Genomic DNA, 60,730 nt, shown 5'->3' on the forward strand with positions numbered 1-60,730 from the left:
TCAACACTTCTTTGATTTTGTCAACCGTGCTAAGAGAAAGAAGAAGTTGGAGTGAGTTGTCTATCTCTTTTATTTTATTTATTTATTTTTTTTCACTTCATTTATTTCTTATAGGATATTGTTCTTTTTGTCTTTTCAGCTACGATGAATTGGTGAAAAAAGTGGTGGGTCATCCGTTTTTGTTAAAAGCTGATGAAAGGATGCGTCTCTTTGATCATTATGAAACTATGAAGAGTGGTCGAACTGGTAACAAAGTCAAATTCGCATTGGCAAGATCCGCTTTTGACAATTTCAAATCCTGGAACTCTACTTCAACCGTTAATAGCATGGATACATTTATGTTGGGTGTTTATAACCATAGAAACTCCTCGGCATCAAGAAAACAAAAGAAATACATCCGCATCAAAAATATAAAACCCCGTGTAAATTACACTGGGGATGTGGAGGATCTTCTTAGGTACCTTAGGAATCTGAATCATCATTATCATGAACATGGTTTGGCTGCTGGTTCTATGGAGGATGTGGATCATGGTGTTACAACACATTTTCGTGGGTTTTTGGAGCTGCTTTACAGGCATTTAGAACTATAGTGGGAGCGGTGTGTGGTTCATTTCATGGAGTTATTTTATTTTGTATATCAAAGATTTCATGGCAACAGTAGATTAAAGATTTGAATATTAAAACAAGTACATGCGCTACATTTTTCTTTCCTGCAATTACAAAGTTTACTACCTTATTTATTGCTGAAACAAAACAATGAATCAATAATTTATTAACGCAAAAAAAAACCTCACCAGCTGTGTGTGTATATATATATATATGTTGTTTTTTTGTAAGTTAAACAACAGCAAAATGAAAAATTCACGCTAAAATTTTATGAATCAATTTTATACAACCAATATACCTTTCGAAAAATCACATTCAGTGCAAGCCCATATATAAAAAAGTGAAATAAAACATAGGAACTACATTTTGAAAAAGAAAAGGAATTTCCACTCAATGGCTTTGGCAATGGTTATCAGTTCAAACAGCGTAATCAGAGCAAATTAAATCCAATAAGTAAGCCATTGGTGATCCTCAGCAGGAGGAGACTGTGTCAGCAGAATTATCCTCCTCTCTGATCTCATTCTTCTCATGCATGGGTCATCTGTTCAATTTTCAAACAGTTTGCATGAAAATATGATTCATTAAAAAGATGCACTATTAAATCAATGCACAAGAAAGATGTGTTCCAAATAACATTAACATCTGTATAGCTTTTCAATTCCTCTTCATGCCAAGAAAGATGTGTTCCAAATAACAAGCTACAATGTTTTGCTTAATCTGATGTTCACACAGGAGAGACGTGTGCTCACAAGGAAGCATTATCTTTAAGTAAAAAAAACCACTAGTGTGTTTTCACAGCATAAAAAAATAACTGAACAAAAATGCCATTGTAAAGAAAAAAGCTCTCTATTTTGATAATCTCATGTGCAAAAAGTTCTTTATCTTTAAGTTTCAGACACGCAGTTTTTTCAAGTTCATGATTTTTATATTAAATATGAATCTCTCCTGTAAACAATATTGTCGGGTGTAATTGATCAATACTCGTTAAGTCTTCTAGAAAGTCTCTCACACTTAATCTTGGGTGGGCGCAGTCCAACTTTGATTGAATTAAAATCACGGGTTAAATCAAACTAAACTAAACCAGACCACTATTGAGTGGTTTGGTTTAGGTGGTTTGGCTATTTAGATTTGAGACAAATACTTTTTATAGTTTTGTTCTCTTAGTGATTTAGCCATACAACCGTACAAAGTGAGAAAATTTCAGTTTAGGGTGGGTGAAGTGAGACTGAGCATCAATTTCAAGGGGTGAAACAGATAATAAGCCATAATAAAAAGGGGACATTAGCAATGAGTGATGATTTTCCCACCTCCCTTTCGTCCACTTACACTTCCTTTTGTTTTTTAGTACTATAACAAAAGATGGTGAAAGTGGACAAAAAAAGAGAGTGGGAATATACAATTCCAACAAAGGAAGTGTAAGTAAACAAAAGAGAAGTGGGAAAATAAGTTCGCTCAATGATACCTAAAAAGTTCTAAGTTTTATTTAGAAAGTTGGACAGATATTCTATTCTTTAGGCTCCACTTTGGGGTTTAAGAATAAAACGTATTTTCCTAAAAACAGTTCCTTAAAAATAGCTACAAGTAAAGAGTTTATAGCTCAAATTGTCATAATTACTTTTGTACTCGAGGTCATGTGTTCGAATCACCTCTTTGCAAACATCGCTTGTATAAATTGTTTTAAAGAAAAAAAGCTACAAATATTACTAGATAATAGGGATGTGCATCATTTTCAATCCAGCATATTTTGAAGAATTTGCATCCAATTCAATTACCAATTGGGTTCATTATATTATAATTCAATCCAATTAAGTATCCAAATCCAACCCAATTCAATTAAGTATCCAAATTCAACCTAATCCAATTAGGATTAATAACACAATTCAATCCTGGATAGTGCAGTGCATAATATAGAAAATAAATAATGTCGGCATGATTGATATGGTGAATCAATCCTAATATGTGTAGTACGTAAAATTATATGGACACACATAAATTTATTTAACGTAGTAAAATTCCAACTTTAGGGAAATTCATGAGACTTTTAGTCCAAAATAAATCCACTATAGAACAATAATTACAAGAAGTACTCACACACTTATCTTAGACACATTTTAGATAATATTTACTGACTCCTTTGTAACTCAACTTCTCACGGGATGATCTTCCAAACACTCCTTATGTTAAACGCAATATTGGTCATGATTGATTCAAGCTCATCGGAGGAAAACTGAGTTCTTCCAACTCTCCTTATGTTGAACCAAATACTGGTCACAATTGGTTCAAGCTCACCGAAGAAACCGCCACCACAGGATTGATGCCCTCAACCGTGTGAGTCACGGAATTATGCAAATGATTGCAATATGATTGAGAAATCAGTTGATAAATCACCAAGTAAACATGGAACACTTGATGATTTATCCATAATAAAAACACAAATTTCTTCGACGTTTAAGCACACAAAAACTGATGTTGAAAAGCTGTAAAAAAAGAAGAGGCACAAGGCTCTCCTTTATAGACCTTTAACACAAAATTAGCACCTTTGAAAACTGGACAGAAAATTAAAAAGATATGTTACCTATTCTGTGTAAAAAGGAACTAGACATTTAATATAAAGGGAAACCAAAACAAGGAGGTGCTTGCCTGGGTTAATGCTTTGGAGGTGGGCGAGGGGGAAATCGGGTGGTGACTATGCCTTTTGTTGGAGAACCAAAATGAAACTCATGCATAAGTTAGGGACCATTTCAGTCAGTTTTTATTTTTATTTTGTCAAAAATCTTATTTACCCCTAGTATGTGTCATCCACGTGATTCAAACTATCAAAAAAAATGTCATGGTGGGATCAGTTTGCTCCCAAAATAGAAAGTTGGAGTACTATTTAATCGAATAATTAAGTTAGAGTACCAAAATGTATCTCGGGGACAAATTCAAGGACTATTTTGGTATTTACCCAAAAAAGTCCAAGCATTTATTTTGTCAAAGGAGACAAAATAGTGATCATGTGACTTGCGCATGACCTTTTTTTTCTAAAAAAAAATTTAACGGTCTTCACCTTAGAGCATCCGCAATGGGTTTCCTAAACCACCTTAAACAAATTTTAGAGAGAAATTGGAAAAATACAACTCCAACCATGCTCCCTATCCACCTCCTAAAATAGAGAGACCTCTATGAGCTCCTAAATTTTATGAGAGAGAAAGCACTCCTAATGGCTCCCTATAATTTAATACTGCTTTTTCTTGAGGAGTATTTTAAACCTTTAATTAATACTAACTATTTTTTATATTATTTTTAAATAGAGATGGACCAATTAAAAAAGAGTTATAACATTTATGACTCCCTGAACTAGAAAGCATGATTGTAGTTAAAATTTTATAAGAGCATCCGCAATGATGCTCTCTATTTCTTAGCTAAAATTTAGCTAAAAATATAAGAAAGCTATTTTAGGAGCTCTCTAAAAAATTTCAACTCCAACCATACTCTCTAATTTGGAGAGTCATAAATGCTATAACTCTTTTTTGATTGGTCCATCTCTATTAAAAAATAAAATAAAAAATAGTTAGCATTAAATAAAGGTGTGAAATACTTATTAAATAAGGCAACATTAAATTATAGGGAGCCATTAGGAGTACTTTCTCTCTCCTCAGATTTAGGAGCTCCTAGATGACTCCCTATTTTAGGAGGTGGATATGGAGCATGGTTGGAGCTGCATTTTTACAATTCCTCCCTAAAATTTGTCTAAGAAGGTGGTTTAGGGAGCCCATTGCGGATGCTCTAAAGAGCTCATAAAATAGCTTTTATATGTTTTTAGCTAAATTTAAACTAAAAAATAGAGAGGATGATTGCAAATGCTTTTATGTGGTATTTTTCTATTGACACAATAAAATAGTGCAGGGAAAAAAAAAAAAGTTGGTGGTAAAATTCGACATAGAGTAAAGTATTGAGGTAAATTTTAGGCGGTATTACTAAAAGTTCCCCAAATTAAGTTAGGAGAAATGAGACAGAAAAAAGCCCGAAACTAGAAGATCTTTCATCATCTCTGTGAGAGAGAGTCATCGGAAGTGGAAGGCATAGCTGGTAAAATAGCAGCAGATGGCAACCACAGCATGTTTCGTCATCGTCAGCAGAAACGACATCCCTATTTACGAAGCTGAAGTCGGATCCGCTGCCAAAGTAAGTATCGTTCCTTTTCCTTCTCCTTTTCCTTTGTAATTTCTAATTTCAATTGCATTTTTCTGATTTCCATATTCATCTGCAATGCCCATTTTTGGTTACTTGTGTGTTTAGAGACTCAAAGATTCAGACTTGTAACATTCAAATGCTTTTCCATTAGTGTAATTTTTATGCCAAAATGCATCCATTTGCAATTAATTAAAATGGGTTTCTTCATTTCTTGGCAATCTCTGCATCTGCAATGCTTTGTTCAATTTCTGTTATGGGGTTTGTTAATAACTTTTAAATTCATCAAAATATATAATTTATATGGCTAAATACTTATGTCTTAATAATGGGTTGACACTTGACAGAGAGAAGATGCTGCTCAGCTGCATCAGTTCATATTACATGCTGCTCTGGATATTGTTCAGGACCTTGCCTGGACTACTAGTGCCATGTGAGTCACTTGTTCTCTGTGCCCTCTGTGCTTTTCTTCCACCTTTAACTTGTTTACACCTATTATTCATCTTTATAACATTCTTGGTGTAGGTACTTGAAAGCAATAGACCGCTTTAATGATCTGGTGGTTTCCGTCTATGTCACCGCTGGTCATATCCTTCATATTTTGAAATCAAATATTTGTCACCTTCACCTATTTTAGAATTCTATAGTTTCTGATGATTTGTTATTTGTTGCATTGGTAAATTCTTGGTTCCCGTTGTTTGCATTGTGTAAATGTTTTAAATAGTACTATTAAAGAACTGCATATATTCAGAATTTACGATCAATCCTGCATACAACTCTTTTCGGTTTTCAGAACAAGAAAGTATGTTCAACCGATAACAGTGATACAACCTCAGCAGATGGCATAGCAATGATGTCAAATGTATATTCTTATGTCGTCTTCAATTTCCCCAATTCATTACTGTTGTCACTGTTGTGGATTTTTTTTCCAACTTCACTGAAGGATGAGTGAAAAGTTTTTAAATTTTGTTCCTATGCTGTACCGTGTTAGTGTACAACTTTCAGTTTGATGCTTTCCTTGACTAGACATACATACACGACTTATGCTACTTCATGACTCCCGTAATGATGATGGTATCAAGAGCTTCTTCCAAGAGGTTCATGAGCTCTATATCAAGGTAAGTCACTACTTACCATCCGCCCCTTATTTAAGTTTCTTTTTTCACTTTCGTACTATGTTCCTTATGCATGTTTTTTGGGGATTGTCCTTATGAAACTCCTGGTGAGGAAGATTCTCCTGTAGTATCTTGGGTGAATGCTCTTACAAGTTTGAACAAGTAGAAACCCACTGGCAATGACATTGAACATAGGATATGCAAAAAAACATTATGTGCATTCTTCACTTCCCCTGAACCCACGTCAATGTATGTCAACAGGCATGTGGTACACATCCCTTTGTTCGTAATAGGTAGGTAGCAACTGCTTAATTGGACACTAGGCAGTGTTTTGTTGGAAATAATTTCCTTTTCTTCCACTCCCTTTCCCATTTTGGATTCTCAAGAACTTGGGAAAAAATTTCAGTGGTGGTTACTAGGCAGATTGACCATAGTGGTTCAAGTAAGGGTGGTGTGTAGCAGTGGTTTTGCCGATGGCTGTGGTAGTTTTTGGTGGCTAGAAATAGCATTGATCGTGGTAATTTGGCGGGGGTTTCTCGCAGCAAGCTTTCTGCATGTTTTGATGGTTGTGATAGAGGCACGATGGGAATGCCCACCATAAGAGCCCATTTTTAAATTTAAATTCTCTTCGGTTTGATGTTAGTTTCATACACTTGTTATTACGGGTAAATAGATGTCTTATTTCGATTTCAAAAGTCTGCACATTTTCCAAGTTATATCATTCTTTCTATGCTATTTCTAATATGTTTCTAAAACGTTTTCATTTTCTTGGAGTTAAATCTTTTGCAGAGCTTGTATCAAGTCCATATATGTTAACAAAGTTTGAAGCTCTGGATTCTAGATTAGGACTTAGGAAATACTTTTTCTTGATAATATACACACTTGTGGTGTTAATCTTTTGACAGGCATGCATGTGAATTTTCCCTATTTCCTCTCAAACAGTCTTTGCTAAACCCCTCACATTGTTTTCATGTCTAATATAACCAGCACAATCTTTTGTTCTATATTTTGATATGAATTAGGAAAGATTTCTGTCAGAGTATCTAGTATCCTTTCTTCAAGCCTAAGAGCCGTCTAGCACAAATTTTTTCTTTTCAACTAATTTTTCTTTTCAATGCTGTCAACCAGACTTGATGGGGAAACCCCTCATATCATTTTCCATTTCAAAGCTGAAGTTTGCCTAAACACACTGTTAATTCTTTCATTACACAGTTTCCATTTCACACTGTTAATTCTTTTATTGCATAATATCTGTTTCAAACTCTCCTGTACCTTCCAGTCGTATAATGAAGGATAACTCTTGCCTTTTAGTTTAGTGTAGCTAATTCGAAATGAATTATTCCTTATTCTTTCCTTAACAAGAACTTTAAGTGTCATGCTTCCATCCTCTATACCTCCTTATGTTGTTCAGACTTAGAAGTACTGTTGTGGGGGATTCTGATATCTTTTAGCGTGTTGGTTTTTTTTTTTGTGCTAGTTAATGTACTCTGAACTCTCTCCAGTCACAAAAGAAAGAATAGGTTAATATCAAAGCCAAGTTGAACTTATCTCTGCCTAGCTCTTCTTCCATTTTCTCTAGTTTTGTCATGCGTTATTTCAGATTACGACCTGCAAACTAAAAGTGCGACAAGAAAAAAGAGTTGATTATAGTGATTGACATTTTTTTTTGGGGTCAAGTTATAGTGATTGACTCAAAAAGCCTAAATTTTATAACTGAACAAGGATTCTGTTACACAAAGACATCGGTTATTCACTCATATGGTGTGTTTTTGAATATGCAGACTCTTCTTAATCCCCTCTACCTGCCTGGTTCCCGAATCACTTCATCGCATTTTGATACCAAAGTTCGTGCCCTTGCACGAAAATATCTGTAGGGGCCATGCATCCTGTGGGAAGACAAGCCCCTGACTTTTTCAGGATGAGGTGCAAGCTTCCACAAATATGGTATTTGAAGCCTTTTCTTTTTCTTTTTCTGTTTCATGATTTTAGTTCAAGACTGTTACTTGTAAAATAACAATGTTTAGTAAAGAATTTAGCCCGCCATATTTAGGGTATGTTTATTATTAGAAAATTTCTGTATTGCATTTATCGCTTCGCTAACAGTTGTACTGCTATTATCTTATTTACAGATTGACAATTTTTTTGAGGGTCATACCACCTGTATGTAGACTCAGTAATATTGTTGCGTTTTCCCCCTTTTTTGAGGGAGTAACAGATAAACAAATTTGAAAAATGAAAAAGAAAACTCTGGAAATATATAAATAAATAAAATTTGAAGTGCCAAACAACAGACCATAAATAAATAATATCTTTTTTTTTTTTTTTATTGTTTATCAATTCAGAACATGGATCCTAACATTTAACATGATGATCAGGACCGCATTGTCCATCTAACAATGGCCTAAACATTTTCATAAAAAATGTCCAATCTTAAAATTACTTATAAGAAGTGGGTTACTGGTTCAATGTTGTAATTCTCATCCAATATCCATCATTCTTCTCTCCTCACCTAATAGCTCTGCAAACAGTTCTCTTTTTATACCTTTGTTCATTACACCCATTCTCAACATCTTTAGCACCAACACAAAGAAAAAGGTGGTTTTTCAGAAAGGGGAAAAAACCTGAAAATGGATTTGATTGGTCAAAAACTGATGTGTGTACTCATGAAAGTTATTGCTTGGAGAGAAAAGATGAAAATGGGAGAAAGTTTAAGTATTTTTCTTGTGAAATTTAAAAAGTTCAATAGTTGTGGTGAAGAGTAAAACTATTCTACCATGGGGAATTTGTTGAAGTAACAAGACTAAGAACAAGTGAAAGCGGAAAAATAAGGAACCGTCAGGTGAGAGCATAAAAACTTATGGTGCAATAGTTTAGCTGCAACACAAGCAACGTCCAAAGAAACTATGGAAGAGTGTAATGCACGGAAGTCCATATGTTCTCTTGTGACGACTGCAGTAATGAGGATGTTTATAACCGAACAACGATAGAGCATCGTTACATTACATGAGATGTATCTTTAAAACCGAAGATGCTTATAAGCTTTGTCGATGGCCAAATCATGATTACATTACATAAGTGATTAAAAAGGTCATGAACCATAAGCTACAAAAGGATATATTTATAAAATTCAAAATTCAAAATTCAAAATCAAAATCTCCAGATATCCAAGAAAAGCCTCTTTCCAGTTTAGTGGGTGGACGAACTAGTGTTTGCTCTTCATCCCTATCAAGTCAACCTGCAATACAAGATATGAGATGGCAATACATAATATATTACCAAGAAAATAGTACAAACAAGAACAATACATACCTTTTTTCGGTCAGTTTTCCTTTTCTTTGGAGCAGGCTGTTCAATACTACCAACCTGCCATGTACCAAAATCATGAACAATTGTAACAGCTAAATCAACCACAAAGAAATATTAAGTATAATCGGTGCAATACCAAATCAGAAAAAAGATTAAGAACAAGGAATAGCTTCTTACAGTAATTATAAAAAAAATGTAAAAATTAACTAACTTGTTATGTTATGAATCTAGTGGATCGTACAACTGTTACACCAAAATATTTAAAAAGTTACAACAGTAAATGAGGACCGGATTCTTACAATTTCTGGGCATTCATAATCAATACCAGCAGCCTCAATTCTCTTTTGACGCTTCAGATCTCTCTTTAAAATCTTCTCCACCAACTTCTTGTGCTCTTCCAATGTCCTCTCCTGAAAAAACATCACCCAACGAGGACAGAGTTAAAGAAGTCCTTACAGACTTGTCTGGTAATGTCAAATGAGAAAACTTGATAGAGGTTGCTTTTTAATATCTGCATTGAATACCTTGTCATGCCTCTTCCGCTCAATTTGAACCCAGTTCAAGGGTTTGACTCGGTAGTTGAAACCTTTCCATCTATATAAAATAAACAAGACACAAATAGTGAGCAACTTATAGCAACAACAATGATTTACAAGGGCAACAATGATTTTGAAAAAAGAATAATATTCAAACCCTTAAACCGCAGCAGCTAATAATGCAATAATGCAAACAATGACTATCAGTTATAAGTCGTTAAGAAACATTCCAGCAGCATGGGTACATACATCCGATGCTGCTTGTGAAAATAGATGACTCAATTGACAACAGAAGACAACGGACGACCAAGACTATATGTGGAATGATTGCCACCCAGAACTGGGTCCCATTCCCAAATCACATGGATGTACTAAGTTATATGACAATTTTTTTTAAAGAAGCAGTAAACAGCTTAGCCACCTTAAATACATATATGGATTACCAAAAATAAATACCTTTTGATGCCATACAAACTCCGACATCATAATAAATAATAATAATTAATTGCTTACAATTTTGGGTGAACCTGCTGTGGAGCAATAAGATGGACTTGCAAAAGGTGTTCGAACAACAAATAATTATGCATAGTTTCAGCTACAACTTTTGCCACCTGCAAACAAGGAATGCAAAGTTAGAACCCAACCAAAAAAAAAAACAAAAAGGAACTTTGTAAAGAAGAACAGGCTTTTAGATGCCAAAATTTAATGAATTGAATACAACCCCAGGGTCCTCAAACTCGATGAAGCCAAAGTGCTTTGATTTTCCTGTCTATTAAGATGAAAGATAAAAAAGTCAAAATTTGTCAGAAAAATATAAATTTATTAAACTTCAATATTACCTACTAAATATAAAAGAAAAATCCTTAGTCGGAAAATGTTCAAAATTCTGGGAGGAAAAAAGGTGTGCTAGAATTAAGATCCGGGGCAATAGACATTCAGGTAATTTTCAGTTACAAGGAATTAACTAAAGACATTTCAATAGGGAACTTGAGAAATGGGCTATCTCCTTAAGAATCAACTTCCTTTTCCCCTGATTATTTGTCAGCCAATCTCCCTAAAATCAAACTCAAAATTGCCACAATGGGACCAACTGTGACCTCACTAGAGTCTCAACTGGCCTCCTAATTAGCATTCTCACTCTACCATTCCAATTTAAATTACTCATTACTCATGTAAAAACCCTCTAACTGAGTAATGGCTTATCAAACAATTGGAAATTTCACTAAGACTACAATTTTACTTGTTAGTAGTAGCTTTCTAGTCAGATATGGCAGGTGGAGTACCAGTCAAATTTCTGAAGGCAGACTATAAATCCTAGTTAAACCTTTAAAAAAAACTTCAGATAAGCAAATACGACACAATTGCTATCACAAAGTAAAAGTTATGTCATCATGCAAAACATAGATGAAGCTATGGTCCAGAAGCCTGACCTTTTTGTTGCGTGCAATTCTCAGTTTCTTAATCACACCAAATTGCCCAAAAAATCCTGCAAAAAAAGAAGCTAATTAGCAGGAACACAAATAAAAATGTAGTAACAACTTTCACCAAAACGTATACAGCATTCTTCATTTCAAATCAATCGCACCTTCCATTTCCTTCTCATAGAAACCGTGAGGTATCCGACCAATGTATAAAACCTTGGCGACATCCTCCTTGGGCTTTTCTTCGGGGAGCTTACGCGCAGGGCCGCCTTCCAATGGCTTTCCTCATAAAACAACCAAAGCCATAAATAACAAACCCAAAAAAAAATATTTAACAAAGAAACACTTGTATATAAAAAATGCGTATAGTTTGTAATTAAGCATTACCAAGAAATCAGCAGCAGTAGCAGCAGCTTCTTTATTGTGAGTAGATACTGATAATTGGGCAGAAGCTTTGCTCAGCTGCTTCTTCATTGCCTTTTTCGCCTTTGCCCCCATCTCGCTGCAACTACAATGATCTTTCAAAGAGAGAGCGAGAGAGAGAAAAAAAAAAATTAAATTAAAATTAAAAAGAAAAGTCTCGAACTTTCTATGAACAACGAAAGCGGTCGACGTAGCAAAACAAAGAGGAGCTCTTGGATGCGAGAAAAGTAGGGAGTTTACCTGGAGAAAATAGAGTTGAGCTTATTAGGGTTTTTCTGCGCAAAGAGGAAGGCTGAGAGTGGAGGATGAGAGGCGGGTTTTAGGTTAAGGTTTTTCAGACTAGTTAGTTCAGATGACTTGGGCTTGGGCTTGGGCTTGGGCTTGGGCTCGAGCTCGAGCTGCAGCTGGAAAAATCACACCGACTTTTTAGGAGGGTAGTTCCATTTGCGAGGAGGCTAGCCATTACCGAGTCACATTTACATATATATATATCGCGGCTATACGATTTTAAAAACCGAGTATAGCCGCGCGGCTGTAATATTTATTTTTTTTTTTAATAAAGAGAACCGCCTAGCGCCTAGGCGCCACGTGTCAAACAAAATATAGCCGCACGGTCATACTGTATCTTTTAAAAAATAAGGAAAAAACCGAGTGTAGCCGAGCGGCTATACTATAATTTGTATTCAAAAAATAAATTTCTCCTACCGTCAAACCATGTTACTTCCTCAGTTGGATAGTTTATCATCAAAGCTTATCACATTCAGTCAAGAAGGAAATTACAAAGATGAATGTGGGTCAAATAGCATATCTCTAACATCAAAACCCATGTACCAAATTTTTTTTTGAACACAAGTCTCTTGGGGAGCAATTAGTCAACAAATTTTGAACAAAAAAGATTACAATAGATAAATGGTTCCCACGATCACAAGTGTAGTTTCAGGACAGAGATGAAGTTTGCCGACCGATTCATTATCACTTTTTTATTTTTTGAAGTTGACGACGGAGAGATGAAGAAAACAGGATGACTTGGTAGTTTCAGGACATACTATTTTTTTCTGGTGATGCCATCTTGGATATGGTTTACAACGCAAATAAGCAGACAATTAACATTATACTTAAAGTAGTTTTCTCAGGGATGAGACAAATGCTAACTTTATTAGAACAATGATGTTACTCATGAGGCCAAAAAAAAAGGGCAAGGTATAGACGTTTCTCTCATAATGCCCTCATGTCACAAATAGTACAAATTTTCTTTTAGTTTAACCTCTTGTCACAAATTGTTTCTGAGGAAGAGGAAGGGCTCTCCAACCAATATCACGGCGGTAGAACCCACCTGGCCAATTAATTTCTTCTACGCCTTGATATGCCCGATCGCATGCCTCTTTGAGGTCTCTTCCCTTGGCAGTCACTCCAAGAACACGGCCCCCAGCAGCAATGAAGTTGCCATCTGGATCCAGGGCAGTTCCTGCATGAAATACCTTAACAGATGGAGCAACATTTTCTGCTTCATCAAGGTTTCGAATTACACTTCCCTTCTCATATGGCCCTGGGTACCCCTTACTTGCCATTACCACCACCATGGCTGACCCGGCCGACCAGTTCAACGACACCTCACTTAGCTGTCCTCTACAAGCTGCAAGTAGAACTTGTGCCAGATCAGATTCCAGACGAACCATCAAAACCTGTTTATCATAAAAGGCAAACAAGCACCCGAAATCCATGTTAACGGGTTACTCACTACTAATCTAAAACAAAACAATCTGATGAGACGCAAGACAACTAGATTGTTATGCCTGAGTACCATAAAAGATGCTAACCTACCTTTAAGCACAATATTTAGATATGACACGCAACCCACCACTCAACAACCTATCAAAGTAATGGCCACACTAGCAATTTGGAATATCGATATGAGCACATGCAGAATTTATGCTACGTATGAGATTAAGGGTGCAAAGAAATCCATTAAATCATATGCTCATAAGCCACATCACATCAATCTTGCCCAGTAGCACTAGGATAACTTCAGAAAGAGACAAAAATAGACATTGGCCAAAAAAGCAATGGAGAAAGACAAAGAAAACCAGAACACTGAAAATGTAAACAAACAGGGTGAGCAAATAAATAAAACAAAATCCATCAAAACCTCAAATACTACATCCAAACGACAACGGCCTTTCACAATCTTACTTTCCTCTATCTCCCTAAACTTAGTTAAGTTAGTTCCAACTTCTACCTGCATATGCATAATACATACTACAACTCTCACACTAACCTAATATGTACAATCAGATCCATTTAAATTTCATTACTTCATCAAACAGAAACGCACTTTTAATTCTTGAACCTAAATTGTTGCCTGCAAAATGAGCAAAAAGTTCTGGATAAAGGCTTCACGAGTGGTAAAAATCTTGAGGTAAATTAAACAAAAATTGTATGAGATTTCAAGTAAAAACTGATCATTGGTATTTAAATTAGCAAATGAATCAAATATTTACATATCTACTAGGGGTCTGTATACTGACCTGACACTCTGGATCACCAAAGCGCACATTGTACTCAATTAGCTTAGGTAAGCCAGACTTCTTCTCTATCATGAGTCCAGCATATAAAACCCCAACAAACTTGCAGCCCTCTGCTGACATTCCTTTCACAGTGGGGTAAATGATGGATTTCATCACTATATCTTGAAGTTCTTTAGTTAGGATAGGGGCTGGTGAGTATGCACCCATTCCACCAGTATTGGGCCCTGTATCGCCATCCCCAACACGTTTATGGTCCTGAGCAGATTCCAGGGGTATGGCATTCTCTCCATCCACCAGAGCAAAGAAAGATGCTTCTTCTCCTTCCAGATATTCCTCAACAATGACACGACAACCTGCAGAACCAAAAGAACCTTTTACAAGCATTGAATCAACTGCTTCAAAAGCCTCGTCCAAAGTCATAGCAACAATAACTCCTTTTCCAGCAGCCAATCCATCTGCTTTAACAACAATAGGGACCCCTTGCTTTTGTATATATTGTTTCGCAGCAGATGGGTCTGTAAATGTTTGATACTGTATCAATTAATCAATGCATTAGTAACTCTTGTTTGTATGAAAATCGCCACACAAAAACTGAAAAATCAAATTCATTGTAAAATGCTATTCATTTTTCACATTCATTTCTTGTTCTAGTGAACATAAGCAAGCAATATTAAATTTAGCAACACCCTTTTATCTCTCTTAAATAATATCAAACATAATGAACAAACCTCAGCAGTAGGTATTCCATACTTGTCACACAAACTCTTCATAAAGTTCTTGGATCCTTCCAAAGCAGCGGCCTCAGATGAAGGGCCGAAAGCATGGATTCCAGCCTTAAGCAGATCATTTACAAGGCCTGCAACAAGTGGGGCCTCTGGTCCAACAACGACAAGTCCCACAACCCATTTACGGCAGAATGAAATCACAGCCGAGCTATCCGAGATGTCAAGGTCTGAAATACAAGTGGCATCCCCAGAATTGGAAATTCCAGGATTGCCGGGGGCGCAAAAGATGGAATCACAAGAAGGCGATCGTTTCAATGCATAGCAAAGAGCGTGTTCCCTTCCCCCACCACCAACAACCAAAACAACCACCCGCTCTTCTTCTGCAACATCAGTAGGCAAACAAGAAACTAAATTCCATGCAACTATCCAAGCCATTAATTATACAAATCCATACAGAGTTTTCGATACCATTTATACACATAAATAATTATACTTGCATGCATAATACACACATATGGTATTGCCATTTCCACAAAATCAAAAATCAACTAGAAATCTGACAATAAATCAATAACAATAACTAAATAAATAGATAAATAAAACAAAACAAGAACTAGTCTACATACTCAATGAAAGTTGCAATTTTTTTCCAATAAAAAGTTCAATTTCGAAATACATATATGGAAATTAGTTTCTGACAAACAAAATTAAAGAAATAACACTATTAAAAAGAGATAACCAAAGAAAAAGCATGAAAATTGGGAGAAAAATCAAGTGAATTGTCAAAAATTACCAGGAGCAGCAGCAGTACATTGGACGCGAAGGGAAACTGACGGCCGTGATTTGTGGGCATGGCAAGTGAGAAGGGTCGATGATGGGCCGTTGAGATTGCGAGAGCGGATGGGCCCCACAAAGGAGAGGAATGGCTTCGGAGAACGAAGGAAGTGAGTGTTGGTGTTGAGTTTGAGAGAAGCAGCTCCGACGAGGTCCAACGTTGCACAACCCATTTTCTCTCCCCTGTTTTCTTTGTTCCCAAACTGCCCCTCTGGGATTTTAAGGATTAAGCAAGCAAATAGGCGTCTGTCTGTGTAATCCTGCTTGGAAATGGGAAATTTAAAATTGGAATGAAGAAGAAGAGAGCATGGCTTCCGGGTTTTGGGTTTGTTTGTTTATTTTTGTCATTCTGAGGGGCTGAGGGTTTAAGGTGTTTTAAGAGGAAAGGCGCTCTAGATTTAATTAAATAAATAATTGTTTTTAATCAAATAAGACTAAAAACAAAATTAATTAGCCAAGAAAATCGAAATATACTTTCTATACACCCTAGCTTTAATTTTGTACAAAAATGATATGACTGTAGGGAGAATATCAAACACACACGACCTCACCTGCAAAAGCAAATACTCTTAATCACTACCGAAAGCGCTTTTAATGGCATTTGGCAGAAAAGTTTAGAAGTGTTTTTGGGCCATAAAAGCGCTTTCTGGAGAAGCACCTGCTATATGCTTCTTTAAGAAGCACTGCCCAATGCTTTTTCAAGAAGCACTTTGATTTTTTATGAAATTTTCAACAACTTTATAATAAAAACGCTTTTGTTAGAAGCGCTTATGAGCATAAGTGCTTCCTAAAAAGGCAGTCCCAAACGAGCCCTTAAGTTACAAGACTCTGCTTCTATCTTCTTTTTTTTCTTTTTCTTTATATAAGCGATAATAAAAGAGGGAAATGCAAACACAAAATTTCGGATGCACGGATAACTAATGTTAAAACATGCTCTAACTTCTAAATAAGTATAAAAAAAATATTAAAAAAATCCCTTTCTTTCACATAAGCATGTGAAAATCCACCATATATAAGAAAAGAAAGAAAATAATATCAACAAAAAAGGCCCTCTCTCCAAGTCTTGTTGAAGGAGAAATATTTGTATATTTCAGATACACCACGTGGTTGGTGTACCATCAAATACATATAAGATATGTGGAAATATTTTATTTTTATTTCTTATGTATATTTAGGTGCAAAGCCACATACAGGCTTGCAGTGGCTGTGGCCCTAAACTTTATGAAAAAGTCAATAACTCTTAAACACATGCTACTATATCAATTGAAATATAAAGCTATAAAACCTTGAAACTACGATAATGGCCCCCTAAAGACAAGTTACTAGCTCCGCCACTGTATATTGGACAAAATACTAATATATTTTATGCGAATTAGATAATACACCAGCCACGTAGTTTACGCATTTCCATGTCTCTTCTCAAACGTTGTGGGCATGAATGAAGTATATGTTGTGTACGTTGTGGGCATGGCACGTGGTGCACACCATCCTAACTCAGATTTGCGTGCAGAAAATGGGAAAATCAGTTACCTTGTCAAACTGTGGGCTGTTTACCCATTGGTTTTCAATTTGCCATGAAAACAAGCCAAGTTTTTCTTTCTTTTTAGTTTAGAAAGAAAGAAAGAAAGAAAAATTGGGAAACCAATTAGTGACATATTCCTTTTCTTTGTTTGCTTTTCTTTATGCCTTCTCTTTTCACATGTACTATATGCAATTTGCCGACTTCTCCCGTCATATGGCACTACAACCACATGATGAGAAAAATAGACGAAATTGTATATAGTTGGTTGTAAGCAAGAAAAAATCCTACTTTTTCTTTTCCCTATCCTCCATTTGCTCATAATCCAGATAGCCTTTTAACGGAAGCAAGAATAATAATATTTATAAAGTCCTACAAAGCATATATATGTTCCTTTTTGTTTTTTTTTGTTTTTTTTTTATTTTAAAAAAGGGGTTATCTAGGTCAATATATGGCATATATAACCAAAAGGGATTGAACACATGACACATTAACATCAAGCCCATCCCATATACAAAGTAGGCTAGGAAATACAGGATCATTTCTTGTTTTACGGCAGATGCTGTCTCTGACTTAGGCCATGGCCTATTCACTTCCCGGGGAACATGATTTGCCACTAAATTGTTCTTTTCCTTTTTATTTTGATTTATTTGGGCCTGCGTGCCCCGTGGTTTTCACTTGTGATTGTTCTTATTTCTCTGTATTAAAAATAATAATAATAATAAACAGGATCAAATTCCAACAGTCCAAGCAAGCATGTCTTTCTTCATTTTTCATTTTTCATTTTTCGTTTTCATTCTTTGTTCTTGGTCCAATCTAGCAAAAGCGATGTAGATCCAAAGAGAAACTCTGCGCCTTGAGCAATTGGAGTCTACGGTCAAAATCTCCTTATTCTGGTTACATCACAACTTCTTTACCATGGGAAACTTAAAAGCAATCAATGATATTCCAGTACAAACAAACATCTCCAAATTAATTTCCATTTAAACTTTTCCGAAACTACATAGAAATGCCATGGACAAATTCAAATACCACATGTAAATTCCTGTCTTTTGGTTTGAGTAAGCACCGCATCAACGTAATTCAGGAAATGTATGATCCAATTGTTCAAATTGAAAGCACCTGTCTGATACGAAACGTTCAACAAATTACAATGCACAAAAATGTAGCTCAACCAAACACCAAGGAAGAAACACTCTGTACGTATATATATTATCTTAAATTCCTTGCGCTTGGAGTCACAATAAACATACATGTAATTTATATTTGGTCTTCAAATATGCATACAAAACCACCTCTATCCGCATGCAAACTTAAAGCCTCAGATTTCCTACAATGTTTCGGGAACTTTGGCAAAACACTCTTACTACTCACGGTCACAGGACACAAGATGACAAGTAAAAAGCTAGAGAGATTTTACATATGTTGATAGAAGACCATATTGGAGTGAGAAGGCAAGCAGATGCAAGACACATTTTTGCTAGGTGTGCAAAGCCATAAATAAGTTCTGCTTACGGGCATGTTCCGGGATAAGTCGATTGACTATGTCTGGTGTAATTCCTTGAAGCTCTATCAAAGAGAATAGAAAGAAACATAAAAGGGGCATTAGGAACATGGAAAACCAAATATAAATAATTTTAATGGATGCAAAACTGCACGTACAAGGAAAAAGAAGAAAAGACACCCTCTTGGTTTTTGTAATCTGTTTTCAACTACAGTATGTATTGTTTCCTACTTCTCTCAGTCACTTCATTGTCTTTTTTTGTAATAAGAAACATAATTTCATTAAGAAGGGAACAGAACAATTCAAGGGACAAGTTGTCTACTGGTCTAGCTATACTAGCTAAACAACTCAACAAAGATACACGGCACCACACCAACAAAACTAGTAGTGTACGGCAGAATTCCAATCATACAATATATCCTGAAAGGAACCATCCCTAAATTCTGAAGATACCAACAGCCAAAGTGAATCCCAAAAATGAAGCCTATCCCATAGAAGATCCACCTCCACATCCCTTGGCGCCGCACATCCCTTGGTGCCCCCTCCCCCCTCCCTCCAAAAGTTCTATTCCTCTCCACCCACACCACCCAAAAGATTGCCATGACAGCACATCTCCCGAACACCATACAAATTATAAGAGCATAAGAAGTAAAAACCCCTAATTTAGCACAAAGACCACAAACCCTTGATGCCCCTTCAGCGTCTTTATTTTCTTATGATTATTATTTTGTACCTTGTTTTTAACTGTAACACCTCAAACTCAGAACTTCCTCAACAAAGTGGTTTGAGTCGTACTCGGAATGGAAATTAGTTGTTCAATGTATTTTGGCCTTCTCAGTTTTATGAAGAAAAGCATTATAGGCCATAATATTAAGCAGATATGGCAGAGGCATAGAAACATGGAGTTGGACACGGCCAAACCCAAGAGTCCAGACAGGCAACAAGGACTAGAAAATCATAGCTTGCCTCATAGTTTCAGATGGGAACAACATCTATTTGAAGTCCATGTTACTAAGGGCAGCCTAATGTGGCTTAATAACTAATGCCATCTAATTACATACATGCAGCACAAAGTTGTTGAAAAGAAACAAAACCCGTCTTCTAAATTATATCTACATATTTATGAATAGAGACTATTACTTGACGTAGACGTCGTAATCAAGTTAAATAAAATTAGAGAGAGGGACACTAAATGAAAGATCAGAAAAGCACAAGACAGCCATTTCTCGCATAATAATTTTGAATTCACAACTTTTCAAGGCTTATATAATGTCATATCCCAAATAAAGTTTTGTTGATGTAAAGTTCAACAGTGCTATGACACAATCCATCCATTTTTTTCACATTAGATTATAGAACTTGTAATTATCATAATAACCAAGAAGCCACTATCAGCAATCTCCATAGGAAGTGAGAAAATTGAGATGGTATCATATGTTTATTGTAATAGATACTAATCAAACTCACCCTGGGATTTAAAGTTGAATAGAGGAGGGAGAGGGCGACCATTAGGAAGACGAGTATTTGGGTCTCTCAATTCATCAAAGAAAGGATGAATGCAAGCTTCCAACTGCAAAACCAATGGAGAATAGTGATTAGCACTGAAAGATAATATCCACTGAAGGAACAAAAACAAAGTAAGTTAAACTTACAGCAGTGCATCGCAGATTGGGGGAATACTGGAAAAACCTACAAACAAGATCTACTGCTTCTGGGGGCAAGCGTTTTTGGAATACCTATAACATGACAAGAATATCATACTGAATCTCCATTGTAAATGAAACTCTTTTCAGAGCAAATGCTAATTACAAACCAAAATGCACAAAACCACTATTGATGGAAGTCACATATGAACATGGATATAAACATCATATCAATGGGAATGGGCATACTACGTTCTGCATTAGAAAATATAATTTGGGGTGTGAGGGCAGTCAGGCAGTCAACATGCAGGATGAAGCAGTTTTTCATGACTTCATTTAAACAGGGCTTTTTCGAGCTTGAGCCTGCAAATCTTTCATTTACCAATCAGCAAACTTAAGCTAAATCCCTATATGGCAGGTCATTAACATTTTTTCCTGCCCTTCAACACGTGCTTGGAAAACGGTATACCTAAATGAAAAAACTTCTATTTACTTGAGCAATCAGTGAAATCATTTATAAAGCCATTTTCAACTCATAACTAAAGAAAATATTTTCACTTTATCTACCTAGTACAATCTCCTCACAAAACTTGGGAGTGGATTGTTAAAGATACCAACCAAATACCCTACTCACTACCAAAGCATTAATGGAATCATTACTAGTGTTGCCCCATAATGGACTCCTTCTGAATCAGCAACAAGAGGAGCAGACTTCATGCTGTAAGTTTGATAATGATTATGTACACATTTCAGTGTAATTATACAATTAAGGTTTAATAATTTAAATCACAGCTTGATTGGTCAAATGAAATTATAAATGATTGAATCATGTGTGAACTTTTGAACGCCAGAAGCAAACATGAAAGGATAGTGCACGAGTAAGCAAAGACACACCTTATGCCAGGGATGAGGCTTTATCTGTGGGAATTTGAATTCAGTATAGTTTGGATTCATGCACTTTATCTCCTCCCTAGTTGGAGTTCCCAAAACCTGCACAGAGTTTAAGATACACAACGTGTCTATTTAAGAATTCCTTCTTTTCATAATTGTGGAGAGTTGAAGATGTATTAAAGAAAAGATAATATATGGAAAGGATGTATTTTTGTGGGCAATTGCTTCTTAAGGACTAGAACTTATTTTATACTTTTACAACTCTAGAAGATTTATTCCATCCTGTTTGATATTTCTATTCACCACTCAAAAGGAAAAACAGAAAAAGAAAAACGGTGACATTCAAATGAGAAAAGAGTTTACGATAGTTGATGCCGAAAAACCAATCTGTGTCTCAAACACAGTCAACCTAGACAGAGTCCAAGACAACTCATATACTCAACCCTGATGGGTTTAACTCATAGTTTTAATCCAAAACTTTAAATACGCTAAATTAAAAAGAAAATGGAAATCAACATATAAGTACATAGATGACCTCACCTTAATGATCTCAACTAGTTGGTCAACTCCACTTTCGCCAGGAAACAAGGGCTGCAAGAGAAGTTGGCTTGACAATATTAAATACTTTTAAGGAAAAATAAAAAATAAAACAAGTTAGTATTCACATATTTGAGTACCAAACCACCTGCCCAAGAAGTAATTCAGCCATCACACAACCTGTAGACCATATATCAATAGCAGTTGTGTACTCAGTGGCACCAAATATCAATTCTGGAGCACGATAATATCTTGAGCAGATGTAAGAAACATTTGGTTCTCCTTTCACCTGATACAATGGAAACAGGGGACCTTTGTCAATAAATGAAATTAAGAAAGACCCCTTCGTCGGTAAACAGGATGACCTGAAATACTTACTAATACTTTTGCGCTTCCAAAATCACAAAGTTTCAGCTGATGCGTGTGAGGATTCACCTGAATAACAGGTAGCATTAGAGCATGATCAAAAATTCGAATCACAGAATACATCCACACACACACATATACGCATACGAAAATTCTCTAAAGAGGACATCCACATTTATAAAAGTAAAAAAAAAGTGCAGACATCCTTGGAGGGCCACCCTGCAATGTACCGGATCAAGAAATATTGTTGCAAATTAGCCATATGGGAAATTATTTATACATCCAATTGTCAACAGACAAATAGACAATGACAGTATTTCTGATAATAAACATTGAAATGATGATGATAACCAAATGGGAAAACAATTTTCAACTTCACCCAGATGGTTCTTAGAGAGGGACCACTGGCTCCGCTTAGGAACCCAGGGAATTGGTGTGGCAGATAGCATACAGATAAAGTGTTATACAAGAGCACCCAGTTCTTCGAGAAGGAAAAAGAAAATATCTTACAAGTAAGTTCTGAGGCTTAATGTCACGATGGCAGATTCCAATGCAATTATGTATATAAGCAAGAGCCCTGCAGATCTGCACCAAAATAAAGTCGGAAAATAGAAAACAATACTTTAAAAAATATGAGACACTAATAGAAATTCAAATTACGTAGTAGCCATAGCCCCTATGCTCGTTTGTGGAGCAAGATTCATGCAGTAGATTGTGTTAAAATACAATTAAACCAAAGGAGAAAACTAAGAATCAAGACAATTTGATACCTGATAGGTGTAAAGTTTAACATATATTAAGGGCATCCGCTGGTTGATCCTACTATAGTTCCTCGCAATACGGTTAACAGTTTCAGGAACAAATTCAAGTACGAGGTTCAAGTAAACCTCTTCTTTGTCTGTGGTTGAAAAGAAGCAATGCTTTAGGGCCACAATGTTTGGATGATCCAACATTTGCATAATCTGTAACTCCCTATTCTTGTAGCGCTTGTCTTGAAGGACCTTCTTGATAGCAACAATCTCTCCAGTTTCTCTACATTTTGCCTGTGCAAAGAAAGTTTTATCAACACTAATTCATTGGAAAATTAGGTGGCTTTAATTGAGCAAAATATTTATCTACCTGGAAAACAACACCAAAAGAACCAGTTCCAACCACATGTTCTGAAATATAACTCACAGTCTGTCAAAACCAAACAATGAAACAAAATGTAAGTCACCAAAGATATAAGAAATCACCACTTCTGATTTAAAATATTACTAAATTAAATTTGAACGCAAATAGATTTTTATCCAACCTGCCTAGATTGACCACTTCGACCACCAACAGTTGTTCGTATTACATGCCCTGTTTCAGCACCCACGCCATCAATGACATCCGGTTCACTATCCTACAACAGAAGAAATAGTAAGAACTGTCAACTGAGTGTAGCAAAAACACCAAATTATAGTCAAAACCAGTCACATTCAAATAGAGCAGGTGCCTAGTTCATTTTGCTCACCTGTTGCTTGTTAGAAATGTAAAGACCCACCATTTTTCATGTCATAGTTGCAACAATTGACATGTTTCTTAAACAATTTAAAATGCACAAGGCTTACTCTATCCTCATCATGATCCGGCTTGTCTCTCAATCTCATCTCAAGCATCTCCCTCCCGAGCCAGTCAACCGAACTAGACGAACTCTTGAAGCCATTCACCGACCTTGAACTGCCAACTCCACCGTTCCCTAAGCTAGCAGACGCCATAACAATGTCTGATCACTACCGCAGATGCTAGTACTTCTCAACCTTGCAATACTCTCTACTTCTGCGTCCCGTCCCATCCAAGCACCTATCTTTCTATTAAACAACAAGAAGAAAAAGAAAAAGAAAATCAAAACTCTTTAAGGGTCTTTTACAGGTTTGAAAAATTGAAAAAAATAAAAAAACAACTAAGAAATTAAGACGGACTGTTGAACAGAAATGAAAGCCAAAAAAATAAAGAAACTTCAATTTAAAGTTAACTAATTTACTTTCAGATCCACACCAAACTCACTCCAACTTTCTATTTTAACCACAAAATTCGAATGCAAAACACATTAAAATGAACGCTGATCTTTCAAAATCAATCAATCTCCAAAAAAAAAATCACCAGTGAATTCAATACATTAAAAATTCAGAGATTTTGTAAACGGATGGATCGTTTAGAAGACTGACCTGCAAGCGTTTCGGAGAGGCCTCGAAGCAGAGCTCGCGCATTTTAAATTTTGCTCTTCGAATTTTGAGATTGGAGCAGAAAAAATTGCACAAGAAAAAAGGGTTGATCGGAGAGAGTGAACTGTAGTTGATCAGATTATAATTATTAATATTATTAATATTACGGAAAATCAATTAACTTTTTGAGCTTTTTTTTGGTTTTCTTTTTCTCTGAGTTTTGAGCGGTGAGAGAGAGAGAAAGTGGACAGCTTTGGGTTGTTTTCAAAACAAACAAAGAATAATGGAGTTGGGACAAATAAGACGCTGATGATGGTTATACTATACTCTACTCTTTATCTAAAACTAGAGGAGGGGAGGGGAATGTAGATGATTATGCACTTGTTTTTCCTTAACAGTTTTTTGTTTTTTTTTTTTTTTGGGGGTATTACAAATTTAAAAGCTTTTAGAACATTTAATTTTTTGCAAATTCTTTTCTTTTAAAAAAATGAGATAAATTGCATTTATAAGCGAGGTCGTCAACCACAAAGGCCAATATGATTGATACAAAGACATAAGCATAGTAATCACAGGGTTAATCCAAATATGGACGAGTCCATTGATAACATCAAGCACACTAGCTAGGTGTATAAATTCTAGCATAAAAGCCACAAGCTTGAAAAAACCCCGCAAATACCTCAACGCACAAAACTACAACTGTAATTACAACTTTTAAAATCTCACAAGTAAAACTTATAAGTAGAGACTATAAACACGCAACAAACTCAAAAAGAGTTGATTCACTTATAAAACTCAAAAAATTGCACACACACAACAAGAAAATAAAAAGTTGATATGCTAACACATCGTCCCCAAGACTAGGGGTGGGCATTTGAACCGGTGAACCCAGTCGGAAAATAGTTATGTTAAGTTTACTTATTCATTTATATCCAACATTATTAATAAGTCTAATTAATATTCAAATAACATTAGTAACTCCAAGTAATATCTATATATTTTAGCCACTTTTTACAATATTCAAACCATCAGTTCGCTTGATCTAAACCGAGAGTAATAAAATGATGAATATTTCCAAAAGTTAGTGACGAAAGAAATTGAACCCTAGATCTCCACTTTCCATTGCCACCGAAATTTTTCATCTTCTCTTCTTTGTCTCTCTCTCTCTTGATTTCAGACTTAGACATGTACTCCACCTCAAATAATGATGCGTCAAGTGTCCCAAGTCATTCATTGGCTATGATACTAATTGTTCTAAACTTCGCCATCTAAATCCTTCATGGTTGATTAGGCTCATGAACCATCTAAATATGAGGTTTTATCTCAAAAGATACGAGGGCAATTTAGAGAGAGAGAACGCTACCACTTAATATACCCATTTATGCACAATTATTTTTCCGATGTGGAACAGTTGTATTTGATCTACAATTTCCAACATGTACAACACACGACATGTGTGATATTTTGTCATAAAAGACCTTAATGTTATTTATGGTGAAACCACATACTCATGTATTTATTTTGACAAATTTACGATGCAAGATTTTATATCCTTCAAATGTTTCTATAATTAGGGCTCACCAATTTGCCTGCATCTCATCAAAACACTTGTAAATTGTAAGCAACTTGTTTTATTCTTTTGCAGGCAGTGCCACGTCACATCAGCAAGCCTTTAGCAGCTGCCGACCAACGCTAATACGCTATCTTTGTTAACAATGTCTCTATTATCGATATCATTATCATTTCCCTCTCTACAATTATGATAATAGTAACGTTATATTTAATGTAGTCGGATAATAATATCGTACAAATAGTTTTGTGAATACTAGTCTTATCTAAAAGGCTTGCTCATCTCCCCTCCAAAATACTCACGACTTTAAAGTTTCTTAATCAAGTGGTTTTTCTTGTATTATCGGCCATGAGCGGTTTTATTAGCGAATTAATAATTTTATTGAAAGACTCACTAATTAAAATATCTTTAAATTCGACAATAAAACCGCTCATCTCATGTTAGATAAGATAGTGAGAGGCGTATAATATTTTATAAGACTATATATATATAATTTGGTAATAACATGACATGATCCAGCAGCAGCAGCAGGACCACTTCAATATGCTAGCTCTCAATCCAAATGGTCTTGTGGGTCAACATCTTCATCCTGGGGACGACCGGTAACCTTCCATTATGTTGACTTTTTTGTTACTTAATGATCATTCATGTATAAATATCTCTCTGCATGCACATAACATTCCATCTCTATCTTCATCCAAACCACAGTTTTCATTGTAGAATATCAAAATATGTGTATTCAAATGGTTTAAAGAAAAAAAAAAGAAATCAGATGTGCATATAAAATTGCTCAAATTTGACAATATTATAGTAAGGCCAAATGTAGAGACAATCAAGTATTTTGACTTCCTCATTCCTCATCTTGTCATGTTGAAACGAAAAAACAATTATTTATTTATTGGGTTTAAGACCTAAATAACAATTTGTCAACGTGATCTAGCCTACTAGTAAAAAAGGATCTTGAATTGCACATTAGTGGTCTCAAATTCGAACCCTCATGGCACCTTGACTCCCCATTCCTAATCCTAACTTTGGCAACAACAAAAAAAAAAAAAATAATTCAATTAAAGTAATAATGTTGTATGATAGTAGAGTGTTAGTTGAAGCTGCATATGAGTTATATATTGACTAGCATAAATAAATACCAACAATTTAAGACTGAATTGTGGAACAAGTTATGAATACAGGAATTATGCTACGCCACCTATCTAAAAGAAATAATGTGAAATGATTCGTAGAGCCCACATTAAAATAACAATATGTATCAAGAAAAATAAATATTTGTTTACCAAAAAAAATTAAGAAAGAAAAGAAGCAAAATACCTACAGGCAACAGAACTTTACATAACATAAAGGGAACAAAAGAAGTAATGATATTAATTTAAATAAAAGGGAACCACATTTTCTTTCTTTTAATACTCCTTATTTTATGTTTCAATAGTACATACAGAATATTTTATCATCCATTCAGAGAATGTGGCAGTGTATATAATACATTTCTCAGAGGATGAAATAATTAATACGAAAAAAAAAATTGTATAAACAATACAAATCTTAGACTACCATGTATTCAAATTCCAATGGCATCAAGAAGTTCAGAGTGCTGAGACACAGAAACTAGTGAATTGGCTACAATGGCACCACTTGCAGCAACTGCAGGGACTCCAATGCCAGGAAAAGTAGAATCTCCACAACAATAAAGCTGAGGGATGGAAGTAGAATGCCCTGGGAAAGAGTCTTTACCAGCTTGTATTGCTGGTCCGTATGTTCCTCGGTTCCTTCGGAGAAATCTCTGATGTGTCAATGGAGATCCGACTAACTTAACCTCACATTTCTCTCGGCTAAAGCCAGGACCAACTGCGCGCTCCACGGCTCTCCACATAACCTGAATTACAAGTGATGAATCATAAGCAATGGATAAGAAAAATAAAAGAGATCAGAAGTTGTTACAACAGTAACAAATTGAGATAGGACAATGATTTAATGAAGTGTAAGAATGGAACTTAATCAGGTAAGCTTTAAAGGGGCCGGTGGGGAGAAGGTGATATTCAGCCATATGCAAATGTTAGAAAGACTATTTCCTACTGTTGATTTCCAGTTTACATGGAAAGTTTTGCTGAGCTTTGATGGTAAAAACCGACCAATTGTTTTCGTATTATGGCATCATATATTTAACTAATGGGGTTCCATGTTTTGAGGCATTTTTCAAAGTTGAGGAAAACAAACGAACATGACTGTTGCCATCTCTATCTATATCTCTGACGCACACACATATAAACAAAAAAACAGAAAGCTGCCATGTGAGCTCATACGATGCATGCATTTTAACCATGAAAACCTGTCCACACCCAGCAAAGCAGAAGCAGAAGGGAAAAAAAGATACACAATTAAATGGGAAATAAATAAAAAAAAGAATTAGGTGTGAAGTACCACTGGATTTGCTAAAATCCTGCTAAGGATATAAGAAAGTCTACCAGATTTTATTCAAATAACTGGTTTTTGTGTTTTGTTATTTTTCTAATTTAAGAATCTTGATCATGACATAACGTACAGGAGGCTAGGTTCTCACTACTTACATCATTGATGGCCAGTGAGTCAAAATGGCACCAATGTTATTGCTCATCAACTTGAGAGAAAACTAATGCAATTATGAGTCCAATTTCTTGACCACAGAAATGAACGAACCTTTTTTTATTTGTTTTTTGAGAAAGGAGTTTTGGGCAAGGGGGGCTGTTGGAAAGTAATCAATACCCGATTCTACGGGAACTAGAATAGGAAAACCTTCTTTGTAATTATTTGACTTTTCCTAGAATTGCTGTACAATTCTTTTCCTGGTTAGGCTATGTATATTTTCCTAGTTAGGCTTGTATTCTCCCTGTATAAGAACGTTGTACAATCAATAGAATTATTAATTCCGGCACAATATCTTCTATAACAATTTTACATGGTATCAGAGCAGGAAAAACCCTAGCTCTTGTGTTTTTTTTTTCCTTTTGCCGTTCTCTTTTTAAACAAAATTTAGATATTTTTCTTGTTTCGCTACTTCTCCATGGGAGACGACGAGCAGAGCAAGCCTACGAAGAAAGATGGAGGTTCTGGTGCCTCCAAGGATGGTGGTGCAAATGACGCCAGCAATCCTTTTTTTGTTCATCACAGTGACCATCCGGGCATGGTACTTGTTCCCAAACTCCTTAACGGCGATAATTACACAACGTGGTGCCGGTCAATTCGCTTATCCCTTGGCGCAAAAAATAAGCTAGGGTTCGTTGAAGGGACCGTGCAAATACCGTCAGAGAAGAGCAATCCAGATCATTACTCTCGCTGGTTACAGTGTAATGATATGGTGCTCTCATGGATCCTTAATTCCATTGAACCTGAGATCGCCGATAGCGTCATCTACTCGACAACGGCACATGAGATTTGGGAGGACCTGAAGGAGCGATTTTCTCAAAGCAACGCACCGAGGATTTTCCAACTACAACGAGATATTGCTTCTCTCCATCAAGGGCAGATGTCTATCGCTGGCTATTTCACCAAGATGAAAGGGTTGTGGGATGAATTGGCTTCTTACAACGATTCGCCAACATGTTCATGTGGTGCTATGAAGAAGCATCATGAACGAGAGGAACGCAATGCCCTCATGCAATTCCTAATGGGTTTAAATGAATCCTACAGTGCTGTAAGGGGGCAGATTTTACTTATGAATCCTTTGCCAAGCCTTCGTAGAGCATATGCGTTGGTTTCGCAAGAGGAAAAACAGAGAGAATTAGGTTCTGCACGGGTTGTAGCTGAAAGTGCCGCGATGGTGGTGCGATCCAGTCAGCAACAACATCGGGCCAACAATAATCAACGGCCTAATATTGGCCAACAACAGCAGCAGCAGCAATACAGGCCCAATCAGTCGCTACCCAACTCCAGTTTCAGCCAACAACCGTTCCTTTGTTCTCATTGTGGGGATACAAACCATGTTGTTGAAACATGTTGGAAATTGCATGGCTATCCTTCATGGCATAGACTACACAAATCGGGAGGAGGCAATAACAAATCAAAAGATGGTGGGGGCCGCAATAAATCTTCTTCAGCAAACCATGTGGATGCAAATCCTAGTTTTTATGATGTGAAAGCCGTGATGCCCAACCTCACCAATCAACAATATAAGCAAATATGTTCAGTCCTGAAAGAGAAGGAAAGTGATTCACAGCCTGATTCCCAAGCAAATCTTGCCAGTTCAGGTTTGTTTAAAACTTGCTCTACAACACTTGATTGGATTATTGACAGCGGGGCGACAGATCATATCACGTCTTCCCCTCATTTGCTCACAAATGTGAAGCATTCCACCATGCCACCTGTGAAGTTACCAAGCGGAGACCAGGCTCCAATTACTGCTACTGGCACTTTACCAATAAATTCATATTTATTTTTAAAAGATGTGTTGGGGGTTCCCACATTCAAAGTTGACTTGATGTCTGTGAGTAAGATTACAGAGGATTTATCTTGTTCAGTGACTTTCTTTCCACACTGGTGTGTTTTGCAGGATTTGGCTACGAGGAGGACGATTGGTCTGGGTAAGCGACGTGGAGGCTTGTACTATTTAGCAGCGTTAGCTTCTCCAAACTCCTCCCCAAATAAATCTGATCCATCTTGTCATTTGGCTTCAGCTTCCGCAGATTTATGGCATCGCCGTTTGGGTCACCTATCTTTGGCCCGCTTAAATTTTATGTCCAAAACATTGTTAAATTTTCCTTGTTCTTCAAATAATATTTGTGATATTTGTCCCTTGGCCAAACAGACACGACTCCCATTTACTAATAGTTCCATCACCTCCTCACACCCTTTCGCACTCATTCACTGTGATATTTGGGGTCCACATAAAATCGCCTCTTTATCCGGGGCACATTATTTTTTGACTGTGGTGGATGATTTTACAAGGTTTACATGGATTTTTCTCATGCACAATAAAAGTGACACACAAGAGCACCTTCGATCTTTTTTTGCCTATACCCAAACACAGTTCAACACCAAAATCAAACAGATACGTGTGGACAATGGGGGAGAATTTTATTCCCTTCGCAATTTTTTCACAGATCATGGGGTCATTTACCAACGATCTTGCGTTTACACTCCCCAACAAAACGGGGTCGTAGAACGCAAACATCGCCATCTCATTGAAATGGCTCGGGCTTTACTTTTTCAAGCCCACCTTCCTCTTCGATTTTGGGGAGAAGGAGTGCTTACCGCTGCTCATATCATTAACCGAATTCCCACCAAACTATTAGCCCATCAAACTCCTTTTGAAAAATTATATGGGAAACCACCTTCCTATAAACATATGAGAGTCTTTGGGTGTCTTGCTTTTGCCACCAATAATCATCCCACATCCAAATTTGATGCTCGTGCCAAGAAGAGCATTTTTTTAGGGTACCCTAGTGGGCAAAAAGCTTACAAGTTGTATGATCTCACTACTCACAAAATTTTCATCAACAGGGATGTTAACTTTTTTGAGCACAATTTCCCTTTCCACACTCTCAGCCCAACCACACCATCAGTCCAATTGCCTGTCCTACCCACACCACATATAGCAGACCTTGATCCATGTCATCCAACCTTGGGCCCACATGACTTTCCTCCAACCAACCCAACTTTTTCCCCTGAACCCAACCACACACTTTCAAGCCAAGATGATCCTATATCTCCAGCCACGCCTAACCCTCCAGCCAACCATTCTTCTTTTTATCCCATTGACCCACCTATTTCTCCAGCTGACCCCACCACATCATCACCTATTGCACTTACAAACCCAGAACAACCCGCTTCTCTTCCACTTTCTACTCCTCCTCTTTCTACCAATCCACCTGTCAGAGTTTCTCAGCGTTCCAAACAAGCCCCCGTCTGGCAAAAAGATTATGTTCTTAATCACGTACTAGTGCCCAGACCTGCATCATCGTCTTCCTCGCTGCCGATCCAGCCCAAAGGTACTCGTTATCCTCTCTGTAATTTTCTCTCATATCATCGTTACTCACCTTCACATCTCTCTTTTATTGCAAATGTCAGTAGTAGTGTGGAACCTTCTTGCTTTACAGAGGCTGCTGCAGATCCCAATTGGCAACAAGCTATGCGCTCTGAACTTGAGGCCTTAACATCGAACAACACATGGACGCTCACTACTTTGCCCCCCCGACAAACACCCCATTGGTTGTCGATGGGTTTACAAAATCAAGCACCGTTCTGACGGTTCCATCGAACGCTATAAGGCTCGCCTCGTTGCCAAAGGATATACTCAAACTGAGGGGATTGATTATCATGATACTTTCTCCCCCACGGCCAAGATGATTACTGTACGTTGTTTGCTTGCTATCGCCGCTGCTCAAAATTGGTCCCTTAGCCAATTAGATGTTAACAATGCTTTTCTGCATGGGGATCTCCATGAAGAAATTTACATGTCACCTCCTCCCGGTCTCCGGCGACAGGGGGAGAATCTTGTGTGTCGCCTCAATAAATCACTCTATGGGCTCAAGCAGGCATCTAGGCAATGGTTTGCCAAATTCACTGAAGCTGTTCTGGCTGCTGGGTTTATCCAATCCAAGGCAGATTATTCTCTTTTTACATGCAAGAAAGGTACATCGTTTACAGCCTTGTTGATTTATGTTGATGACATACTAATAACTGGGAATGATCAAAAGGCAATCTCATCTCTTAAGCAATTTCTACAGTCACGGTTCAAAATAAAGGACCTTGGAGATCTCAAGTATTTTTTAGGGATTGAAGTTTCCCGTTCAAAACAGGGCATATGTATTTCACAAAGAAAATACACCCTTGACATACTCAAAGACAGTGGCATTTTGGGAGCAAAACCGGTAGCCTTTCCCATGGAACAAGGCACCAAACTTTCTGATGCAGGTGATTTACTCAAAGATCCATCTCAATTTAGAAGATTGGTAGGGCGCCTAATATATCTCACCATCACACGCCCTGACATCACATATGCAGTACATGTGCTTAGTCGATTTATGCATGCACCCCGAATGCCGCATATGGAAGCAGCTCTCAGAATACTGAAGTATCTTAAAAATGCACCAGGGCAAGGTCTATTATTTTCAGCTGGAAATAACTTGAAGCTACGTGCTTATTGTGATTCTGATTGGGCGGGGTGTCCTATGACGAGGAGATCCACGACTGGGTATTGCGTATTTCTTGGGAATTCATTAATTTCTTGGAGGACTAAGAGACAAAAAACTGTCTCATTATCTTCTGCAGAGGCAGAATATCGAGCTATGACAGGAGCATGTTGCGAGCTCACTTGGCTACGAAGCTTGTTAAGTGACCTACATCTTCCACATCCAGAAGCCTCAATTCTCCATTGTGACAACAAAGCTGCACTACATATTGCTGCTAATCCAGTCTTTCATGATAGAACTCGTCATATAGAGATGGACTGTCACTTCATCAGAGACAAGATACAAGATGGCACAGTCTCTACCAAGTTCATACCTTCTTCACATCAACTAGCAGACATGTTCACCAAACCCTTGGGAAAAGATCCCTTCTTATCCATGCTAGGCAAGTTGGGAGTTCTTGATATTCACTCTCCAACTTGAGGGGGAGTGTTGGAAAGTAATCAATACCCGATTCTACGGGAACTAGAATAGGAAAACCTTCTTTGTAATTATTTGACTTTTCCTAGAATTGCTGTACAATTCTTTTCCTGGTTAGGCTATGTATATTTTCCTAGTTAGGCTTGTATTCTCCCTGTATAAGAACGTTGTACAATCAATAGAATTATTAATTCCGGCACAATATCTTCTATAACAATTTTACAGGGGCCGGGGTGGAGATTATCGCGAAGAATTCAAACCAACAACAGAAAAATGACAAACTCGGAGAAAACAAAGCAAGAGCAACACAGACCGAAAATATACATCAGGAACTGATAACTCCTCCCTCAAGAACCTTCCAGAACTCCCATGAAATTATTCCTATTTCAGAAAAATATGTTATATTGCTAGATAAAGTTACGAGTCTCAGCTGATTAACAGGTTTTTAAAACAGCAGGTTAAAATCTTTCCACTTGCTCAAGTTTCTAGTTAATAAACTGAAAACTTGATCTTAGAGAAACATGAAATGTTGCTCATGCTAAGTTTCACTAGTCTTAGCTGATCAACATCTGAGAAACCACAAAGGAAAATAGAATTTGATTTATCAATTGTACACTATCAACATATTGTGCGAGAAGTTGGTGTATATTATATGTCGGTTAGGTCTCTGTAATTGTACTAGGGGTTATATTTGGCTTTTCTTTTTGTAAGGCTGCACTATATATATGGTCTTCTTTGAATTCAATTAATAAGAGTGGCCGTAAGTTTGCAATTGGATTCTACATGATTGGCTCACACTACATGACTAAATCAACTAAGCCAAAATAATGTGGCTAACTTTTACTAAATTTATTCACTGGATATACAGATTAGTCAAGCGCTGCAGAATTAATAAATTGAATGACAATAAATGTAGGTAGCATATGTAAGTACCTCAGATCTCTCAGCTTTGAGCTCTTTGTATGCAGAGCTTTTACGGTCAAATCCTTTCCACAAATCAAAGGGTTCAGTTCCTGGAAGATAAGCATGTAACACATGTTTCCCAGGTGGTGCCAGATCCGGACTTAGTACACTAGGTACAGATATCAAAACAACATTCTGGTCAGCATCCACTCCTCTATCCCAATCATTAACAACTATATGATGAATCCCCAAGTCCTTCCGTACGTCCTGGTTGTTAAGAAGAATTTTGAACACATTATTTGAGAGAGAATTTGGATCATGTTACTACTTATGTCAGCTTCTTATAAGAACACTCACCTCTGCATCAAATCCCAAATGAAGATGCATGAATGATTCACATTGAGGAGTCGTCTTAGTCCTGTCCAGATATGACTTTGGAACAACTTCCTTAGGTAATAGATTTAGAGTGTCCCACATAGAGGCATTGCTAACAACAGCCTTTTTAGCACGTATAAACTGCAGCATAAATGTTTGTTCGAGTGTTAACATCAAACTAAAAGTAATTCAGTTTAAAGACTTCACAGTATATTTTATCACACATAATTTACTTACTTGACCACTTCTTAGCTTGACTCCAGTGGCTCGACCATTTTCAACAACAATCTTTTCCACATGACTTCCAAGAGACATCCGTCCACCAAACTTCTTCAATCCCCGAACAAGAGCATCAACAATTGCACCACTTCCATGAAGAGGGTACTCAAGACAGCAGCCTGGCTTATACCATTCCGCAAACATGTAAATCTGAAAAATTGGAAAGAAAAAAAGAAGTATTATGTGATGCTGTAGTCATATGACAACATCTTACATCAAACTTACATATATGTTCAAAACTGGAAATCATATAAATAAGAAATAATGGGATGTAACACTTAACAGATGAGCTAACTCTAAAACAGATGCATTTCAAAGTATCCTAAAAAATAAATAGAACAGTACACTTAGTTGCAATTACAAAAGCTGTACAATTTGTGATATCAAGATGGTAAGATGAAAGATAATTATGTGAATATGTATCAACTTAAGAGTTATAGGGGATTGGTGCATTGTAGCGGCTATAAACTAACATTTAGCAATAATCAGATATTGTTCACCACCAAAACCAAAAGTAACCTACCATAGCTAAACATGTAGTTAAAGAATCAGAAAAATCATTAGGCACCTATATGTGGCGTATTGCATATAACAAGTTGGACAACAAGCACAGAACTCGAAACAAGCTTCTAGCAAAGCATATGCTAAGCATAGTTATTATAGCAATCCCTAAGAGATTTCTGTAGGAATTAATGCATATTATTTACCATCTCTGCTGAAAGTATACCATTAGATTTCACCCCAGCAAGCAAGAAAGCCAATAGGTCCACCCAATTACGTATAAAGGGATCTTTGAGTTCCAATGAGTCAATGATTTCTGAGAATGGTCTGAGAAGCTTTGTGGCACCAAGTGCTCCCTGAGGTCCCATTTGTACAAAAGATTTCAAGAGAGAGGGAGCATATCTTGCAGCGGCAGTGGAAAGAACACCCAAATCCCCTCGGATGGAAAGTGGAGGCAGAGCCATTGCAGCTGCAGACAATGGAAGAATGGCATCCTGTAGAAGAGTTTCATTTTTCCTATGAGAGGTAACCCAAAAGAAAACTGCTGTGACAAGAATATGGAGGTATATACATAGGTATTTCATTTTAGAAGAAACCATATATTCCAGTATGAGCTTTCTAAAGGCCAAAGGATACCAACCAATTTAATGATCATTACTTTGTCCTTTTTATTTCAAAATATTAAACCTAATTATGTCCGCACAAAAATTCCCCCATTATTGATGGTACTCACAAGAAGTTTTTTCCATTCTCGAACAGCATTTGCACTTGCATACTTCTCCAGGTCCTGGAAGGGGAAGAAAAACTAAACACAGTGAGTGAAAACTCCTTGACTATAAACTGCTCAGTGAATTATTTCTGGGACAAACTAACCATTAGAAAGAGGTTAGACAGCAACAAAGGGGATAGGAAATAATCTAGCAACACAAGCAATAGGCAAGTTTATTGATTAATGATTAGGTAGCGTCTACTCTTGCAGGGTTAAGAATGATCCGAGAGATACAAAAGCAACAATAAGCCTCATAAGCCAAACCAATGATTAAAATGATGAAACCTCAACAATCATAATCCACCTTGTAAAATTCTGTGGGGCCAATGCGCGACAGAAATTCACCTTCAGGTAAGTAGACCATCCATGAATCATAACTAGCACAAGAAATTGTCTCACCCAATGCATCCAGAACCTGGAAAATCATCGAATCAGCAAATCATTGGACTCATTTCCAAGTTTTCTTAGACATTGCTTTAAAGTCAACTCTATGAAAAATCTTTTGACTATCTTTCCTGAAAACAGCCTAAAGTTCCAACTCATAATGTACTAAATGAAAGGAAGAAATGTCAGTGTAAAGATTATATCACCTAACCTGGGTCAAGTTAATGCCCACATTCCAAGCAAACTCCCTCAATGATTTTGATCTTGGATTGAAATTTAGACTGCTTTTTTTTTTTAATATCGATTTTTGTTGTGCTGCAAATTTGTCTATGCTATTAATAGAAAGAAATGAAAGTAAATCTAAAGCAAACCTTGACTGACACTACAAATGAGTCCTTATCATAATGACCGAAAAGCAACAAAAGAAAAATGAAGGAACAAATTACCTGACCAAGAGGATTAGCCTGAGGGCCTTTTGACTGAAAACCAGAGAACAGAGATGGGCCAGAGTCAAATTTAAAGCCTTTAATGTCAAACGAATGAGCAGCACCCCCAGGCAGATCATGACTCTCTACGACAAGAACATCTTGCTGGTACCTAGCTAAGAGCCCGGCGCAACACAATCCACCGATACCACTTCCAATGACTACAACATCAGCCTCTGGTTTCCCTGCACAATAAATGGAGGCATTTATCAGAAAACTACTGAAACAACTACGGAGAGGAGGATTCGACGATCTTCAGAAAATCATTGAAAATGTTATGCATCAAAAGACCAGATTATGCAACACTAACTATCTCATTTCGGCAGTTAGGAAAAGACATTTTAACTGGAAACCATGCATGGAGCGTTTGACACGTCCCATTTCCTTAACCAAGAATCCTTCCTAACCCTCAAACTAAAATCTCAGAAGCTGATTAAGTTGGACATCAGAAAACAAAACCTCTACCTACCTCAATCTCATTTGCCTAATTCAGATTCAAGAATCCATTTTAGTAATGGAATAGCATTGCACATGATGACATGAAGGAAGCAAAGCAACAAAACTACTACTAAACTACTAAATAATTCAAATTTTTAACTGTAACACTTGGGTGAAGAAAACCCAGAAGAGAGAGTGTGAGAGAGTGAGTCCACCTGGGAAGGATCTCTTTTCTTTGACAGAGACAGCTCCAGTTGAAGAAGGCACCTGACTGACGGAATTTCGGGCCAAAACGGAATTTCTGACCGTTGAGGAGTTGGGAGAGAGAGGTTTGAAAGACCGAAGAGTATTATTTGGAAATGCTGCCATTACCACCAAAGTTGATAAGCGATAAGAAAAGGACAACTCCTTTGAGAAGAACACATGCAATGCAATGAAACGAAATGCAAGCTCAGCTTTTCTTTTCTCAGTATATGTCAATGCTCTCAGTTTTGAGTTTTGAGTGCTTGGTTGGTCTGGAGTAGACTTGTAGTTTTGACGCTAACCACGTCCCCAGTTTTCTTTTCTTTTCTTGCTGCTTCCGGTTCCACTTCTATCTCCATCCATTGATTTATTTGTTATTTTATCCATCAAGAGCAAAGACTTTTTTGGGCCCAAAACTCCAAACTTTTTTAGGCCTTTCATTCTATTTCTTTTCTTCCCAACGATTGCAGGGCAGGCAGTCAGGAACCGTGTCTATTTCTCTACTATCCAGGTCAGAAATAAATAATTAAAAAAAAACACCCCACAAAAGTAGAACAAATCTGATTTATCCTCTCTTTTTTTCTTTTTGCATCTAGGACTGAATTTGCAAGATGCAGCAGCTATCCAAAACTCCAGTCAACTCCTGTTCCCGTCCAATTTGAAGTGTATTATTAAGTTGAAATGATTGAAAAGCTAATTTTAAAACCTAAAAAAAAAGGCAAGTCAATCCAGAAGAATGACCAATCAGAAGTCAACAGCCATCAGGCTAGCCAGGTAAAGCAATACAATCTACACGCTGCGAAGAGTCATCTCCCAAGTTTGCAAAACAATGCCTTCTGAGAGAGAGAGAGAGAGAGAGAGGCAACACAAATAATGTTCCGGTAATTAAAACACTACCACAACCTGTATTCAATCTCATATAACAGCAGAGGAAGAGAGAGAGGGATCTCATATAACAGCACACACAGAGAGTGAGAGGCAACACAAACTATGTTCTGCAATTAAAGCACTAGACAATCTTTATACAATCTCATTCATATAACAGCAAAGCAATGTCTCCGTTAAAACAAGGTGAAACACTGCCAAAACATAGACCCAACCAATCAGTCTATATCAACTCCAATTATAGTCAACCACCGGCCATCAGTTGCAAAAGGGCTGAAGTTGTCTTCTATTCAAAACAAAACCCCTTCAGAGTACTGGAGAAGATACCAGGGCCTTTAAACAATGCTAACTCGTTGTAGAAATAAACAAACTTTAAAGCCGTATATAGTGCTCCGTTTTTATATTTACAGTTTAACTAATGGACGACATCATCCACCTATAAAACCTAAATATCCTGATAACCAGTCAAGGACAAGAATGACTATCCATAACTCTTCTGAGAGGAACCCGTTGGTGTGGGCACCGTGATAAAAACTGTGTTGTTATATACGTTAATGATGCTGATGTCTTTTTCTGTTTTTCCTTTTCCCTCCTATTTCCATGCTGTCAACAACAAACATGCGCTTTCTTCAAACCCATAATATATTTATATACCCACATCTCCTTCATTCGGTATGGTTTTCCAAAAGGATGCTGAAACTTCGTTTACACCTGGTAATCCGTCCAGAAAAACAGACAGCCTCAGGCCAATGCAACATGCATGCTACGAAGGTTCAAGTAGCCAAACATCACACTGCAAAGTAATAAACATATAGCCAATATAAGTCATTTATAAAAGACAAAATCCCAGCTAAGCCTCTTGTAAAATGAGCCTTTTGGCCCCCTTTCTCCAATTATTTCGACACATACTAAATCATGCATACATTGATTTCTTAATTACCTAGCACATATACCATATGAACACAATATCTATTATATTATCTTTCATGCTGGTAGAGCATCAATGGATTAACAATGTCAGACTGTAAAAAGAGATTCCCAAGCCAAGGAAAACATACAGCAGCAGAGAGAAGCCTCTGGAAAGATATGAAACTTTAAAAGAAACTAGAGTTCGTTATCAAACTCATGTAGTCGTGTATGCCAGAGTTCTAAAAATGGTAGCATTAAGAACTATTGCAATCCATGAATCCAGGGTTTCATCAACATCAGGCACACGTTGAGAATATCAATTTATTGAGATTACATTCATGGACACTTTTTATGTCAGATTGTCAGCATATTTATGAACTTCTACAGAGACAACTCAATTTTTTAAATAGTACTTCTCTGAAATTCGGGATGCTGAAAAGACAATTAAAAATCAAAGTTTTAGAGAAACAGCGAAAGTAACCTATTAGTGAAAAGACCAGAAATTAGGCTTAGGTGGGAGCGACATATGCATCATAATTTCTAGACAACAAAAGGTGCCCAAATGAAAGTAGAAGGTAAAACACCAAGAGACAGACAAAGACTAGGGGAAAATAAGTAATAGAAAAATTCTAAAAAGTTGGATTTAATACAAGATACTGCGTAAAATACAAAACAATGGAACGACAGAGCACACATATGATGATGATGATGATATAAAATTGAGCCAAAATTAATCTTCCACGAGCTTACCAATGCAAGAAAAAAAAATCCTTAAGAACCAGAACTTGACTTCTGAACCCACACTTGTTTCTGCACACACATTAAGTAAACGTTTCACCACCCATACCACAATGAGTAAAAAAATAAGAGACTGACTACTGAATGCACGTAAGCAAGCATGCAAAACAAAGTTGAAGCACCTCATGGGAGCCATAGCCTCTTTTTGAATGTTTTCCTTCACCTGCAACCGGTGAGCCATCAAGATCCTTAACACCATGTGTTGTTCCTCGGCGACCATGATGTTTATGGGAGCCTACATCAAATATCAGCAATGTCCAAATGATTACTACATCAATCAAAATGCACCAACACAGATGCATAGATGCTTTAATGTGGAAAAACATTCGTGAATCATATAGAAACATCATTTAAAATCAAAGTTCCCAAAGACAAAATGACCTAAAAAGAATGATTGCTATGTCCAGTTGCAAAGACACTACCAAGGACCAAGGACCAGTTGCTAGTCAAAATAGAAGATACTTGATCAAATAAATAGCTTTTTAAGTTTCACGCATTAGGTTTTTCTTCTCATATTTCCATTTTCTCTCTCAAATGTTTAATAGAGAAATTTTGTCAATCTCTCCGTCCATATTTGTGTTTTTGGACACTCAACATGCCCCCTAACATGGATAGTTAATACCTTGGTTTTCCCCAATCAGAGAATTTGATGTGTCAAATCTCATATTTCCACGACTTCCTAAAACGTAGCAATTTACAATTAGATTTAGAACACAGTGACAACACACAAAACTATGCCTCACAATCTCTTAAAGGTTTCAACAATAATTTTTGCTACATCTGTCCACAATATGATAAAATATTCATGGCAAGGAATATAAACATTGATCTGAAGAGTACCCAGCAGTGTAACCCTAAAAACAATTCTTTGAATATAAGTCACACCTTCTGAAGAATCTAGCTGTGAGTGAGCAGGTTGAAAAGCAGATGACAAAGACTCATCACTTGCAGATGATCCATCTAAACGATTTAGAGGAGTCCATACAACACGATCAGGTCTCTCCTTATTCCTTATCCGTTTCTCCTGCTTCTCACTACAAATACCATGCAAGTCATTCCCAACAATATTATAATCTGGAGTGCCATTTGTATCCTTTAAAATCAATTGCACGTGTTGGGACCGAGGAGGTCGTTTGTCCCTATCTGAATTTGAAGTCTGGCTTTGTTGCGCAGAGTAAATCCCAGAAGACTGACTTTGACGTGCATCCTTGTTTAGAAGTATTCCTCTTATAATCCTCCCATTTTCTTGACGGCGCAGGTTTTGTTTCAGTGCAATTGTACCACCCATGTTTTTAGCAGATGAACTCTGCTGCTGTATCATGTTCGCCGGAACCTGCACAAGGAGTTTGAGACATGAACAGATGTCAAAAGAGGCCAAATCACTTGGAGTGCAAGGTCTTCAGCCAGTCTTTGTGCTTTGCCGTATTTATTAGATGAACATATTCTTTGCACCAGCTAATAGTTGATTTTTAAGAATAAAATGCTTTAAAATTGATATATAAATACCTAGACTTTCCAGAGGAAAATGCACATAATAAATAACTCATGCAAACTAAGTGCCATGCTCAGTTGTAGGTTGATATCATTTCTATAAATGATACTACAATACAACCCACGATATAATTTAGCATATTGAAGCTGTCACCCCAGTGCACCATATCCAACTTGAGTATATATTCCAGTCTAGACAGTAGCTATGTACGCCTTTATGACTACATTATATGCAGCCATAGCCACTATTTCACATCTGAGTCTAGCGGAAAATGATGTCATGATATGCAAAAAATTGTAACTGTCATCATCTAGCAAATTAACAAAACTGCATAGGGACATAGAAATAAACCCTTTCAACCCACCTGCCACCTATGTGCACTATATCCAACTTGACTATATACTCCAGTCTAGACAGCAGCTAAGCACATGTCTTTATGACTACAGTCCATAGCCCCTATTTTCCACAATCACATCTGAGTCTAGAGGGAAATTATCTCACGATGTGTAAAAAGTAAACTAGGATGTACATTTTACTGCCATCACCTAGCATCTTAGCAGAACCATATTGCAACATACAAATAAACCCTCTCCACCCACCATTGAAAATAAATATATGTAAAACAAAACGAGAACCTAGTAAATGAGATTGGGCAGTAAGAAAGAGGTTTACATGAGATATCTCCCTCTCTTTCCCTTTCAGAAGCAGGATTTTCTTTTTCACAGCATCAGCACCAGAAACTCCTGCAATAAGAGAAGAGGTGGTAAACAATTAAAGATAAAAATAAAAATAAAAACAAGTAGTCACTGTCAGAAGAGATTCAGAAAATAAATAAATAAAACTTAAAAAGCTTCACCAATGACAATCCAGTACCGCAAATGCCCAAAACACGGAAATATGAATGATACAAATAATTTCTACCTCGAAACAGGTATTTCATCGAGGGTGGATAAGAAACATACATATTCAAAGTGTGTAGGGATGCAAATATAAGCTTGCAACTGCAGAACTGCCATTTTTCTCTAACTAAAATTAAAAGTATATCAAACTAAATGAAAAAATTGAAATGGGGAAACCTATAAACAATAGAATTTCTTTGCTATCAAATGCTCAAAAAAAAAAATTGCATCAACCAAATCAAACTATAACCAAAATATGACCAACCTTCCAATCTTTATGAAATAAAAACCTTAAGTTCCATATATGAACAAAAGTACAAGATCCACCAGGCCTATGAGGAATTGATTGGAAGGAAAAGTACAGTTCTTTCAACATAATCGCAAGACCCAGAAGAATGAAAAGGAAAAGAACCCCTACGTAAAATGTTAGGAAGTTTAAAAGAATTGCTAAAAGTTATAACCATTCCCCTTCATAGACAAGGAAACCCATTGTATGATCAGAAATGAGTGCAGGAGTGCTAGTTTACAAGTCATATTCTAATTAGGGCAAATAATGCCTACTCATCAGCAAAAAACACTTCCAAACAATCCAATATCATACCACTCTCCTCTTCCAAAATGCGAGTTCCAGCTGCAGATGCCAAAGTGACAGACTTTTCAGAAGGTTGCTGATCATCACGCTTGGGTACCAGAATGTAAGTTGACTTGTCTTTGGCACTGGTGTTCTTTCTAGCATCCCTCAAAACATACTGCCAATCAGACAGGACATATTAATTCCCTTAAACCAAAATTTGACATGCAATCAATTATAGATGCTCAAGTTTTCAAATCAACTGAACTGTGAGAAAATGAAAAATAAGAAACATCAGAGACCTCATAGACCTCTCACCTTCAAGAAAATAAAATAATGTAAAACCCCTGAATAAGGTAAAAAAATTCCAGCAGGAAGAGGACAAGACATACAAAAATCAATAAAAAATGCCTTCCAGTTCCAGAAGTACTACAGAAAATCAATTTAAAAATTCAAAATTTTGAAATACAAACGATACCAAAAAAAAAAAAAAAAACAATTATCCTTCTAAATTCTATCTGTTCTACATTTTGTACAACGACATCATATATACATGAGTTGTGATCAAATATGATCACTAAATAATTTCATAGACCTCATGTTATTATAATATTCAAAGAACAAAAACAAAAAATGGGATTGCAACCGCACGCACTAATGCAGAATGTATTTGTTTGATTCCAGTGAAACTCCGGTCATTAAAGTTGAGGAATATCGACCCTTCTATTTGGTTACGAGTCTGTATAAGGCCTTAATGAAGCTGTCATCAGAAATATCGAGGAAGAGTCTGGCCAAGGCAATTTCTTAACACCTGAAGAACCATTGTTTAAGGTAGATAAATACCATACTTGATCTTAATGGAAAATGTAGTCAAGGAGCATCGCGCGAGAAACGATAAGGAATAAGTTTTAACTTTTAAGATTAATTCAAAAAGGCTAAACTATGTTAACTAAAATTTCCTAGATGATGTGATGGAAAGTAAAGATTTTCAAACCAGGTGGAGGTTTTGGATAACTGGGTTTTCGAGATCAATTAATTTCAAGCCCAATTAATGGGAGGCCAAGAGTGAGATTTGCCACTCATACAGTTATTTGTTCAGAGAAAAATAAGAGCATATATATTTGTGATTTCATGAACTTCACATGCACGAAAACATGAGTACCATTGTGGCAGAATTTCTTTTCCTCTCAGAACCTCGTTTGCTCGTCGCTAAACTTGGACTTCTAGATGATGGTCCACTAGCTCTTCTGCTCGTTTTACCATTAGTCAGTGACCTCTGTCATGAAACATGAAATATGTTCAGAAAATCATCAATTATTATTAGCAAAAACTCAATTCCAACCATTTTTGGAGCACTATGCAATCAAACATGTAATTCTGAAAGTATATATTTCTACTAATCAGGTTATGTTTCCTAATCTCTGGTAATATAGACTAAAAGTACCCGAGATCCAGCCTTGGAAGCCCTTTTCTGACGAACAAAATCCATTAATGGTGTAACTATGGGAGCATCCTTTCCAGCACCTGCAAGAAGAAAAGGTAATTTAAAAGTACAATAAAAGGATTTTTTTTTCTTTTTTGTAAATTAATATTATATGACTATTTAAGTAATCTGTCTGACTAACCAGAGCGCTCTGCTTCTCTTCTCTCCAATTGTATCTCCGCACTAGGAAGATTCTCAGCAGGCTTTGCAAGAAATTCAAGAAACTCCAGATACTCGGGATCTAGATGTTCATCAAGTAAATACTTGTACTTACTAACAGGAAAATGATTGTGTATATAAGTCCGCATGCAACAAACGATAGCTGTTAAATTTTCTTTCAAGGAATCTTAAATATTAACTTAGTACCGCTGAATATGGTTCCTTCACGACCATCCTTCTTAGACCACTGTTTTGGAACGCGTTGTGAAGGAGCATACTCAACAATAACTTTAAATTGACTGCCTGGAAATGGAAAATAAATACTCTTAGAATTCCATGTCTTATATCAGATTGTGAAAGGTTCCTGGGTCAAATAGAAAATAACGAAGACTTTATGAGAACAGTAGTTAAGTCTTTCAAGAATACTCAGCAGTTTATATACTTTCTGAGCTGCATCATTACGCACCCTGAGTTAGAAGTGTGTCTTAGCTAAAGGAAATTTCATAAATAAATAAATAAAATACGCATAGGTTGAATACAGAGATATTTAACAAGACTCCTTGCAAGACAATTGATGTGTCTAATAGATCTCCTCAAAAGCAAGCTTAAACAGTACCCTTCTCATTAACAAACAGATGACCATCAAAGAATTCAGCAAACTCGATAACATCCTCTGGCCTCTTCAAATCAACGTAGGCTCTAGAATATGACGGATTCTTTTGGCTGAAAAATATAATTCAAGGAAAAATAAATTAGATAATCGTCTATCCTGCACAACCTTCTATAAACATTTAAAATCTCAAATATGACAACAATAATCCTTATACCATCATGATTACAGAGATAACCCATAAATGGAACTTTCCAGATTAGAACAAGGATCCCTGCTATTTATAAAAGTAAAAAATAAATCCCCCAGCAAACAAGAAACAATCAGAATAAAGGATTCTTAGGACATCATATATATAGTGAGGACCCTTATTGGAAGCAGACCCTTAGAATAAAAGAAAAAATGCAAGAATTTGGAGTTGCCAAAACACAGTAGCTGTGAAACATTGCACTGTTTTCTGAATCGTGCAACCAGAAATGTGAAAAAACGTTCAATTGGTGATGCCAACTATAACACTGTTTTCTTTCCATAATAAATCAAGTTTAAGAAACCAAAATTGGAAAAGAATGATACATGCATCAATAAGCTTCAAGTGCCATAAAAATAAAGGTTAAAACACGTATTTCATTTGCGATTATATGTTAATGAATATCATGGGAGCAATTAGAACAACCCACCCACCACTCTCGCGCAATTCCAAGTAGCATTAAACTAAGCTACTAACAAACCATGACTTGATAATATGAACTAAAGCAAACCCACAGACACATACATTCCCCATTTTACGGTCTCTATAGCAGATTTAAGCAAACCAAAAACAGCTAAACAAGTCTAAATTCAAGTAAAACCAAATACAGAAACTTTGCTAAAAAATCCCTAACCTTCTCTTCCCGGGACGGAAAGTGACCCAGTTGTAGCGGCCGGAAAAGAAAACGTCGATTTGTTCCACCAGTGAAGTTTGCGAAATCGAAGGCGGCAAGTGCCGTAGCACCACCTTGGTTCGATCCAACTGGTCCTTCAACATTTCAGCCCCAAAAAGAAAAACCCTAGAAACTAATTAAACCTACGCAGAGCCGAACGGTTTTAGAAAAAATTGTTTTAAAAAAGACACCAAAATCTCCGTTAGATTACATCTTCTTGCCGTGGAAAGAGCATTGATCGAGGTCGATTTCGAACCCTAATTCTCAATTGAACCCCCATTCACCAATCGCCATGCATGAAAAGCTGTAGACGCAGAGTGAGTTCGAAAACGGTTGTGTTTTGGTTTGGGCTTTCAAGACTCTTTTTCTCTCTGGGTTTTTGAGTACGAAGAAATGATACAGTAGGGAGTATGCATACGTGGACTTGTCCTAAATGACACCTGGTAGTAGCAGCATAATGGGCTCTCTAAACTACCTCCTTAGACAAATTTTAGGGAGGATTTGGAAAAATGCAACTCCAATCATACTCCCTATCCACCTCCTAAAATATGGAGTCCTTTAGGAGCTCCTAAATCTGAGCAGAAAGAAATGACTCCTAATCGCTCTTTATAATTTAATGCTGTTTTATTTAATAAGTATTTCAAACCTTTAATTAATGTTAATTAATTTTTATATTTTTTTTTAATAGAGATGGACCAATTAAAAAAGAGTTATAGCATTTATGACTCCCTAAACTAAAGAGCATGATTGGAGTTTAAATTTTATAGAGAGCTCCTAAAATAACTTTTATATGTTTTTAGCTAAAATTTAACTAAAAATAGACAGCATGATTATGGATGCTCTAACACGCAAATTTTAATGCGTAGCAAAACCTCGAAGAAATAAAGGGCCCACTTGGTATTCTACTTAAAAAAATAAACTAAAAAATCATGATTCTTTTTAAAAACACGAATTTTGAAATATTGATTGTAAGATCTAAAAACTTGTCTGGTATTGAACTCCGAACTATTTTTAAAATTTTAAAAAAACTGAAATTAAAAATTTGAAACCTTAGATTCCCAAATTAAAATTAACAAAAGCAAAAGGAAAAAAATTAGAGCCAATCCGATTTGAAATCTGTGAGATGAAGAGTAGGGATGTCATAAATATCCACTGGGCCGTATCCCTATTGGGTCTCCAACCCTAATGAGGGGAGATTTCAGACGAAAATTGGGGACGGGTACGGGAATCCACAAACTTGAAAATTCCTTGGTCGGGGTCAGGACAAGATGGCATTGTTATCCCCATCCCCATATCAGGGCCAATAAGTAATATATTTATTTTTAATTAATATATAAATAATATAGCCATGTATACTTATGATATAATATATTATTTATTTAGTTTTGTCAAATTCAATTGAGATTATTTTAAGTTATTGAGTTAAATTTTATAATTCAATTTAATGTAATTGGATATATATATATATATATATAAATGAATTTTAAGCGTTATGATGTAGGATAAATACTTTTGTAATAAAAAATCGAGGATTTGGGAGGTAGGCCCCCTAACAGGGTTGCGAATTCCTCAAATTTTTTTTACCGAGGATAGGGGCGGGGATGGTACTGTCATACTTGGCTTGAACTGACCCGTTCCCATCACTAAAAGAGAGAGAGAGAGAGAGAGAGAGAGAGAGAGGGAAAAAAAAGGCCGTAAAACCTCACTTTTTGTGCTTTTAAAAATGGGATTTTCTTGAGTTGTTATTGAGTTGGGCTTTTGAAAAATGGATTTTACCAAATGCAAAATATGGGTTTTGGACTCAATTTATTGTTGAGTTAACAAAAATAAATCCAAATAGGATACCAAACGGACCCGTAGTTTTTATGCCAAAGATAAGGCAATACATGTGTAAGGCAAAATCCTAAGGGGTCATTCGGTAACGTTTTCAAGGCCCCGTTTTCATTTTCTACTAAAAACGAGTTAGGTATGTCATTTCATTTTCACTGGAATTGTTTTTTGAAAACAAATTCAAACTCATGTACAAAAACTGAAAACACCAAATTATCGTTTCCTTTTTCTACCCAATGTATTGGTATGATTGCTTTCTTTTTTTGTTGGTCTAATTTTTCATTTTTTCATTTGTCAATTTTTTTTTTGAATTTTCAGGTTTTTCATTCCACTTCCTTATTTTATTTTGCTACATCAGTGTATATTAATTTTATGATAAAACCATCATATATTATTCAATTTCATATTTATTTTAAACTAAAGATAATATTTTTTATTATCTAGGTTTTTCTAAAATTAAATTTTTTATTATTATTTTAATTATACATTATTATTCTCAAAGTATACATTTTCATTGTTTATAATAATTTTAGCCTTTAAAATATCAGAATAAAAGAAAAAGGACAAAAATTAGCAAAAAGATATCTTGAAAAATAACTCACGTATTATTATTCTCAAATTGTCCTACCAAACACGTTTTCACTATTTTTATTTTCTGAATCTGTTTTCTAATTAATCTACCAGACACATTTTTAAATCCTTAAACTTCTATTTTTTTTATTCTCATAAAATATTCTCCAAAAACGTTATTGAACGGGCCTAAATTTTTTGGAGTTTAGGGCAAAAGATGGGACAAAATGTAATTCAGGCAAAAGCAAGAGAGCACGTGTGTTTAGACTCGTTACTTTGATACCATGTGAAATTAATGGTATTTGGAAAATGTATTAGGATAAATGCATTAATAACAAGAAAGTTTAGATTTTAAAAAAATGGTTATTCGCAGCAATGGTCCCTCAACTATATCCAAAGTTACACTTTGGTCACTCAACTCAAATATTAGTTCAAGAGGTCACTCAATTATGTGTTTTGTTGCACCGTTAGTCCTACCGTCAAGTCTGTTACTTTTTCTGTTTAAAATGATGACGTGGCAAACATATCTTTGATTATTGATGGGCAAATGTGACTTTTCAGTTAAGATTATTTGTAGCAATGATCCCTCAACTATACTCGGAGTACATTTTGGTCACTCAATTAGGTGTTGTGTTGTACCATTAGTCCCTACCGTTAGAGAGACTTGACGGTAGGACTAACGGTGCAACAAAACACCTAATTGAGTGACATCTGCAACTAATAATTGAATTGAGTGACCAAACTGTAAATATAGGTATAGTTGAGGGATCATTGCTGCGAATAACCCTAAAAAAAATAACAAAAGAAGTTAAGACATGCTCCCTCTCGCTCCGCCCTCTCTCCTCAAGCTGTCTTCAGCTTTCCTCGGCCACCAGGAGCATCGTCGCCGTGCCGCCCCCACTTATTTCCACTCCTTCTGGCCCTCCTCCCATTTCGACCCCTTCTTTTGGTAATTTCTTTGCCCCCTTTTGCGGTTCTTCCTTCCCACTTGGATTGGGCTCCGATTTCTCCTTTTCTTTTGTTGATTTCAATTTGGGAATATAGGGTTTCTGATTTTCTGATTTAAATTTAAATTCTTTTTAGATGTTAAGAATAGTTTGAAGTTCAATACCAAACAAGTTTTTAGATCTTAAAATCAGTATGTGAAAAGAATGATGGTTTTTGACTTCACCACAATAATCCTAAAAAGCTGAAAGTGTTTTGTTGTTTGAATTAGAGAGGTGAAGTGAGATGGCCACTTGTGGTCTAAAGAGCCTGCTGTCCACGGCAATCAGTACTGGGGTGACTGAGGCTAGGGCGAGGATATTCGGGCACATAATCAACCCAACAGGGCAGAAATCTGCCCATAAGATTTTACGCAAGAAGTTGATTAGTGAGAAAGTTGCTCAGTGGTAGCCATATGACATCAAGAAAAATGACCCCCAAATCATGGCTATGGAAGAACAAGAGTACACTCTCTTCCCTTTCTGAACGTCTCTGCTTTTTATGTTTTGTTGTTGTATTCTTTCTTCAATTTCCGAAGAATATCATGATATTTATTTCCTTATTTGTGAAAATTACATTATGGAAGGTCAGCTCAGCACTATGGTATTTATTTTATTCATACAGTATGGAAGCAAGTAGAAGATTAATAGTAAAATGTTACTAGGCTTGTTTGGGAGTGATTCTAGATACACTAGAATCACTGTTGGGGAGAAGCATCTCCCATGTGCTTCTTCATAGAATCACTTTTAGTGATTTTAAGTGATTATGGGGAGAAGCACCTCCCATGTGCTTCTCCATAAAATCACTTAAAACCACTTAAAAGTGATTATACGAAGAAGTGATTCTCCATAGAAGTTATTATTGGCCTATCTAGAATCACTCCCAAACGAGCTGCTCTTTATCTTAGTAATGCATAGGCAACAACTGAGTAGTTATTATGAAATTGGAACTGCTTTCTCATTTGATTCTTGCACGCTAGTTTTTGATCTAGTATAGTTTCATAATGACTGCTTTGCTACATGAAGTTAAGTAACCAGAATATAGCTTGTGATGGTTTCATGATTTGTTTGTATAATCACAACTGTAAGTAGCTTTTGGTGACTATATTCATGATGCATCTCTACTTGGCATCTTTCCAGACGATTATCCAAGCTTGAAATGTTGAAGCGTCGAGGAAAAGGACCACCCAAGAAGGGTCATAGAAGGCGTGCTGCCAAGCGTAATAAAAAGTAGTATTTTGACATGCTGAAATTGGTTCTTGACCAGTGTTTTGAATAACAAAGACTACTAGTAATGGTCATCCTGTAACTTTTCGTTCATTTAAGTTCCTTTTATTTTTCTTGACTCACGTTGTAAAGATGGTATTGTTTAGGAAAACATTTGGCATTTAACACTTTCCAGGCCTCACCTGATATAAGCATCTTGGTTTGTGAACAATCCTTGAGCAATGGATTTGATTTAAGGTTGATTTTTTTTTACTTTTCTGTGATGTTATCCAAACCGAAACTCGGATTGAAAATGACAAAGACCTTTTGGAAACTTATAATCGAATGAATGCAGCACATGTACAATATCTCATCCAACTATTTGAAGCTCAATGGGTGTGGACTGTGGAACAAGAAGAACATACCATCATTAGAAATACACAAGAGTTGTGCCTGTGGAAATCTGGGAGTAGCTCTATGGAGTTTATCCTCAACGGACAAGTTGAGGGCTGCCCTACCCTATCAGATACATAAAACAATTACAACACTAAGTACCTTTCATCATGAATATTGTGCATGCAATTCAAACAAAACAGAACAAATTACCCCAACTTCATCATATTTGCTTACACTATTTTAATTAATGGTCCATCTAGTTTAATCTCCTTAACTCACATTCTGATAATTTCCAACCGGAGAGAAGCAAATATTAGGAATGTATACTCTGTGGCCGGCCCAATGCAATGCCAATAACATATATAACTATATGATATAATTAGGAATTTGCAGAACCTGGTCCTTATTGCATACCTAGTGTAGAGTGACTAGCATTCAAATTTGCAAGGGGATTGTTTGGATTCGCATGAGAGGGGGAAGGCTTAGGTTAATATTTTTTTAATTTAAAATTATTTTTAGTCATCATGAATTGATGGAAATGCCCTTAAGTTTAAGGGAAAGTTTAATGTAGTTAGACATAGATGGTGGATTGCAACACTTTTACAAAGTTTAGGTGGTTAAAAATTAAAATAAAAAATTCAGGTGCTTATGACACACATGCCTCAAAGTTCAGGTCATATTTATCCAAATTTCCCTCATTATAATATAAGTGGATATTTATTAATACTACACGTAAACGTGACATACCAAAATAAAAGAACAGTTCAGTTGTTTGCAATTTTATAAAAAAAATGCAGATATTTTTTGAACAATCAAAAGATTAATTATAAAATTTTAAAACCCAAAAAGCAAAAGATAAAAAAAGGAAGAGGAAGAAGTAGGAAACATGTTACCTTGAGAACCGGTTAACAAGTTCCAAAAAAAAAAACCGGTGTAATGATACACAGGGTGCACTATAGGAGTAATTTTTGTACGTTGGGTGCGTTGCCTTGCATGACAAGGATTCCTATATTGAATAATTACTGATTTCCTACTATATAAATAGAATTAAGAATTATTACTTTTCTTGACCTACAAGTTTTATTGTATTATAAATATGGCCTCTTAAAAAAATACATGGAAAATTGTCATAAACAATATTTTCGGATATAGGAAACCTGTTTCCGGCCAATATAGCGTCAGCCTCTCTCTCCCTGTTTCTGTGAATACCAAATCTCCAATATGGTTTCGGCGGCCGGTCCAACCCCAGAGAACCCGCAACTGATTCAGTTCCTGAGCTCAGTCCTCTGGCAGCGAGGCCCCTCCGCCCTCCCTTACTCCGAAGACACCAAATGCCTCATCCGCACGCACCTCGTCTCTCTCACCTCCAAGTACCCTTGCCTCGACCCCAAAACGGCGACGTTCACCCACAACGACGGTCGTTCCGTCAACCTCCTCCAGGCCGACGGCACCATCCCCATGTCGTTTCACGGCGTCACCTACAACATCCCTGTCATCATCTGGCTCACGGAGTCCTACCCCCACCACCCGCCCTGCGTCTACGTCAACCCCATGAGCGACATGGTCATCAAGCACCCTCACGCCCATGTCAACCCCTCTGGTTTGGTTTCCATACCTTATCTGCACAATTGGGTTTACCCAAGCTCCAATCTCGTCGAGCTCGCCGAGAGTCTCAGTGCTGTCTTTGGTCAAGACCCGCCTCTCTTCTCTATAAGCCGGCCCAATCCCAATCCCGATCCCAATCCAAACCCTAACCCTAGTCATTCCTTCTCGGCGATTTCACGAGGGTCGGTTACTCCTGCCCGCCCTGCGATCCCCAAAGGGCATACCCGCCGTCCTCTTATGGAAGCAGCGGGTCGTTTTCTCGGGTTCAGACCGACGTATTCAGGCGAAAGGCGATCAGTAAGCTTGTGGAGATGGTGCGCGGGATGTGGCCGGGTTGAGGAAGACGAGGGAGGCAGAAAAGGAAGGCTTGTTCAATGCGCAGGCCGAGCTGAGGCAACGGTTTGAGTAGCTTAACAAAGGTTTGGTGGACGAGAAGGAAATTGCTTCTAGGCTTGAAGGAGTGACTCGTGAGTAAATCAGTGGATCATTGTAATGCAAATGTTATAGTTGGTTGATTGTATTCCTGTAATATAATGCTAATGGACACTAACAGTCCTTTTTTTCTTTTAAGAAGGGAAAGAGATGTCAATTCACAAATAATGAAACTCAAACATCTTTTCAGCAAGAACACGGGTCAGCCAACTAGGTTTCTCTTCAATCCATGTTACATAATTTGTGCAAACAACTTGGTTACACGGGAAAATGCTCCATAAAGAAGAATTTGAATTTACACTACTACAAATAATCGCAATAAACGATCGTATTTTGAATGTCAAACTACGAAATGTAGTTGTGAAGACACGGTTTTATTACCATAAGACCGAATAAAACCTAATAAGTTCTTAGGTTGTTGGCATGTTAATCAGGCTGGGCTTTCATGGGTCACAACGAACCGGGTCGGGCTTTTCTTCAATGGACTGGGGTGGGCTCCCATAGGCCCATGGGCTCACAGGCCAAATGATGAACCCCTCCCGTCCAGAAAAAATATATATTTAAAAGTAGTGATTTGATTGAGTATAAATACAGCAAAGGGATCCCATGAGACCCATGCTGTAGTAGGGATTTTGTCTCTCTGTTCACTCTCTCGCATCACTTCCACTTCCAATAAGGGGCAGAACAGATTTGAATCTCTCTGCCCCCACCTCCCTCCTCCTCTCTCCTTCCCATCCGGTAAGTCTTTCTCCCTCTCTCTATGTATATATATACATATTGATTGTTCTTTTCTTGCTGGGTTCTGTTTTGTTCTATTGGTATGCTGTGTATTTTCTTCAGAGTGGGTTCTATTTGCTTGTCAAGGTATTTACTTTATTGGTGTTTTTCTCGACTGGGTTTGCTCATTTAAGTTGCATAATTTTATGTCAAATTGGGTGGTTTTTATTTTTGTAGTGGTTTTGTTAATCTTTGGTTTCTTTCACATATACAGTAGTTCTTGTGTGATGGGAGAGAGAATTCCCCCTGGGAGTTACTTCCAGTACCCACCTCCTGGAGTCCATGCTTCTCCACACAGGTCTTCTCTCCCTGTAGATCGAGAAAGGTCAGTCTTTTCAGTCCAGCGCTTAAGTTTTAATTCAATCTTCTTTTGGTGTCTTTTTAATGCGTTTTGATTGGTATGTGTAGTTGGTGGTTCCATACTTCAAGTTTGCCGTCAGTGCGTCTGGTGCTTTTATCATATTATATATAGGTGGCTGGCCTATGCATTTTAATTTTCAAGACTTATGCGTTTATCCCATATATGTGGCTGTCCTGTGCTTTTCTGATGTACTTGGATTTCAATCCCTAATCTTTCATTTGTTACCTGGTGGGATTGAGATTGTATTATGCTATGAATATCAAATCCTTAATTGTACTCCGTGAGTTTCTAGAAATAGTTTACATGACCATTTTATGAAATGCTAATCTTAATATCTATATGGTCATTTTCCTTTATTGTTCAATAAAAAAAAAGATTGTGTTTTGTAGATATGTTTCTTTAGGTTTTTCAGACTTTATTTAAAGTTAAACAATTTTTCTGAAATGCCATGAATAAGATATATGGTTAATTTTTTTACTGTGTAAGAAAAATTTTAGTGTACTTTCTTTCATGTGTTTGGGAGATTATTTCTGCAGCCTTTTCAGACTTACTCTTAAATTAGATAGTTTTTTCTCTAAAATGCCGCAAATAGATCCATATGGTCAAAATGGAACAAAGAAATTCCTCTGGCACTTGTTACCATGGGTATGCTTCAAATGGCGGACAAATCCTGGTCTAATTTGAGTGTTTGCCTATTGAGATCAAACCACACAAGTTCTTATTTCACTTCACTTCTGGTGCTTTCAGATCATACATAGCTATATATTTCCACATATTGAATCCAAGATTAAAAAGAAAATAGAAAAAAGAAAATGACTCATTCTTCAGTGGGAGTATGCTCTTTAGTGGAGAAGTGTTGTTGGCATGGCGGGTGAGATGTAGTTTGAAACCTACTGTCCTGCTCACCTGCTTTGTTTTTTATGTTTCAAGTAGGAAAGAGAATACAGAAAGAAATAGGTAAATATTTAAAGAAACAGGTGTCCAAGTGACTTTGTAATTGGAACTCAAACTGCTCTTGACATGTTGTGCACATTGCTGTTATTGTGTCAGATAGTGACCACTCGCCACATGTCCATATTCTGGTGCAGAGGAAACTGATAGTTGAAGGCATGAAGAGATGTGGAGTATTACATTAGTGTTTCGCTGTATAAATATTTTAACCAAAAAACCGTTCTAACCTGTTGTAATAATTGTTTTGATTCAAAATCTTCATTAACTCTGCATATTGAATTTTTTGGTTTTCCCCCTTTTAAGTTTCCAGGCTTCAGAGGGATATGAGTGGATGTGGGGAGGGAGTTGGTCAATGAAATATTTGGGACTGCCTTTTGCAGGAAATCCCTAGGTGAGAATTGTTTTTGGGGTCTAGTGGTGGAGAATATATTGGAAGGTTTGAAGCAAACTTTCTAATCTGGGGAATTTAATAATGAAAAAATGAGGCTCAACTTGGCTTGCCCCTCTTCATTGCTTGTCTAATGTGCAAGTTAATGGCAGAAAATACTGACCATTTGTTTCTTCATTGCCTGTTCGCATTAGAGTTGTGGTGGACATTGTTGAGGTTAATTGGGTTTTACCAGTTGTTCTGCAATTTGTAATGAGGAAAGTTTAAGCGGAGAAGTCTTAGACAGATGTGGTGTGATTGTGATGATTTGGTTGGTGTGGTTAGAAAGATTTTTGGCATTTGGGAGGAATTGGAGTTCTTAGGTAGCAAAGTTGAATTTTGATATTTTTGTGGGCTTTAGACTTTTCAGAGATTAGGGAAATTCCATTGTTTCTGTTGCTATCTTTTTTTTACTGATATGATGGCTGCTGTTATGTGAAAGGCAGTTTAGTCATTTTAGTGTTCTGTGCCATTTGTTAGGATTTGGCTTCCATTGGACTCTTGTGTATTGTAATGATGTTTGTACTTTTAACTCAATCTCAATAAAATTTTATGTCTCTCTTCCCAAAAAAAAAAAAAAAAAACTGATACATTTAGACCAGTTTGCTTGCACACCTTCATGTTGGGACCATAAAGAAACTGCACGTGCTAGGAATTGACACAGGATTTGGCTGGTATAATTTCAGATATTTGGCTGAACTACTAGCAGAGAAGCAAAAGTTGGGACCATTCATGCAAATTTTGCCCCTATGTAGCAGACTTCTAAATCACGGTAATAGAAACTCTATCTACTGTTTTGCTCCTATGTAGTCAACTTCTAAGTCTTGTTCTCTCTTGTGAACAAACAACATTCTTTTGTTGTTGGCAATAAGCTTTGGCTGACTTTTTTTTAAAATTTAAAAAAGGGTTTTGGTTAACTCATAAACAAGTTATTGTTCAGTACAGGTTTTTCATGTATGTATAGTCATTCATGTCCTGTGACATCAGTTTGGGTTTGAGTACCCGACATCTGTGTGCTGAAGTTGGACATTTGTTCTTGCATATGTTTGTTCCAACCCATACTTGTCAATAGATGAAAAATCTATGTTCTATCTATGGTGTTGATGCGTTTTGGACTAGTAATGATACCAAATGGTGTATTCACAAAAGATTAGAAGGAACTCTAGAGTAAAGATATCTTTTTCCTGGATGATATTAAGCTGTAAAACATCTTATACTTAAAATTTCCAATTATTATAGTTTCTCTACTGAGTCCTTGAAAAGGGTTTTCGGGGGGTGGTAACTGTAGTTTCTTCTCTATACAAACATCTATTGGAAAATTTACAGTACACGGTGTGCTCATATAATCAATGTAGTGCGTTGGTTGGGAGCTGTTGTAAAATGCTTAGCCATGTTTAGACTAGTGTCAATGTTCTGATGTTCTTGCTCAAGCATAATTTGTTCTGTAATGCCACCACAGAAATCAGACGGGTGTCAGGCTTCAATCAAACTCTTGTAGATCATGAAAGACTTGAGCATGAGAGTCCATTTAGGACATTAAGTCAAAACGCAAATGGTAGACCAATGGATTTGGAGGGATGGCCAGGAATGCAAATGGAGGTAATGTTAGTTTTAGATATCGTTGATGCGTATTTTGTAATTTGTTTTACGTTCTTTTTGACCATTTTTGTTGTTTCTTGACTTCATTTTGACCATTCTGTAACTATTCATATTTGCTTGTGTGCATGACAGTGTTACCTTTATTGTTTGGTAGGATGTAATAGGATTAAATGAGTGTACTGTATGCAATACGTATTTATTTATTTTCACTTATGCGTGTTTCACAAGCTCACATGACTTTATGTCATAACCATGGTCCATTTTGTTTTGGTGGCCTTCCAAACCAAATTCCAATATGATACTGTTGATTCTACTCTACCGTTTGTAGTTGAATCACCTGCTTAGTGTCATTCTTTTTGCCACAAATTGGAGAATGGAGCAATTATGTACACCTTTATGCACATGTGCATGCGCGTCACAAGCCCATAGTTAAATAAAACACTCTTTCATGGAATATGACTTGGTGGGAAGAGAGTTATGTCTTGTGTGGTTTGTATGTATGAAACCTCATCTGTGCTACATTGTCTCATGTAGGAAAATGGACATATCCAGAGAATGGCCCCGTTTCAATCTCCTTCTATGGGTTGGCCTGGGGTGCAAGGAATTCCAACCACTCCTATTGTAAAGAGAGTTATTAGACTTGACGTTCCAGTTGACAAATATCCACATGTAAGCAAGGGGTATATGGTTTGTATAGTTGATTTTGACCTTTTTCTTTTAGTTAACAACTTCTGACTCCAAGGTTTGCAGTACAATTTTGTTGGCAGAATTTTGGGACCACGTGGGAACTCCTTAAAAAGAGTTGAAGCGATGACAGAGTGTAGGGTTTACATCCGAGGTCGGGGCTCTGTGAAGGATTCTGTAAAGGTATTGTAGTCTTTTTTCTTCGTTTACAAAAATTTTCTTGGTATTGACCATGTGATTAGGTTGGAGCAGATTAGTTGGCATGGTTGCATGAAAAATTAAGTCTTAAATGTGCCCAGTTATATTCATTTTTACAGGTACCATTTGATTTATTATACAAAATATGTTGTTCTCTTCTCTGATTGCACGTCGGATAACTATTTTCATACATAACTTATGTTTTTGTCCATTTTGACCTCTTCTCAATGTTCATATATGGCGATGTTTGTTTCCTTCTTACATATTTTATGTGAACTATGCTCTGAAGTTTTCAAATATGGGAGTCTTAATCAATCAATTAGTTATTTAGCACTAATTCCTTGTTTGGGTAAATTGCCGTTTTGGTCTCTGAACTATCACATTCAATTTACCCTCAAGTTATTTTATCAGCCAATTACAGTCTTAAATTTTATAAAAACAGCCAATGTGGCCCTTGATGTCCAGTTTTCCGAATTCCATCCAATTTGCTGTAAAAAATGGTCAAGTGGGAATAACCAAAAAAACCAAGTGGAGTTTTGGATCAAACTTCTACAACTATAAAATAATTTGTTTCTTTTCTATTTATATGTTTATTATTATAAAGTAAATGCAATATCATGTGAGTAATAGTCTGATGCAGTCCTATAAATGATACTGCTTTTTGTATTAAGGTTACCGAATAAGTTGGAATGTAATTGTTTTACCAATGATAATATACACATGTGATATGGTCATGTGTCCTTTAACACATGAACTAGTATCCTTAAGAGTTATTTTGTTTGAAAATGGTCAGGGATCCTTGTCAAGTTCCCGATTTCTTTGATATCATTCGGCTCCTCGCATATTTGCACTTTTTCTTATTATGCATGCCTTCTATTTTACCTTCAGGAAGAGAAATTAAAAGAAAAGCCTGGATATGAACATCTTAATGAGCCATTGCATGTATTGGTGGAGGCTGAATTTCCTGAGGATATAATCAATGCGCGATTGGATCATGCAGTGGCAATACTAGAAAACCTTCTGAAGCCTGTGGTATGAATAGGATTAATCATGGAGTTTTAACTCTTAATTCGTCATTTTCTTGGACCACTTGTAACCTGTGTCTTGCAGGACGAGTCCTTCGATCACTATAAGAAGCAACAGCTTAGGGAATTGGCTATGCTAAATGGTACATTGAGGGAAGAGAGTCCGAGTATGAGCCCGAGTATAAGCCCTAGCATGTCACCATTTAACAGTACAGGAATGAAACGAGCCAAGACAGGAAGATAACTCGTATAAACATGATTAATTGTTTTGATCACTGAAACAGTAGCGTCTGACTCGTCGAAGACCTTGTGGCATCTTGATAATTTTGACTTCCAAAACCGTGAGAAGCTGTGTTGACAAACTGATGAACTAATTTTGGGCTCTTTGTTTGGCTTCTCATAGGGTTCAACCGCTGCGTTAGTTCTGTGCAACATACTTCTACGTGCAGTAATATATTCTTTCATGTGTTATCCCATTGATAGCCAACACATTATTCTTTAGTTATTGTAGCTTATAGCCCCTTAGCTTATAGGCTCCCCTTGTTTGATTTTTCTATCATCTTCCAGCAGCTTATTGTAGCTTACAACCCCTTAGCTTATTGTTGTTTATAGGCAAATGCTAAATTTTATTGTTATTTTACATGCGTATGTGCTCTTGCTCATAAAATAAAAAATAAAAAAAGTTCAGATGGGTTTCTTGTTTATGCCATCGTGTTATGGCTTCTACGTGCCACTGTTACCATTTCTAGAAATGTAAAATTTTCTTTGATGCTGCAGCTGCCATGACTGATGAATGGTTCATACTCATCGGTAATTGAAATGAATTGCATATTAATCGTTGTACAACATCCCAACAAGGATAATCCCCAAACACAATAATACATTTATAAATGCCTTTTATGATGCTCAACGCATCTCAAAGATTCAACACTACTTTCCTTTAAGGCCATGGATCAAATGTGTTATTACTAAGCATCATTACCAGGAGTCACATGTTGCACCGAAAAATAAGTGTTGATCTTTTAACTTTGGGGGGTTTTCAGGCCGAATAGAAAGAGCAGATTTTAAAAAGTTTAAAGACAGCCAAGCATCATCTCCCAGGAGTCTCACA

The 60,730-nt window shown here is 36.6% G+C and overlaps 7 protein-coding genes and 2 pseudogenes across 10 annotated transcripts; 4 read left to right on the top strand and 5 right to left on the bottom strand.

The window, feature by feature from the left end:
• Positions 1-4,583: 4,583 nt before the first annotated feature.
• On the top strand, positions 4,584-8,046 carry LOC110765607 (SNARE-like superfamily protein). The gene is made up of 5 exons (XM_088250747.1): positions 4,584-4,773; positions 5,127-5,212; positions 5,305-5,365; positions 5,811-5,897; positions 7,676-8,046. Exons 1-5 carry the CDS (start codon positions 4,693-4,695, stop codon positions 7,766-7,768), a joined length of 408 nt encoding a protein of 135 aa, XP_088106873.1. The 5' UTR covers positions 4,584-4,692; the 3' UTR covers positions 7,769-8,046.
• A 798-nt stretch (positions 8,047-8,844) lies between these two features.
• LOC110765794 (RNA-binding (RRM/RBD/RNP motifs) family protein) lies at positions 8,845-11,975 on the bottom strand. Of its 2 annotated transcripts, none has more exons than XM_021969031.2 (10): positions 11,821-11,975; positions 11,545-11,675; positions 11,322-11,436; positions 11,167-11,222; positions 10,458-10,505; positions 10,250-10,347; positions 9,725-9,794; positions 9,500-9,610; positions 9,204-9,257; positions 8,845-9,129 (listed from the first exon to the last, which is right to left on the bottom strand). In XM_021969031.2, the coding sequence occupies exons 2-10, from the start codon at positions 11,653-11,655 to the stop codon at positions 9,097-9,099; spliced, it is 696 nt and encodes a 231-aa protein (XP_021824723.2). In that variant the 5' UTR covers positions 11,656-11,675; positions 11,821-11,975; the 3' UTR covers positions 8,845-9,096. The 2 variants fall into 2 exon arrangements, with proteins under 2 accessions (XP_021824723.2, XP_088107108.1); XM_088250982.1 differs by having other exon boundaries at positions 11,545-11,665; positions 11,821-11,936.
• A 729-nt stretch (positions 11,976-12,704) lies between these two features.
• On the bottom strand, positions 12,705-16,033 carry PUR2 (Glycinamide ribonucleotide (GAR) synthetase). Its single transcript, XM_021968993.2, has 4 exons — positions 15,624-16,033; positions 14,834-15,210; positions 14,106-14,636; positions 12,705-13,262 (listed from the first exon to the last, which is right to left on the bottom strand). Exons 1-4 carry the CDS (start codon positions 15,835-15,837, stop codon positions 12,840-12,842), a joined length of 1,545 nt encoding a protein of 514 aa, XP_021824685.2. The 5' UTR covers positions 15,838-16,033; the 3' UTR covers positions 12,705-12,839.
• A 2,335-nt stretch (positions 16,034-18,368) lies between these two features.
• On the bottom strand, positions 18,369-24,627 carry SK41 (shaggy-like protein kinase 41). Its single transcript, XM_021968858.2, has 13 exons — positions 24,317-24,627; positions 23,720-23,959; positions 23,419-23,511; positions 23,244-23,303; positions 22,895-23,167; positions 22,635-22,709; positions 22,137-22,193; positions 21,907-22,047; positions 21,762-21,812; positions 21,225-21,320; positions 20,340-20,423; positions 20,155-20,257; positions 18,369-18,752 (listed from the first exon to the last, which is right to left on the bottom strand). The coding sequence occupies exons 2-13, from the start codon at positions 23,864-23,866 to the stop codon at positions 18,664-18,666; spliced, it is 1,269 nt and encodes a 422-aa protein (XP_021824550.1). The 5' UTR covers positions 23,867-23,959; positions 24,317-24,627; the 3' UTR covers positions 18,369-18,663.
• Positions 24,628-27,259: 2,632 nt separating this feature from the next.
• On the bottom strand, positions 27,260-38,256 carry LOC110765714 (FAD/NAD(P)-binding oxidoreductase family protein). 2 transcript variants are annotated; one of them, XM_021968919.2, is made up of 9 exons: positions 37,822-38,256; positions 37,130-37,353; positions 36,604-36,714; positions 36,264-36,317; positions 35,737-36,024; positions 34,988-35,179; positions 34,733-34,891; positions 34,406-34,642; positions 27,260-27,765 (listed from the first exon to the last, which is right to left on the bottom strand). In XM_021968919.2, the coding sequence occupies exons 1-9, from the start codon at positions 37,973-37,975 to the stop codon at positions 27,451-27,453; spliced, it is 1,734 nt and encodes a 577-aa protein (XP_021824611.2). In that variant the 5' UTR covers positions 37,976-38,256; the 3' UTR covers positions 27,260-27,450. The 2 variants fall into 2 exon arrangements, with proteins under 2 accessions (XP_021824611.2, XP_088102097.1); XM_088245971.1 differs by having other exon boundaries at positions 36,645-36,714; positions 37,822-37,962.
• A 565-nt stretch (positions 38,257-38,821) lies between these two features.
• Positions 38,822-46,950, bottom strand: LOC110765749 (regulator of nonsense transcripts UPF3). The gene is made up of 12 exons (XM_021968960.2): positions 46,537-46,950; positions 45,662-45,768; positions 45,253-45,348; positions 45,029-45,127; positions 44,848-44,927; positions 44,566-44,679; positions 43,434-43,581; positions 42,606-42,676; positions 41,327-41,774; positions 40,564-40,676; positions 40,394-40,453; positions 38,822-39,527 (listed from the first exon to the last, which is right to left on the bottom strand). The coding sequence occupies exons 1-11, from the start codon at positions 46,677-46,679 to the stop codon at positions 40,415-40,417; spliced, it is 1,458 nt and encodes a 485-aa protein (XP_021824652.2). The 5' UTR covers positions 46,680-46,950; the 3' UTR covers positions 38,822-39,527; positions 40,394-40,414.
• A 3,255-nt stretch (positions 46,951-50,205) lies between these two features.
• On the top strand, positions 50,206-51,192 carry LOC110765610 (small ribosomal subunit protein mS33-like; annotated as a pseudogene).
• Positions 51,193-52,664: 1,472 nt separating this feature from the next.
• Positions 52,665-53,640, top strand: LOC110765797 (protein ELC pseudogene; annotated as a pseudogene).
• Positions 53,641-54,175: 535 nt separating this feature from the next.
• Positions 54,176-60,343, top strand: LOC110765767 (RNA-binding KH domain-containing protein). 2 transcript variants are annotated; one of them, XM_021968997.2, is made up of 8 exons: positions 54,176-54,335; positions 54,589-54,699; positions 56,800-56,885; positions 57,573-57,712; positions 58,247-58,381; positions 58,463-58,579; positions 59,483-59,626; positions 59,705-60,343. In XM_021968997.2, the coding sequence occupies exons 2-8, from the start codon at positions 54,602-54,604 to the stop codon at positions 59,861-59,863; spliced, it is 879 nt and encodes a 292-aa protein (XP_021824689.1). In that variant the 5' UTR covers positions 54,176-54,335; positions 54,589-54,601; the 3' UTR covers positions 59,864-60,343. The 2 variants fall into 2 exon arrangements, with proteins under 2 accessions (XP_021824689.1, XP_021824690.1); XM_021968998.2 differs by lacking the exon at positions 54,176-54,335 and adding an exon at positions 54,783-54,846.
• The last annotated feature ends 387 nt before the right edge of the window (positions 60,344-60,730 follow it).

Source organism: Prunus avium, chromosome 1 (genome assembly GCF_965620075.1).
Source record: "Prunus avium chromosome 1, drPruAviu1.hap1.1, whole genome shotgun sequence".
NCBI lineage: Eukaryota > Viridiplantae > Streptophyta > Magnoliopsida > Rosales > Rosaceae > Prunus > Prunus avium.

Bases quoted from the DNA above. Each gene is read 5' to 3' on its own strand.
- LOC110765767 (XM_021968997.2), top strand. From the start codon at position 54,602: ATGGGAGAGAGAATTCCCCCTGGGAGTTACTTCCAGTACCCACCTCCT. The intron at 58,580-59,482 runs GTATTGTAGTCT...TTTTACCTTCAG, and splicing joins CTGTGAAGGATTCTGTAAAG to GAAGAGAAATTAAAAGAAAA. The intron at 59,627-59,704 runs GTATGAATAGGA...TGTGTCTTGCAG, and splicing joins AAAACCTTCTGAAGCCTGTG to GACGAGTCCTTCGATCACTA.
- PUR2 (XM_021968993.2), bottom strand. From the start codon at position 15,837: ATGGGTTGTGCAACGTTGGACCTCGTCGGAGCTGCTTCTCTCAAACTC. The intron at 14,637-14,833 runs GTTTGTTCATTA...TAATTGATACAG, and splicing joins ATGGAATACCTACTGCTGAG to TATCAAACATTTACAGACCC. The intron at 13,263-14,105 runs GTCAGTATACAG...TATGATAAACAG, and splicing joins TTGGTGATCCAGAGTGTCAG to GTTTTGATGGTTCGTCTGGA.
- SK41 (XM_021968858.2), bottom strand. From the start codon at position 23,866: ATGGCGTCTGCTAGCTTAGGGAACGGTGGAGTTGGCAGTTCAAGGTCG. The intron at 23,304-23,418 runs GTTGGATAAAAA...TGGTTTTGACAG, and splicing joins GAAGTGGTCAATCTAGGCAG to ACTGTGAGTTATATTTCAGA. The intron at 22,710-22,894 runs GTATCAAATTGT...ATTTTGGTGCAG, and splicing joins TTAAACTTTACACCTATCAG to ATCTGCAGGGCTCTTGCTTA.
- LOC110765714 (XM_021968919.2), bottom strand. From the start codon at position 37,975: ATGGCAGCATTTCCAAATAATACTCTTCGGTCTTTCAAACCTCTCTCT. The intron at 34,643-34,732 runs GTGAGTGTTCTT...CTTAACAACCAG, and splicing joins ATTTGGGATTTGATGCAGAG to GACGTACGGAAGGACTTGGG. The intron at 27,766-34,405 runs GTACTTACATAT...CTTGTAATTCAG, and splicing joins TCAAAGCTGAGAGATCTGAG to GTTATGTGGAGAGCCGTGGA.
- LOC110765749 (XM_021968960.2), bottom strand. From the start codon at position 46,679: ATGTTGAAGGACCAGTTGGATCGAACCAAGGTGGTGCTACGGCACTTG. The intron at 41,775-42,605 runs GTAAACCTCTTT...CTCCTTGTGCAG, and splicing joins AAGAGAGGGAGATATCTCAT to GTTCCGGCGAACATGATACA. The intron at 40,677-41,326 runs GTGTGACTTATA...TATTTGATGTAG, and splicing joins ACAGCTAGATTCTTCAGAAG to GCTCCCATAAACATCATGGT.
- LOC110765794 (XM_021969031.2), bottom strand. From the start codon at position 11,655: ATGGGGGCAAAGGCGAAAAAGGCAATGAAGAAGCAGCTGAGCAAAGCT. The intron at 9,795-10,249 runs GTAAGCAATTAA...TATTTTATATAG, and splicing joins CAGCAGGTTCACCCAAAATT to ATGGAAAGGTTTCAACTACC. The intron at 9,258-9,499 runs GTAAGAATCCGG...GGTACATGGCAG, and splicing joins ATTATGAATGCCCAGAAATT to GTTGGTAGTATTGAACAGCC.
- LOC110765607 (XM_088250747.1), top strand. From the start codon at position 4,693: ATGGCAACCACAGCATGTTTCGTCATCGTCAGCAGAAACGACATCCCT. The intron at 5,366-5,810 runs CATATCCTTCAT...TGACTAGACATA, and splicing joins CCGTCTATGTCACCGCTGGT to CATACACGACTTATGCTACT. The intron at 5,898-7,675 runs GTAAGTCACTAC...TTGAATATGCAG, and splicing joins TTCATGAGCTCTATATCAAG to ACTCTTCTTAATCCCCTCTA.